Below are 60,948 nucleotides of genomic sequence, written 5' to 3' on the forward strand. Positions count from 1 at the left end.
ATGTAAATCAGAGTGCTAAGAAATCACACAGCTCGTATAGCTCACCCAGGCTACAACGCCAGTTAATTCCGTTTTTTTTTTTTTTTTTAATAATTTTTATTGTGCTTTAAGTGAAAGTTTACAAATCAAGTCAGCCTCTCACACAAAAACATATACACGCCTTGCTACATACTCCCAGTTACTCTCCCCCTAATGAGGCAGCTCACTCCCTCCCTCCACTCTCTCTTTTCGTGTCCATTTCGCCAGCTTCTAACCCCCTCTACCCTCTCATCTCCCCTCCAAGCAGGAGATGCCAACATAGTCTCAAGTATTCACCTGGTCCAAGAAGCTCACTCCTCACCAGCATCCCTCTCCAACCCATTGTCCAGTCCAATCCATGTCTGAAGAGTTGGCTTCGGGAATGGTTCCTGTCCTGGGTTAACAGAAGGTCTGGGGGCCATGAGCACCAGGGTCCTTCTAGTCTCAGTCAGACCATTAAGTCTGGTCTTTTTATGAGAATTTGGGGTCTGCATCCCACTGCTCTCCTGCTCCCTCAGGGGTTCTCTGTTGTGTTCCCTGTCAGGGCAGTCATTGGTTGTAGCCAGGCACCATCTAGTTTTTCTGGTCTCAGGATGATGTAGTCTCTGGTTCATGTGGCTCTTTCTGTCTCTTGGGCTCCTAATCACCTTGTGTCCTTGGTGTTCTTCATTCTCCTTTGATCCAGGTGGGTTGAGACTAATTGATGCATCTTAGATGGCTGCTTGCTAGCGTTTAAGACCCCAGACGCTGCTCTTCAAAGTGGGATGCCAAATGTTTTCCTAGTAGATTTTATTATGCCAGTTGACTTAGATGGCCCCTGAAACCATGGTCCCCAAAACCCTGCCCCTGCTACACTAGCCTTCGAAGCGTTTAGTTTTTTCAGGAAACTTCTTTGTTTTTGGTTTAGTCCAGTTATGCTGACCTCCCTGTATTGCGTGTTGTCTTTCCCTTCACCTAAAGTAGTTCTTATCTACTAATTAGTGAATGCCCCTCTCCCACCCTCCGCCCCTCCCTCTCTCATAACCACAAAAGAATGTTTTCTTCTCAGTTTAAACTATTTCTCAAGTTCTTAAAATAGCGGTCTTATACAATATTTGTCCTTTGCAACTGATGAATTTCACTCAGCATAATGCCTTCCAGATTCCTCCATGTTATGAAATGTTTCACAGATTCCTCACTGTTCTTTATCGATGCGTAGTATTCCATTGTGTGAATATACCATAATTTATCCATTCATCTATTGATGGGAACCTTGGTTGCTTCCATCTGTTTGCTATTGTAAACAGTGCTGCAATAAACATGGGTGTGCACACATCTGTTCATGTAAAGGCTCTTATTTCTCTAGGATATATTCTGAGGAGTGAGATTGCTGGATCTTATGGTAGTTCTATTTCTAGCTTTTTAAGGAAGTGTCAAATCGATTTCCAAAGTGGTTGTACCATTTGACATTCCCACCAGCAGTATGGAAGTGTTCCAGTCTCTCCACAGCCTCTCCAACATTTATTATTTTGTGTTTTTTGGATTAATGCCAGCCTTGTTGGAGTGAGATGAAATCTCATTGTAGTTTTGATCTGCATTTCTCTAATGGCTAATGATCATGAGCATTTCCTCATGTATCTGTTAGCTACCTGAATGTCTTCTTAAGTGAAGTGTCTGTTCATATCTTCGGCCCATTTTTTAATTGGGTTATTTGTCTTTCTGTAGTTGAGTTTTTGCAGTATCATGTAGATTTTAGAGATCAGGTGCTGATTGGAAATGTCATAGCTAAAAACTTTTTCCCAGTCTGTAGGTAATCTTTTTACTCTTTTGGAGAACTCTTTGGATGAGTATAGGTGTTTGATTTTTAGGCGCTCCCAGTTATCTAGTTTTCCTTCTGCATTCTTAACAATGTTTAGTATACTGTTTATGCCATGTATTAGGGCTCCTAACGTTGTCCCTATTTTTTCTTCCATGATCTTCATCTTTTTCGATCTTATTTAGGTCTTTGATCCATTTTGAGCTCGTTTTTGTGCATGGAGTGAGGTATGGGTCTTGTTTCATTTTTTTGCAGATGGATATCCAGTTATGCCAGCACCATTTGGTAAAAAGACTGTCTTTTCCCCATTTAACTACTTTGGGGCCTTTGTCAAATATCAACTGCTCATATGTGGATGGATTTATGTCTGGATTCTCAATTCTGTTCCATTGGTCTATGTATCTGTTATAGTACCAGCACCAGGCTGTTTTGACTACTGTGGCAGTAAAATAGGTTCTAAAATCAGGTAAAGTAAGGCCTCCCATTTTGCTCTTCTTTAATTAATTCCATTTTTGATCAGTTCCTTCTAATGAGAAAATATTTGTTTCATGTACCAGTCCTTGTGTGAAAGGGAGGATCTTGTTGAGTAGTAGATAACATATAAAGAATGCTGGCATTTTATAGATGGTGTACATACAGAATCAGATACAAACGAAGAATCAGACTGGGGGTCCAGTTGGCAAAATAAAACACAAAAAAGCCAAACCCATTGCCATTGAGTCGATTCCGACTCATAGCAACCCTATAAAACAGAGTAGAGCTGCTCCACAGGATTTCCAAGGAGTGCCTAGTGGATTTGAACTGCCAGCCTTTTGGTTAGCAGCAATAGCACTTTACCACTACACCACCAGGATTTCCAAAATAAAAGATAGAGTTTATGTTGTATTCAGTTTCCAATTTAACACACATTTTCTCACCTGTGACTGCCAAGTAAGATCAATTCAGTAAAAAAAAAAGTAAGAAGTCAGACCAGTTATCTTGATGACACCACGAGAGAGAACGCCATACCATGTATTTATTCCTCCTACAGCCCATTTCACTGACAAGCAAACTGAGAATAGTGAAACTCGTAGTCAGTGGTTCTCAAAATCAGCATCACCCGACGACTTGTTAGAAATGTAAATTCTCGGGCTTCACCCAAAGCTGACTGAATCAGAAACTGTGTGGGCTTTCTGGGTTTCTGAGTTTCAACAAGCCCTCCCGGGGATACTGAAGTACCTGAAACCTGAGAATCATTGTTCTTTGAAATAAGTCCTTCCAAAACTCTCAGAGAATTTGTTCTTTTGCAGAGACTCTTGTCATTTCTGATCTTGGCCTGTGGATCCTACACTCCATGAATGTATACAATTTTCAATGTCCTTGGTGCTTTTGAACCTCAAGGCAAACCTCTCAAATAAGTGTTTTTGAGAGACGTAGAAACTTTTTAACAACTCCCATTGCTTCCTTGTTCCCAGTGGGAATTACTCCAGTTCTGCTGTATCCTGAGCCCAGTCTGATAATATCTCCCTGAGAACATTCCCTCTTCCCCAGGCTCATGATCAAAAGTAGTGTAGCTGAGGTATGGGCAGGAGCGAGAAACTGCATGGAAAGGACCCCTAGAATGATGTAAGTAGTCTCATCTCCCATTCTGGGCTGAAGGAAAATGAGAGATCGAAAGTCTGCTGTAGGTAGGCTCCTGTAAACACCTGCTGGAGGGTGGGAGGAAAAAACACAAAGCCATTGACTTGATGGTAGGAAGTCTGAAGTGTGAGGAGAGCACTGGAAGGTAGTGCAAGGGAATGTGCTGTTGAAAACAGTTTCCTCAAGTTGCCTGTGGAAACCAATATTTTTAGCAACCAAGCATAGAACTGGTCTTATGGTTTAGGGATCAAGGGATAATCACCCAAAAATTCTCCAAAAAACAACCTAAATGTCCATCAGCAGATGAATGGATATACATATAAGAGAATATTACTCATCCATAAAGAGAGTTGAAGTCCTGATACATTCTACAACATGCACAGATGTTGACAACATTGTGTTGAGTGAAGTGAGTCAATCATAAAAGAATATGGCATGATATCATATAAATTAGAATAGGCAAATGTAGAGACCAAAATTTATTAGTGGTTACCAGCGGCAGAAGGGAGAGACAAAAGGGGAGCCATTGTTTAGGAAGCACTGAGTTTCTGTTTCTGGTAATGGAAAATTTGGCAGCAGATATTGGTGATGGTTGCCCAACATGATTAACATAATCGATGTCACTAAATCATACATATGAAAAGTGCTAAGTTGACAAATGTTGTTATATGTATTTTTATAACAATAAAATAATTCACATATTGAAGTTTGTGTAATCAATTATCTAATTAAAATATTAACTTAACAAATATTTATTAACCATGTGCTACATCAGAGTTGCTGTTCTTGGCTCTGGAGTTACTAAAACATTGAAATTACAAAGTGGTTGAGCAAAGAGAGAAGCGGAACAAATAAATGATGATGTTACAGTTGTTGTTAGGTGCTGTTGAGTTGATTCTGACTTATAGAGAACCTATAGGACAGTAGAACTCTCACTATAGGAGAGTAGAATTGCCCCACAGGGTTTCCTAAGCTGTAGTCTTTAAGGGAGCAGATCACCGGGTCTTCTCTTCCACGGAGCAGCTGGTGGGTTCGAACCTCCTAGCAGCCATGCACTTAACCGTTGCTCCATCAGGGCTCCTTTTGAATGATGACAGAATATGATAAACCCTGTAACAGAGGTATTTATAACGGGTTATTAGGACTGTGAGGAAAGAGGAATTCTTTCTGCAAGAGAGAAATGGTAAAGGAAGTCACAGAGAGGGTCACATTTGAGAGGGTTTTTTTCTAGGTGGAAAGGACAGTGGAACAGCATTACAGGAAACAGTGATAGAAATAAACAACACATAGCATGATTGAGAAACTATAATTCATTAAGCAGCCAATGGTTCCTAAGAGCAGAGATACTGACTAGAAAGGCTGATGGAGATTACATTTTATAGCCTCATATGACATGCTGAGGGGGATTTACATGTTCATATTTAAGCATGTTTTTCTACCCTGATTTGATCCACAAAGTATTTGATGTGGCTCCCAAGCAGCACTAGTGAGCAGCCACTGAAAGATTGTAAGTAGGGGAGAGGCTTGATCAGATCTGAGTTTAGAAAGGTCACATTGGCAACAGGATAGAAGATGGACTGGAGTGGAAGCAAATGGAAGCAAAATATTAGAATGGAATGATCTCTAACTGGTAATAGAGTTAATAGTCCAGGTTAGAAAGGATGGGAGCTTGAGGCAAGGCGGGCAGACAGGAAGGCAATGGACTCCCTCTCCTTGACATCCTCTATCTTCTTCTCTCTTTTCCATATCGGCCTGTGAATTCTCAGGTTGCGTATACTTCTAGATGGCTTTAAAATACCTCAGGAATGTATATTCCAGTACCCAACATAAAAACCCTCCAAAGATAGGGCCATTAATCGACACCTAATATTATGATCTGCCCTTGAAGATGCCCATCATTTGGACCTGGACAAACCTGTTCTGAGCCCCTAAGCAATTAAAGGACAAATAGTAACTTCATGCATCTGTGTCTGTGTCTTATTTTCCTCAGGTGTGCGGAGAAAATACTATGGATCAAAGGAACGTCACACAGGTATCAGAATTTGTCTTCCTGGGGCTCTCACAGATTCAAGAGCTCCAACTTTTCCTGTTCCTGGTGCTTCTACTTGTCTACATCACCACCATCGTGGGAAACCTCCTCATCATGATAACAGTGACCTTTGACTCCCAGCTCCACACACCCATGTACTTTTTGCTCCGAAATCTGGCTGTCATAGACCTCTGTTTCTCCTCAGTCACTGCCCCAAAGATGCTGGTTGACTTCCTTTCTGAGAATAAGACCATTTCCTACCAGGGCTGCATGGCTCAGATCTTCTTCTTTCACTTCCTGGGAGGTGCCACGGTCTTCTTCCTCTCAGTGATGGCCTATGATCGCCTCATTGCAATTTCCCGGCCCCTCCACTATGTCACTGTCCTGAACACTCAGTTTTGTGCGGGCCTGGTGGTAGCTGCCTGGGTGGGAGGCTTCCTTCATTCTGTTGTCCAGTTGGGTCTGATGCTCCCACTCCCTTTCTGTGGCCCCAATGTGCTGGATAACTTCTACTGTGATGTTCCACAAGTACTGAGACTAGCCTGCACTGACACTTCCATCTTGGAGTTCCTTATGATCTCCAACAGTGGGATGCTAGATGTCATCTGGTTCTTACTCCTCCTGATCTCTTACTCGATCATCTTGGTGATGCTGAGGTCCCACCCAGGGGAGGCGAGGAGGAAGGCAGCAAATACCTGTACCACCCACATCATCGTGGTGTCTATGATCTTCATTCCAAGTATTTACCTCTACACTTGTCCCTTCACCCCATTCTCCATGGACAAGGCTGTGTCCATCAGCCACACGGTCTTGACCCCCATGCTCAACCCCATGATCTACACCCTGAGGAACCAGAAAATGCAGGCAGCAGTGAAGAGATTAGGGAGGCTCTGGCTGGTTTGTAAAAAGCAGTGACAATGTGTAGGTCACTTCCCTTTGCCTTTATTTTCCCATTTGTAAAGTGGAAAAAGCTACTATATCCTCTTTTCATAGCTTGTGGATGTGTTATGAGGCTGGTAGAAGTGAATGAGTTTTTAAACTAAGCAACTCAGGTTTTTAAGAAAAAAAAACAATCATTTTTGTTTATGATGGGTAATTTTAACACTCCCATGACAATAAGAAATGTTCACATAGCCCCTGGAAACCATAACCCCTCCTTCCATTTTGGGGGGACAGTTTCTTCTTATCATGAGGCCATTTCACCAGTAAGAGCATTTCTATTTTCTTATTTTAACTTTTCATTTGTTGCAAATCTGGAGTGTTGGAAAGAGCACAGAATTCAGAGTCCTAAGCCCTAAAGTGATGACCTTTGTCATGTATTGTATTGTGTCCCCCAAAATATGTGTCAACTTGGTTAGGCCATGATTCCCAGTATTGTGTGGTTGTCCATCATTTTGTGATTGTAGTGTTATGTTAAAGAGGGTTAGGGTGGGATTGTAACACCTTTCCTAAGGTCACATCCCTGATCCAACGTAAAGTAAGTTTTCTGGGAGTGTGGCCTGCACCACCTTTTATCTTATAGGAGATAAAAGGAAAGAGAAGCAAGCAGAGAGGCAGGACCTCATATTACCAAGAAAGCAGAGCCGAGAGCAGAGCACCTCCTTTGGACCTGGGGTCTCTGCACCTGAGAAGCTTCTTGACCAGGGAAAGACTGATGACAAAAACCTTCCTCCATAGCTGATGGAGAGAGAAAGTCTTCCCCTGGAGCTGATGTCCTGAATTTGGACTTGTAGCCTACCAAGCTGTGAGAGAATAAATTTCTCTTTGTTAAAGTCATCCACTTGTGGCATTTCTGTTACAGCAGCACTAGATGACTAAGACAACCTTGGATGAGCCACCTAACCCCTCTTGGCTTCATGGCTTCTTGCCCGCCAAACAGGCTTAAAACTAAAACTGCCCCAAATGCCTTAGAGGATGCAAATTTAAAATGTGGGAGAAAATATTTCATTAACCATAGAATTTACATAGGGCTTATTATTACTGTTATTATTATTATCCCTGATATTTATTCCTTCATCTGCTGAATAGCATTTTGGCAAGAGGACAAAAAGTCCTATGTGAAGTGAGGGAGGCATGGAGAGAGTGGGGGCTGAAGTCCAGAAGGACCATGCGACATGCCCAAGGGGGAGATGGATAATAGACAATGAGTATACGTACAGGGCCATGTCCACGAGTGTTTATTACTACTATCCCCCGGCCCACCCCTAACTTCAGACTAGTATTTCTTTCTTTCTTTTTTTTAATTTATTGCGCTTCAGGTGAAAGTTTACAGAGCAAATCAGTTTCTCATTAAACAGTTAATACACAAATTGTTTTGTGACATTGGTTACCAACCCCATGATGTGTCAACACTCTCCCCTTCTCCAGCCCAGGGTTCCCTGTTTCCATTGGTTCAGTTTTCCTATCCCTTCCTGCCTTCTTGTCTTTGCTTTTGGGCTGGCGTTCCCATTAGTCCTATGTGCATGATTGAACTATGAGGCACGTTCTTCACATGTGTTATTGTAGGCCCTATAGAGCTGTCTAATCTTTAGGTGAAGGTTGAACCTCAGGAGTGACTTCAGTACTGAGTTAATAAGGTGCCATGGGGCCATACTCTTGGGATTTTGCCAGTCTCTGTCGGACCAGCAAGCCTGGTCTTTTTCTTTTGTGAATTTGAATTTTGTTCTACATTTTTCTCCCACTCTGTCCGAGACCCTCTATAGTGATTGATCTCTACCTGAGCAGGAGGCAGTGGTAGTCAAGTGCCATCTAGTTGTTCTGGGCTCAGTCTGTGGAGGTTGTGGTAGTTTATTTTTTGTACTTTAGATGAAGGTTTACAGAACAAACTAGTTTCTCATTAAACAGTTAATACACATATTGTTTTATGGCATTGGCTAACAACGCCACGACATGTCAACACTCTCCTTTCTCAACCTTTCGTTCCCTATTACCAGCTTTCCTGTTCCCACCTGCCTTCTAGTCCTTGCCTCGGGGCCGGTGTGCCCCTTTAGTCTCGTTTTGTTTTATGGGCCTGTCCAATCTTTGGCTGAAGGGTGAGCCTCAGGAGTGACTTCATTACTGAGCTAAAAGAGTGTCAGGGGGCCATACTCTCCGGGTTTCTCCAGTCTCTGTCAGGCCAGCAAGTCTGGTCTTTCTTTTTGAGTTAGAATTTTGTTCTACATTTTTCTCTGGCTCTGTCGGGGACCCTCTATCGTGATCCCTGTCAGAGCAGTCAGTGGTAGTAGCTGGGCACCTCCTAATTGTACTGGCCTCAGTCTGGTGGAGGCCATGGTAGACGTGGTCCATTAGTCCTCAGGACTAATCTTCTCGTTGTATCTTTAGTTTTCTTCATTCTTCCTTGCTCCCAAGGGGGTAAGACCAGTGGAGTATCTTAGATGGCCACTCACAGGCTTTTAAGATGCCAGCCACTACTCCCCAAAGTAGAACATTTTCTTTGTAAACTGTTATGCCAGTTGAGCTAGATGTTCCCTGGGACCATGGTCTCCACAACCCTCAACCTACCAGTTCAGTCCCTCAGGGAGTTTGGATGTGTCTGTGGAGCTTCCATGACCTTTTCTTGTACAAGTTGTGCTTGCTTCCCCAGTATCGTGTACTGTCTTACCCTCCACCAAAGTTACCACTTATCTATTGTTTATTTAGTGTTTTTCCATCCCCACCCCTCTGCTCCCTCATAACCATCAAAGATTGTTTCTTTTTGTGTGTAAACCTTTTCATGAGTTTTCACAGTAGTGGTCTCATACAATATTTGCCATTTTGTGATTGACTTACTTCACTCAGCATAATGCCCTCCAGATTCATCCATGTTAAGAGCTGTTTCACAGATTCATTGTTGTTCTTTATCATTGTGCAATACTCCACTGTGTGTATGTACCACAGTTTGTTTATCCATTCATCTGTTGATGGGCATCTAGGTTGTTTCCATCTTTTTGCTATTGTGAACAATGCTGCAGTGAACATGGGTATGTGTATGTCTATTCATGTGAAAACTCTTATTTCTCTAGGATATATTGCTAGGAGCAGGATTGCTGCATCATATGGTTTTCTATTTCTAGCTTTCTAAGGAAGCACCATACCATTTTCCAAAATGATTGTATCATTTTGCATTCCCACAAGGAATACATAAGAGTTCCAATCCCCCCATAGCCTCTCCAGTATTTGTTCATTTCCTTTCTTTCTTTTTTTTTTTTTTTGGTTCATGCCAGTAATGTGGGGGTGAGATGGTATCTCATTGTAGTTTTGATTTGCATTTCTCTAATGGCTAGTGGATCTCAAGCATTTCCTCAAGTGTCTGTTCTCTGCTTGAATGTCTTCATTGGTGAAATGTCTTTTCATTTCTTTTGCTCATTTTTTTAATTGGATTATTTGTCTTTTTGTTTTAGAGGTGTTGGATATTCTTGTAGATTTTAGAGATTAGTCCTTTGTCTGATTTGTAATAGCCAATTTTTTTTCCCCAGTCTGTTGTTTCTCTTTTTACTCTTTTGGTGAAGTCTTTTGATGAGCATAAGTGTTTACTTTTTAGAAGATCTCAGTTTTCTAGATCTTCTGGAGTTTGGGGTTGCATTTTTGTTTTTGTTTTTTTGTTTTGTATCCTGCTAATGCTGTGTATTAGGACCTGTAGTGTTGATCCTATTTTTTCTTGTATGAACTTCATAGTTTTTGGCTTTTGTGGTAATTTTGGTCCATTAGTCCTTTGGACTAATCTTTCCCATATGTCTTTGGTCTTCTTCATTCTCCTTTGCTCCAGTTGGGTTGGGACCAGTAGATGTATCTTAGATGGCCACTCACAGGCTTTTAAGACCCCAGATGCTACTCACCACAGTTAGATGTAGAACATTTTCTTTATAGACTATATTATACCATTGAGTTAGATGTCCCCGGAGACTGTGGTCCCTAGCCCTCAGCCCAGAAGCTCGGTCCCTCAGGGCATTTGGATGTGTCTGTGAAGCTTCCATGACTTTCCCTGGCTAAGTTGTGCTGATATCCCCAGTATTATGTACTGTCTTACCCTTCACCAAAATTACAACTCATCTATTATCTAGTTCCCCCATGTGCCTGTCAGTTTGGCCTACTGTGGGGGCTTATGTGTTGCTGTGATGCTGGAAGCTATGCCACCTGTATTCAAATACTAGCAGGGTCACACATGGCAGACAGGTTTCAGCTGAGCTTCCAGACTAAGACAGACTAGGAAGAAGGACCTGCCAGTCTACTGCTGAAAAGAATTAGCCTGTGAAAACCTTATGAATAGCAGTGGAACTTTATCTGATATAGTGCCAGAAGATGAGCCCCTCAGGTTGGAAGGCACTCAAAATAAGACTGGGAAAGAGCTGCCTCCTCAAAGTAGAGTTGACTTTACTGACTTGGATGGAATCAAGTTTTCCAGACCCTCATTTGCTGATGTGGCATGACCCAAAATGAGAAGAAACAGCTGCAAACATCCATTAATAATGGAAATGTGGAATGTACGAAGTACAAATCTAGGAAAATTTGAAATCATCAAAAATGAAATGGAACATATAAAGATCGATATCCTAGGCATAAGTGAGCTGAAATGGACTGGTATTTGGTCATTTTGAATTGAACAATCATATGGTCTACTATGCCAGAAATAACAACTTGAAGAGGAATGGCATTGCATTCATTGTCAAAAAGAACATTTCAAGGTCTATTCTGAAGTGCGATTCTGTCAGTGATAGGGTAATATCCATATGCCTACAAGGAAGACCAGTTAATATGACTATTATCCAAATTTATGTACCAATCACTAAGGCCAAAGCTGAAGAAACTGAAGATTTTTACCAACTTCTGCAGTCTGAAATTGATCGAACATGCAATCAGGATGCATTGATAATTACTGGTGATGGGAATGCAAAAGTTGAAAACAAAGAAGAAGGATCAGTAGTAGGAAAATAAGGCCTTGTTGATAGAAACAATGCCAGAGATCGCACAATTGAATTTTGCAAGACCAATGATTTCTTCATTGCAAGTACCTATTTTCACCCACATAAACAGCGACTATACACATGGACTTCACCAGATGGAATGTACAGGAATCAAATCAACTAAGTCTGTGGAAAGAGACAGTGGGAAAGCTCGATATCACCAGTAGGAACAAGACCAGGGTCTGACTGCGGATCAGACCATTAATTACTCATACACAAGTTCAAGTTGAAACTGAAGAAAATTAGAACAAGTCTACGAGAGCCAAAATGCGACCTTGAGTATATTCCACCTGAATTTAGAGACTGTCTCAAGAATACATTTGAGGTGTTGAATACTAATGACTGAAGACAAAATGAGTTGTAGAATGACATCAAAGACATCATGCGTGAAGAAAGCAAGAGGTCACTAAAAAGACAGGAGAGAAAGAAAATACCTAAGTGGAAGTCAGAAAAGACTCTGAAAATTGCTCTTGAACATAGAGTAGCTAAAGGAAAAGGAAAAAATGATGAAGTAAAAGAATCGAACAGAAGATTTCAAAGGGCAGCTCGAGAAGACAAAGTAAAGTATTATGATGACATGTGCAAAGACCTGGAGATAGAAAACCAGAAGGGAAGAACACGCTTGGCATTTCTCAAGCTGGAAGAACTGAAGAAAAATTCAAGCCTCTAGTTACAATACAGAAGGATTCTACAGAGAAAATATTAAATGATGCAGGAAGCATCAAAAGAAGATGGAAGGAATACACAGAGTCATTACACTAAAAAGAGGTAACATATGATCAGGAACTGATGGTACTGAAGGAAGAAGTCCAAGCTTCACAGAAGGCATTGGTGAAAAACCAGGTTCCGAGAAGTGACAGAATACCAATTGAGATGTTTCAACAAATGGATGCAGCTCTGGAAGTGCTCACTCTATACCAAGAAATTTGGAAGGCAGCTACCTGACCAACTGACTGGAAGAGGTTCATATTTATGCCTATTCCCAAGAAAGGTGATCCAACCAAATGCGGAAATTATCCAACAATATCATTAATATCACATGCAAGCAAAATTTTGCTGAAGATTATTCAAAAGAAGCTGCAGCAGTGTATCGACAGGGAATGCCAGAAATTCAAGCTGGATTTAGAAGAGAATGTGGAACCAGGGATATCATTGCTGATGTCAGGTGGATCCTGGCTGAAAGCAGAGAATACCAAGAAGATGTTTCTCTGTGTTTTATTGACTATGCTAAGGCTTTTGATTGTGTGTATCACTACAAATTGTGGATAACATTTCAAAGAATGAAAATTCCATAACACTTAATTGTGCTCATGAAGAATCTGTACATGGATCAAGAGACAGTCATTCGAACAGAAGAAGGGGACACTGCATGGCTTAAAGTCAGGAAAGGTGTGTGTCAAGGTATTATCTTTTCACCATACCTATTCAATCTGTATGCTGAGCAAATAATCTGAGAAGCTGAACTATATGAAGAAGAACAGGGCATCAGGATTGGAGGAAGACTCATTAACAACCTTTGTTATGCAGATGACACCACCTTGCTTGCTGAAAGTGAAGAGGACTTGAAGCACTTACCAATGAAGATCAAAGACCACAGCCTTCAGTAGGGATTACACCTCAACATAAACAAAACAAAAATCCCCACAACTGGACCAATAAACAACATCATGGTAAATGGAGAAAAGATTGAGGTTGTCAAGGATTTCATTTTACTTGGATCCACAATCAAGTAAAATTGAAGCAGTAGTCAAGAAATCAAAAGACTCATTGCATTGGGCAAATCGGCTGCAAGAGGTCTCTTTAAAGTGCCTGACCCAAGACATGGCATTTTCAATTGCCTCATATGCATGGGAAAGTTGGACAATGAATAAGGAAGACTGAAGAAGAATTGATGCCTTTGAAGTATGGTATTGGAGAAGAACAGTGAATATACCATGGACTGCCAAAAGAACGAACAAATCTGCCTTGGAAGAAGTACAACCAGAATGCTCTTTAGAAGCAAGGGTGTTGAGACTTCATCTCATATACTTTGGACAAGTTATCAGAAGGGATCAGTCCCTGCAGAAAGACGTCATGCTTGGTAAAGTAGAGGGTAAGCGAAAAAGAGAAAGACCTTCAATGAGATGGGTTGACACAGTGGCTTCAATAATGGGCTCAAGCATAGCAACAACTGTGAGGATGGTGCAGGACAGGGCAGTGTTTTGTTCTGTTGTGCATGGGGTCTCTATGAGTCGGAACCAACTTGGCACCTAATAAGAACACCAACATTACCTAGTTAGTGTTTTTTCCTCTCCACCCTTCTCCTCCCTCATAACCATCAAAGATTGTTTATTTCTGTGTGGAAACATTTTCATGTGTTTTTATAATAGTGGTCTTATACAAAAAGGTTTACACTCAAAAAGAAACAATTTTTTATGGTTAAGAGGGAGGGGAGGGGTGGGGGTGGAAAAACACTAAATAGACAATAGATAAGTGGTAACTTTGGTGGAGGGTAAGACAGTACACGATACTGGGGAAGCAAGCACAGCTTGTACAAGACAAGGTCATGGAAGCTCCACAGACACATCCAAACTCCCTGAGGGACTGAACTGGTAGGTTGAAGGTTGTGGAGACCATGGTCCCGGGGAACATCTAGCTCAACTGGCATAACAGTTTACAAAGAAAATGTTCTACTTTGGGGAGTAGTGGCTGGCATCTTAAAAGCCTGTGAGTGGCCATCTAAGATACTCCACTGGTCTTACCCCCTTGGGAGCAAGGAAGAATGAAGAAAACTAAAGATACAACGAGAAGATTAGTCCTGAGGACTAATGGACCACGTCTACCATGGCCTCCACCAGACTGAGGCCAGTACAATTAGGAGGTGCCCAGCTACTACCACTGACTGCTCTGACAGGGATCACGATAGAGGGTCCCCGACAGAGCCAGAGAAAAATGTAGAACAAAATTCTAACTCAAAAAGAAAGACCAGACTTGCTGGCCTGACAGAGACTGGAGAAACCCGAAGAGTATGGCCCCCTGACACTCTTTTAGCTCAGTAACGAAGTCACTCCTGAGGTTCACCCTTCAGCCAAAGATTGGACAGGCCCATAAAACAAAACGAGACTAAAGGGGCACACCGGCCCCGAGGCAAGGACTAGAAGGCAGGTGGGAACAGGAAAGCTGGTAATAGGGAACCGAAGGTTGAGAAAGGAGAGTGTTGACATGTTGTAGGGCTGTTTACCAGTGTTATAAGACAATATGTGTACTAACTGTTTAATGAGAAGCTAGTTTGTTCTGTAAATATTCATTTAAAGTACAATTTAAAAAAGAAAAAGGTATTTGCAAGGAAAAAAAAATAGTGGTCTCATACAGTATTTGTCCTTTTGTGATTGACTTATTTCACTTAGCTTAATGACCTCCAGATTCATCCACTTTGTGAGATGTTTTGCAGATTCATCATTGTTCTTTATCATTGCATAATATTCCATCGTGTACCATAGTTTGTTTATCCATTCATCCGTTGATGGGCACTTAAGCTGTTTCCATCTTTTTGCTATTGTGACTAATGCTGCAATGAACGTGGATGTGCATATGTCCATCCGTATGACGGCTTTTATTTCTCTAGGCTATATTCGTAGGAGTAGGATTGCTGGATTGTATGACTTCTACTTCTAGCTTTTTAAAGAAGCACCATATCTTTTTCCAGAATGGTTGTACCATTTTGCATTCCTACCAGCAGTGCATAAGAGTTTTAATTCTCCCCAAAGTCTCTCCAACATTCGTTATTGTCTGTTTTTTTTTTTAATTCATATCAGTAATGTCAGAGATGGTATCTTACTGTAGTTTCGATTTGCATTTCTCTATTGGCTAGTGATCTCGAGCATTTCTTCATGTGTCTGCTAGCCACCTGAATGTCTTTTTTTTTTTTTTATAACTTTTATTAAACTTCAAGTGAACGTTTACAAATCCAATCAGTCTGTCACATATAAGTTTACATACATCTCACTCCCTACTCCCACTTGCTCTCCCCCTCTTGAGTCAGCCCTTTCAGTCTCTCCTTTCTTGACAATTTTGCCGGCTTCTCTCTCTCTCTATCCTCCCTTCCCCCCTCCAGACAAGAGTTGCCAACACAATCTCAAGTGTCCACCTGATATAATTAGCTCACTCTTCATCAGCGTCTCTCTCCCACCCGCTGACCAGTCCCTTTCATTTCTGATGAGTTGTCTTCGGGGATGGTTCCTGTCCTGTGCCAACAGAAGGTCTGGGGACCATGGCTGCCGGGATTCCTCCAGTCTCAGTCAGACCATTAAGTTTGGTCTTTTTATGAGAATTTGGGGTCTGTATCCCACTGATCTCCTGCTCCCTCAGGGGTCCTCTGCTGTGCTCCCTGTCAGGGCAGTCATCGATTGTGGCCGGGCACCAACTAGTTCTTCTGGTCTCAGGATGATGTAGGTCTCTGGTTCATGTGGCCCTTTCTGTCTCTTGGGCTCTTAGTTGTCGTGTGGCCTTGGTGTTCTTCATTTTCCTTTGCTCCAGGTGGGTTGAGACCAATTGCTGTATCTTAGATGGCCGCTTGTTAGCATTTAAGACCCCAGACGCCACATTTCAAAGTGGGATGCAGAATGATTTCATAATAGAATTATTTTGCCAATTGACTTAGAAGTCCCCGCAAACCATGTTCCCCAGACCCCCGCGCTTGCTCCGCTGACCTTTGAAGCATTCATTTTATCCCGGAAACTTCTTTGCTTTTGGTCCAGTCCAATTGAGCTGACCTTCCATGTGTTGAGTGTTGTCTTTCCCTTCACCTAAAGCAGTTCTTATCTACTGATTAATCAATAAAAAACCCTCTCCCACCCTCCCTTCCTCCCCTCCTCGTAACCACAAAAGTATGTGTTCTTCTCAGGCTTACTATTTCTCAAGATTTTATAATAGTGGTCTTATACAATATTTGTCCTTTTGCGTTAGTTGAGTCGTTACGTTTTTCTTGGTTTTTATCTTGAGTTATAGAGTTGTTATACCTTTTTGTGGTTACCTTATTATTTACCCCTATTTTTCTAAGTAAAAACCTAACTTGTATTGTTCTATATCGCCTTGTATCACTCTCCATATGGCAGTTCAATGCCTCCTGTATTTAGTCCCTCTTTTTGATTATTGTGATCTTTTACCTATTGACTTCCATGATTCCCTGTTATGTGTATATATTTTTTTAATTAATCTCAATTTGTTTGTTTTTGTGATTTCCCTTTTTGAGTTGATATCAGGATGTTCTGTTTTGTGACCTTGTGTTGTGCTGATATCTGATATTATTGGTTCTCTGACCAAACAATATCCTTTAGTATTTCCTGTAGCTTTGGTTTGGTTTTTGCAAATTCTCTAAACTTGTGTTTGTCTGTAAATATCTTAATTTTGCCTTCATATTTCAGAGAGAGTTTTGCTGGATATATGATCCTTGGCTGGCAGTTTTTCTCCTTCAGTGTTCTGTATATGTGGTCCCATTCCCTTCTTGCCTGCATGGTTTCTGCTGAGTAGTCAGAACATATTCTTACTGATTCTCCCTTGAAGGAAACCTTTCTTTTCTCCCTGGCTGCTTTTAAAATTTTCTGTTTATCTTTGGTTTTGGTGAGTTTGATGACAATATTTCTTGGTGCTTTTCTTTTTGGATCAATCTTAAATGGGGTTCGATGAGCATCTTGGATAGATATCCTTTCGTTTTTCATGATGTCAGGGAAGTTTTCTGTCAGGAGTTCTTCAACTATTTTCTCTGTGTTTTCTGTCTCCCCTCCCTGTTCTGGGACTCCAATCACCCGCAGGTTATCCATCTTGATACAGTCCCACATAATTCTTAGGGTTTCTTCATTTTTTAAAATTCTTTTCTCTGATTTTTTTTCAGCTATGTTGGTGTTGATTCCCTGGTCCTCCAGATGTCCCAGTCTGCATTCTAATTGCTCGAGTCTGCTCCTCTGACTTCCTATTGCGTTGTCTAATTCTGTAATTTTATTGTTAATCTTTTGGATTTCTACATGTTGTCTCTCTATGGATTCTTGCAACTTATTAATTTTTCCAGTATGTTCTTGAATAATTTTTTTGAGTTCTTCAACAGTTTTATCGGTGTGTTCCTTGGCTTTTTCTGCAGTTATCCTAATTTCATTTGTGATATCATTAAGCATTCTGTAAATTAGTTTTTTATATTCTGTATCTGATAATTCCAAGATTGTATCTTCATTTGGGAAAGATTTTGATTCTTTTGTTTGGGGGGTTGGAGAAGCTGTCATGGTCTGCTTCTTTAAGTGGTTTGATATGGATTGTTGTCTCCGAGCCATCACTGGGAAACTAGTTTTTCCAGAAAATCTGCTAAAAAAAAAATGCAGTCAGATCCCTATCAGAGTTCTCCCTCTGGCTCAGGCTATTCGGATGTTAATGAAGCCGCCTGGGGTGGGTGGGGGAACAGAGAGATAGGAGAGTAGCACCTCAGAATATAGCCAGAGTTGCTTGTCTTGCTTGGAATGACTATTATATCTGAGATTCCCGCGGGGCACGTAGCCTATGTGTGCTGGCTGTGTGGAGATTGCCCCCGGGGGGTCTGGCCCGCTGGAGTCATGGTGAGATCCTCCGCTTCCAGCCCCATGCCCAGCTTCAAGGCTCCCCTACTGGGACGGTGCACTCTCGACTCCAAAATCAGTCGCTGCCTCCCGGGGACTTCTCGTCCCTCCAGCCACGTGGCCGTGCCGCTCCTACGAACCAGTTGGGCCTCCTCCCGGGGTTAGTTCAGATGGGTGGAGCAGCTCCCCGTGCTTGTGCCGTGACCAAGTGTCCCGGCTGGGATGCTGTTCTCCCCGCTCCAATACCAGTCGCTGCCTCCCGGGGACTTCTCCTACCGGCTGCGTCCCACGCCGCCCGCGCGACCCGGCTGGGCCCCTTCCCGGGGTTAGTTCAGGGGGGTGGAGCAGCTCTCCGTGTTTATGCCGTACCTGCGTCCAGTCCAAATCCCGGCGGGACGGTTCTCCAGCTGGGATGCTGCTCTTCCTGCTCCAAGACCTGTCGCTGCCTTCCGGGGACTTCTCCTACCGGCTGCATCCCACGCTGCCCGCGGAACCGGCTGGTCCCCCTCCCGGTGTTAGTTCAGGAGGGTGGAGCAGCTCTCTGTGCTTGTGCCGTACCTGACTGGTACGCTGGCTCCAGGCTCTGGAAACAATCGCTGCTTCCCTGTATTAGTTCGTTCTCCGTCTCTAAATCTGTGTTTGTTGTTCAGGGTTTGTAGATTGTTATGTATGTGATCGATTCACTTGTTTTTCCGTGTCTTTGTTGTAAGAGGGATCCGAGGTAGCGTCTGCCTAGTCCGCCATCTTGGCTCAGCCTCCTGAATGTCTTTTTTGATGAAGTGTCTGTTCATATCCTTCGCCCATTTTTTAACTGAATTATTTATCTTTTTATTGTGGAGGTGTTGGATTTTCCTATAGATTTTAGAGATTATACCTTTGTTGGATATGTCATAGCCAAAAGTTTTCTCCTAGTCTGTAGTTCCTCTTTTTACTCTTGTGGCAAAGTCTTTTGATGAGCATAAGTGTTTAATTCTTAAAAGATCCCTGTTATCTAGCTTATGTTCTGGTGTTTGTGTATTGTTAATTACGGTTTGTATCCTGTTTATGCCATTATTAAGGCCCCTAGTGTTTTTTTTTTTAGTGTTGACCTTATTTTTTCTTCTATGATATTTATAGTTTTTGGTTTTATATTTAAGTCTTTGATCCATTTTGAATTAGTTTTTACGTATGGTGTGAGGTATGGGCCCTGTTCTTACAGATGGACATCCAGTTTTGCCAGCACCATTTGTTAAAAGACAGCCTTTTCCCCATTTAATGAACTTTGGACCTTAGTCAAAGATCAGGTGGCCATAGGTAGATGGATTTACACCTGAGTTCACGGTTCTGTTCCATCTGTCAATGTGTCTGCTGTACCAGTACCAGGCTGTTTTGACTATTGTAGCTGTATGGTAGATTCTGAGGTCAGGTAGTGGGAGGCCTCCTTTTTTGTTCTTCTTCTTCAATAATGCTTTACTTATCCTGGGCCTCTTCCCTTTCCATATAAAGTTAATGATTAGTTTTTCCATCTTGTTAAAGAATGCTGTTGGTATTTGGATGGGGATTGCATTGGATTTGTAGATTGCTTTGGGTAGAATTGAGAAACCCTGATGGTATAGTGGTTAAGAACTATGGCTGCTAACCAAAAGGTTGGCAGTTCAAAGCCACCAGGGACTCCTTGGAAACCCTGTGGGGAAGTTCTACTGTGTCCTATAGGGTGGCTATGGGTCAGAATCAACTTGACAGCAATAGGTTTTTGGTTAGAATTGACGTTTTCACAATGTTGAATCTACCTATCCATGAGCATGATGTTTTTCCATTTATGTAGGTCTATTTTGGCTTCTTGCAGTAGTGTTTTGTAGTTTTCTTTGTATAGGTCTTTTATACTCCTGATTAGATTTACTCCTAAGTATTTTATTTTTTCAGGGGCTATTATAAATGGGGAAATCCTGGTGACATAGTGGCTAAGTGCTAACCAAAAGGTCCGCAGTTCAAATCCACCAGGAACTCCTTGGAAACTCTTTGGGGCAGTTCTACTCTGTCCTATAGGGTTGCTATGAATTGGAATCGACTTGACGGCAATGGATGTTTTCTTTGTTATAAAAGGTATTGCTTTCCTAGTTTCCTTTTCATAGTTCTCTTTATTGGTGTATAGAAATCTAACTGATTTTTGTACATTTAACTTGTATCCTGCTCCTCTACTGAATCTTTCTATTACTTCCAGTAGTTTTCTGGTGGAGTCTTTAGGATTTTCTATGTATAGTATCATATCATCCATGAACAGGGATAGTATTACTTCTTCCTTACCAATTTGGATGCTCTTTATTTCTTTTTCTGGCCTAATTGTTCTAGCTAGGACTTCCAGCACAATGTTAAACAGAAGTGGTGAAAAGGGGCATCCTTGTCTTTTTCCTGTTCTCAGGAGAAATGTTTTCATCCTCTGTCCATTGAAAATGATGTTCAGACTAGTATTTCTTGAAAGCAGGATTCAGAAAATTCATCTTTTTTTTTTTCTCGTTGTTGTTCATTCATTCAGTCTTTCATTCACATTTGTAAACACGCATTTGGGGGCTAATGCAGTTCTTTGCCCATAGAAAGTGCCCTGTCAAGGCTTGCTGACTGTATCTCTCTTTATATGTCCCCATCCCTTCCTCCTTCACTTCCTCCCTACATTGATTCCTGCCAGTTCAACCTTCACATCTATCTGGGCTTTTTTTTTTTTTTTTCAAATTCACTAGTGTGCCTTGATTTCTATTTGCCTAGACCTCTCTGCCACACACCCACTATGTCTTTCCTCCACAATCAGACTTGGAATTTGGGGTCAGTTTGTCAGGCAGAGTTGAAGGGAAGAAACAGATTATGGCTAGAGTCACAAGGGTCTGAGATCCAAACAAGTTTAAACAAAAAGAGGAAGTTTATTTTAAGGATATAAAGATCTCCCAGAAGTGAAGTGTAATCAGGTGTTGAGGGAATTAGGAGTTGTCAGGACTTACATAGCTGGTCTATTTCTCCCTTCCTTCATCCCTTGCTTCCTATACAATCATCTTGCACATGACCTAAATGGAATACTTGGCCCCAAAACTTGACTTTTATGTTCTGTTTTCCATAGCTAATCAGCTCAGTCCATCAGAGTTCTAATTCCAAAGTATGAGAATAACCTGATTGGCTGAGGTTGGGTCATGTTTTCCATATAGCTAAGGAATATGCAGTCATGTGACATAAGCATGGCCATCCAGAGCCACCCCTTCAGAAGGGATTGTGGGTGTACGCTGTTTCCGGAGAAAGAGAGTATAGGTGGGCAGATTCCCCTAGACATGCTCACCGTGAAAGGAACAAGTAGGGCACCCCTTAATTGGCACCAACCAAAGGACTGGTCTTATGCTAGAAATTCATGTTTTTTATTCATTCATTAAATGAATATTTATTGAATGCCTACAATTTACTCTCTTCTGTCCTATTTTACCCTCTTTCCCTAGGATCTTAGGAAAAGTTCCTTGGGAACAATCCTGACTTTGTCTGACCAAAGCAAGGCAAGAAAAGGCAAGTTTGCTTTTGGTCCAGAAGTCTGAGGAAGCAGAGTGTCTTGGCTTTTTAGTATTGCTACAACAGAAATACCACAAATGGAAGGTTTTAACTAAGAAAAATTAATTTTCTCACAGTCCAGTAGGCTAGAAGTCTGAATTCAGGGAGCTGGCTCCAGGGAAAGGCTTTCTATCTCTGTTGGCTCTGGAGGAAGGTCCTTGTGATGCATCAGTCTTCCCTTGTTCTGGGAGCATCTCAGCACAGGAACCTCAGGTCCAAAGAATGTACTCTGCTCCTGGCACTGCTTTCGTGGTGGTATGAGGTTCCCCTGTCTGCTCGCTTTCCTTTCCTTTTTATCTTTGAGAGATAAAAGGTGGTGCAGGCCACACCCCAGGGAAATTCCCTTTACATTGGATCAGGGATGTGACCTGGGTAAGGGTGTTACAATCCCAGCCTAATCCTCTTCAACACAAAATTACAATTACAAAATGGAGGGCAACCACAAAATACTGGGAATCATCAGCCAGCGAAATTGATACACACATTTTTGGGGGAACATAATTCAATCCATGACATCCTGATACGGTACGCAAGGCAGTGGCAGTGTCTGACCCAGTAGGAGCCATTAGAAAGAACTGAGGGAGCTGGGATGAAGAAAGAGCTGAAAGCAGAAGAGGAGGCAACTGGGGCAGCCAAGGACAATGACTGATGCCTGCCCTGGATATTTGCCTATAGCCATGTCTCTTACATATCATGTAAGCAGAGGCATATCAAGGACAGGACAGTGGGTCCTGTACAGGCTATAAGGGAATTCTTTGTCTGTGGACAACTTAAACAACAATAAAACTGACTACAAGTGGTCTGCTTTTTATTATCACCATGCTCAGGCAATTCTACACAATATTAGAAATAAAATTCTGCTCCGTGCCAGGTGGGATTCTCTCCTCACTGCTCTTCTTAAGCCCTATGTATGTGATACAGAGGAGACCCTGAAAAAATAGGGAGTCAGAATTGAAGAGTAGAGAAGAGCAAGGGGCTTGTGGGAGAGGAGATGTCAGAGCAGTAGGAGAGAGAGGTCCTCACGCTTTCTCTGTCTCCGTCCAGGGCTCAAGCAAGCAGGCTATGGGATGACCACCGAGGTGAAGGCCGAGCTGGGAGAAGTAAGTTGAGCTGGAGCTGGGTCTCCCACGATAGGGAATGTGCAGGTGGAGGCTCCTGTACAGCCCTCCCAAGAACATGGACATGGGGCCCATGGATCCTTGGGCCTTCCTGACGGTATGAACTGACAGAGAAGCCACAAGTACCAGGAGGCCAGCTGCTTTGCAATGGGAACTTTCATGAGGAAAGACACATCATTTTCCATTTTCTTCCTCCCCACGACAACACCAGACAGGGAGTGCTGGAAAGAGGGAGGAAAAAGTGTGATCTCCTCTCTCACGCTTCTCCCCCACTCCACTCTCCATGCTGCCTGAGCCATGAGGGTCCCCAAATTGAGAGGTACTAAAGCCATCAACTAATAGGCTCTTGTCAAGCTGACTAGCAAATTGAAGTCATCGAGACACAGGGTTGGAAAAACAGAAAGGTTTATTTCAGTTTGCAAACTGGGAGACAGGCAGGGTCTCGTGACCTAAGACTCCCAGCTCCCTAAGCCAGGGCAGATTTGCTCCTTTTATAGGGAGCGACATACTTATATGCCTGAACAGTGAAGAGAGGATCTTCAGTCTTTTGATGCGTGCGCAGTCTGCATAATTTTAGTGAATGGGTTTTTGTGCACGGCTCTAAAAATACTGTGCACAGTCCTGAAAAAAATGGCAACGGCTCACTACTGTCACCTCAGGAAGGTCATGTAGCAGGTAGATTCAGAGTCAGTGCACCTGTACCTTGGCTTCTTGCCAGGAGAAGAAACCTGGGGATTGGACCAATCATGGTGAAGTGCTATAAAAATTGTAACAAAAATGTAGCAAGAGTAGACTTTTTTTTTAAAAAAAACTGCTATTATGGAATGGTTAATTACCCTTAATAACCCTTTTACGACTGCCTGCTTCAGTACGAGGACTTGGAATCAAATATGCGGTGATGTTTTTAATAATTAAGATAGTCTTAAAAACCAGAATGAGACTGTTGTCGCTAACAAAAGTGATGAAAAGTTATGGAAGGGGACAGAGATATTGTTAAGGGAGGCTGCTCCCAGCAGGGAAGGGAGTTTGGCAAAGTACCATTGGGAACAGTTTTGGGAAAAAGAAAAAGGAAATGAACCTTTTCCTGGTTATTCCTCAATGAGTTGAAGCACCTTGTTAAATAGTTTACATGCTGTTTCACAAACCTGAGTAATAATGGGGAAAGGGTAAAAAAACAAAAAAAGAAAAAATGTTTTGTGGGCCCCTACAGTTGTGATATTATTTAAATTTTTTAAACATGTACCAACACAAAGCTAGGTACAAGTTTCTTATTCTTCTCTCTTCTATGACCATAAAACCAAACATAAGTACACATAAAATACAAATCAAATTAAAAAAATCAATTCATTGCTACTACCAATGAATTTTACTGAATTCCCTGGTACAGGGCTTTTGAATGTAGCATGCCCATCTGCCATGTGCCCTGTCTTTGTCTCAGTTTTCCCACCACTTTTCTGCATTTAATCCTTTGTTCAAGGAAAAGCATGAAAGCATTATGATGTACAGTGATTAAAAACAAACAAACAAAGCAGAACTATTTGAAGCCAGCTCTATTAAAAACACAAGTACAAACTAGCAACCACCACAAGCCCTGGCAAGTGGAAGGCTCTCCATAAATATTTGTTGAAAGAATAAACAAATAGTAGTTTAAACAGGAGAATAAACAAAATTAGTCCTTGAAGACAGACACTCTGACCTTCCAAGTCTAGAGTGTGTCCACCAAACCAATAAGCCTTCAGTGATTGGGCAGTGTTGGGAGGAGCACTGGGGAGCTTCTGGCTTTAACTCTTCTAGAATAATCCTGCATCCCATTCTGGATTCAAGTCTACAAAGCCTGATTCCATTCAAGCACGTATTATAGAACCTTCACCACAGCCCAGATAGACACAGAGAAAGCTAAGGTGTGTCTTTGCTCAGAGCCCAGCAAGGGTGGTGGATCCATGACAGCCTGCGTTGGGAGCCACAGGCAGCATCACGTAGGTACACGTTTATGGTTGACTAACGCGCCTTCCGAGGAGCCCTGGTAGTACAGTTGTTAAGCTCTTGGCTGCTAACCAAGTCGGCTGTTGGAATCCACCAGCCACTCTATGGAAGAACGATGTGGCAGTCTGCTTCTGTAAAAATTAAAAAAACAAACTCAAACCTGTTGCTGTTGAGTCCGACACATAGTGACCATATAGGACAGTGTAGAACTGTCCCATAGGGTTTCCAAGAGTGTAATCTTTACAGGGAAGGCACCCTGGTGGCGCAATGGTTAAGCTCTCAGCTGCTAACAAAAAGGTCTGCGATTTGAACCCACCAGATGCTTCATGGGAGAAAGACGTGGCAGTCTGCTTCTGTAAAGGTTACAGCCTTGGAAACTTTGTGGGGCAGTTCCACTCTGTCCTTTAGGGACGCTATGAGTCAGAATCAACTCAACGGCAATAAATTTTTTTTTTATGTGGAACAAATCATAATGTGTCATATGTGAATTAGATATAAACAGAGTCCCTATTTATTTGATGTATTTTTTTTTTATTGTACTTTAGGTGAAAATTTATGGCTCAAGTTAACCTCTCATATAAAATTTTGTACATATATTGTCATGTGTGATGTACCTCCCAAGGACAATGAGAGGAGAAGAAAGGAACTTGGCCCTTTCCCATGATGCCTACCAGGAGGGTACATTGTGAGGGGTAGGACAAGAAGAGTGGAAAGAGAGATCAGCCCTCTCCTGAGCATAAAGGGCTGACATTGGACACTGGCTGCTGCCACCTCAGTGCTGCGAAGGAGCTGGGACCAGGGATATCTCCACCTCCATGCTCATCTCATCACCACCAGCAGAGAGATGCTGGCGAGGGAGCTGGAACTAGGACGAAGAGGTAAAACCTGTACCATCTTTTAAACAGTTGTTTTACATTTTTTAACCTTCTAGATTGTAGTGTCCCAGGCAAAGACACTGCGTTTGTCTCACCTTTCATTCTGTAGAGTGTCTAAATCTCTACAGCCTTCAGACAGTCATTCTTTCTGTCTTGAGATGCTAGGATACAAAATGAATCCTGTGGGCCCTTTTTTGTGGAGAAACTGTTGGATTTTTATTTAAAGTGTGTGGGCCAAGGAGAACTGAGGGGAGGTGTAGCTCTCTGACTTCCTTCATCTACCAGCCCCTGTCCCTTTTTGTGCCCCTCCTCTAACCACCCCCTGCTCCAGAGTGCCCCAGAGTGGCTGGGGCAGCCCAGCCTACCCACTGGGGCAGCCTCCCCCAGGACTCAGTACAATTAAAGCAACTTGGCCTGTCAGACCCCTACCCCCAGTACCCAACAGGGGCACCAGGCCTGAGGCATCTTCCCAGGCTGATGAGGAGCCTTCTCTCCCATCAGGCCACATTGGTGCCCTTGGATCCTGGGGAGAAGGAGCCAGTTTGTCACATCAGACCCAGGCTCAGATCTCTGCTTGGCTCTTCCTTGTTCTGAATCCAGGACACATAATTTTCTCTGTTCTCAACAATAAAACAGAACGTTTGCCTCATAAGGTTGCTGTGAGGATAAGGGGGTGAGGGCGGTAAATCACAGGACACCATGCCTGGCACATGGCAGGGCTCAATAAATCACCTAAGCCAGCCATGGCCCTTCTTTCTGGAACCCAACAGCCTCAGGGTTGCCATTACCCCACAGACGCAAGCAGCCAGATATGAACAGTGAGCTGCAGGTGGTATGCCCCACTGAGCCGTCTCACTCCTTATATAGTTGACTCAGAGAAGGGTCTGCCTTATGTGTAAGCCCAGGCTCTGACCCTGGTAGTGCCCAGTCTAACAAAGTAGGTAAGGTACCAGCTGTCACACAAGGCCAAGGAGGATCCCCTGGACTTGTGCTACCCTCAAGTGCTCCCCAAACATTCCTCCTTCTTCCTGAGCCCTCCTGCCCTTTATTGACTTTCTTAGCAGATCAGAGAGGTCAAGCCCAAGTCACACAGTCAGTCAGGGGCAGTGCTGGGCTCCCAGGCCAGTCAGTTCTCCAAAGCCCCTACTGAAATTTTTCTACCAGCCTTACCAAAGACAGAGCCCTCAGAGTCGCCCTCCTCGGGAGGGGAGTCCTCAGCTCTGGGACACACACATGCATATGTACACACACGTGCACACATTCCTGGCCCAGCCCCCAGCCTCTTGCACAGCAGCCAAGCCATTGCACTTTAAGCCAAGCTGTTTTCCTGCAAACCTCTGCGTTCTTGTCATGAAAATAGAGTCAGGGACCCCATTCCTTGGCACCCCAGTGAACAGGAGCAGGCCCACCAGGCCCTGAGCCCTGATCCACCCCAGCTGTCTTGACTGGGGCCGTTGGAGCTGAGCAGATAAAGAGATCCAATCAGGCCTGTGGCCAGCAGCTCCACCCTTGTTGGTGGACGGTTCTTATGAAAGTGGTTGCAGAAGGTTGAGGTTTTGAGATGGCCAGGGGTGGCTTGGCGGGAAGGCTCTTGGGTATTGTAGCTGAGAGTTGCTAGGGAGGGAAGCCTCCTTTGTGGTCCATGGTCTGAGCCTCAGCCTAGCAAGGCTGGGCCTGTGACATGTCCTGGTCCAGAGAGAACAATGTCCCCAAAGAAAGGCACCAGGTCCTGATGGATATACAGGCACAAACCCATTCCCTGACCCTGAGGGACATGTCAGGCAAGATCGTGGTGAATGTATCCATTCCACAAACATTTAGTAAGTTCCTGACAGGCACTGTGTTAGGTATCGAAGCTCCTGTGGGCAACAAACAGACATGGCACGGCCGCAGCTGGAGGGGGTGGGCAGGGGCCTGAGCTGAAGACCTGGGGGCTTCTCCCTCTATCACTGTGGTTCACTCTGTTTCCATGGCCTGGCACAGACTGATGGCATGCCCACTCCAGCATGATCAGGAGGCTCAGAGAACCGATCTGAACAATCCCTTTCAGGTGCCCAGCTCTGAATGGTCTGCAAAGCTCTTGAACTCCTTTCCCCTACCCCTTCAGCTGATGTTCATCAGTGCCCTTGTGGAGAGTCCCAAATGAGCTCAACAAAGGAGGGAACAACACAGCAGAACAGCAAGGTTTTTTCAGCAAACATAGTTGAATGCCTGTTGCATAGCAGGCATTGTGATGGCATTCTACCTTCATTCTCCTAATGACTCTGTAAGGTATGGGTAGTAATGGCCTCTGTTTGACAGTGAGGAGGTGGGTTCTGAGAAGTTGGATAGCCTGTCCAAGTGGATGGTGGTGCCAGGATTGGAATACAAGTGAGCCTTACTCCACACCCCAGTTCCCAGCCCCTCCCCCCGCCCCCTGTACGGCTCTCCGCGAGCTTCCCGGTAGTAAGTGCTGTGGCTGGGCCACCCAGCCTAGCTTGTAGAGTGGGTCAGAGATGGCTGTTCAGAGGGAGCCAAGAGGGGAGGGAGGAGCTTCTTGCAGAATCAGCAGAGGCCTGGACACAGACAGAGAGTGGCTGGACCTAGAGGTAGGGTCCTGTGGGAGGAAGTAGAAGTTAGGAGAAAGGGCAGCCAAAGGTTAGCCCCCAGGGACCAGGACAGCCAGGTGTCAGGCCCCACTTCTACAATCCCACTCCCAACCCAAATAACTAGTTCAACCAGTGTCCTGGGGACCACCCTCCAGAGTCTGGGTATACCGGTTCAGGGTGCCCAGCATTATTCCAGGTCCTCTTGGTGGTTTGCTCCCATCTGCTTGCCTGTCATCATTACCTTGAGTGGCCAATAGGTCAAAACCCCTGAAAGATCAGCCAACATGGCAGGGCTGGGTCTAGAGCCTGGGGTTTGTGCCAATAACCCACAGCTGCCCACAGCTGTAGCAAAACCCTTGCACGACTCTCTGTTGCTGAAGCACTAGAGTCCTCTGAGTGGCAGGGACCCTGGAAGAAGAGCACCCTAGCTTACATACACCCAGCCTGGCTTCCAACCACTGGGGATCTGACTTCCTGAGAGCAGGGGCTGGCCAAAGTACATTTGGGGAGCACGCTCCATAAACCCATTATTGTAGAGTCAATTCTGACTCAAAGCGACCCTATAGGACAGGACAGAATGGCCCTATAAGGTTTCCAAGGCTACTGTAATCTTTACGGAAGCAGACTGCCACAACTTTCTCCTGCAGAGTGGCTGGTAAGTTCAAACTGCTGACCTTTCCGTCAGCAGCTGAATGCTTCACCACTGCACCACCGGAGCTCCTTGGGGAGCACTCTACAATTTGTAGTATCTCTTTGCTTAATAGGGGTCATTTTCTTCCTTTCACAGATTTGGAAACTGAGGTCCTGGGGGTGCTGCGATTTACACAAAGTCACGCAATGGGTCAGACAAGGACTTCATAATCCTTTCAGCTACTACGTAGCGACTTTTCATCACAGGCCCCCCCATTCCTGGAGAGGGGCCTCTGCTGAAGATAAGGAGATAAGATCAGGAGGGCTCAGGCCTTCAACTGGAGCTTGTAAAAGGGATTGCTGAAGCGCCTGTTTCGAGAACAACTGTCAAGGCCAGTGGCGTTGGTGTGGGAGGAGGGGGCTGTGCAGGGCCTTGGGGTTGAGGTAGGAGGTGAGGGATGCAGAGCAGTAGACAAGGACACTGGGAACAGCCCTGCTGCGAGTCTGGAGAAGCTTTAGGATCTGCATGGAAGAAGGAATGGAGGTTTCCACCTGGAGAAGGGTGAGCACAGGCAGGTTGCCAGGCGTAGGGATTCTTGAGCTGAGTATTGAGAAATGAGCACATGTTCTCCAGGCAGACTGGATGGGGTTGAGAACCACAAGTGGTGAAACCCACAGGAACTTGTTCACTACAGATTAGTAAGTAAGCACAAGTAAGTCCATGCTTACCTTGCTTACTGGGTCATCTGTCCCTGTCAGGGATTGTAACTTTGAAAAGAGATTTGATTCTGTAGGAAGATGCTGTGGGGTGGGGAGAGAGACAGACGCCAGCCATACCTAGAAGCAGAATCCTTGATATGGTGAAAAAAAAAAACCTGAAATTGTTCACTAGAGATGACTGATAAGCAAGGTAAGGACCGTGCTTACCTTGCCTGTTGGATAATCTGCCCCTGTGCTTCAGCCATGCTTCACAGCCCATACTCCATTGGTTTCATCCAGTGGAGAAGATGGCAGGAGGAAAGGCCAGGAGGTGTGAGAAAGCACAGACCCCTGGGGGAAGCCTGACTGGGGTGTGTCCTACACTTATGATGTAGAAACGGAGGCTCACCCAACTCGCACAGCTAGTGACAGAACTGATTCAAACCCAGGGTGGTCTGACCCCACTGCAGCAAGCTGTCTCTCAAGAGTAGGCCAAGCAAGCCCAATAGAAACTCAGAGTGTAGACCCACCACTCAGAGTAAACCTACTCTGACAGGCATTGAAGAAACATCTGGAGAAGCACCAAGTCTAAGGCAGGACCTTGGCTTTCCTGGAGATCTGTGATGGGGGGGTCACTCTGCTGGCTGTTTTTCCCATAACATCTCACTGCATCCCTCAAATGGCCCCACTGGATGCCGCCAAGAAGTGACCCCTTCATTTCACTTCCAGGCTCTGCCTCAACCACCGCCCCACCCTCTTCCCCTACTTAGAGCTAGTAGGATTGAACGGTGAGGAAGAGGGACTGAATCACAGATCATACATCATCTGTTCACTCAACACACATTTACTGAGCAGCTACGCAATGCCAGGCCTCCTGTTGGGCATGGGGCTGGGGGTGGAGGATACAACAGTAAGACAGACCCGGTCCATGCTCTGTTGGGGGAAGGGAGGAACTTTTCGAATCATCTGGATCAATGCCCATTTTAGGAATAGGGAAACTGAGTCCCAGAAAGGAGAAGTGACTTGTTTGAGGCCACACAGCCAGTTAGTGGCAGACCAGACCCCATCCTCTCTGCAGCCACACTACTCAGTCATCTAGTCAATGTTCATTGAGTGGTTCCTGTGTTCCAGGCACTACCCTGGACCCTGGGAGAAATAAAACAGTGAGCTCGCCAGCAAAGATCCCTGCCCTGGTGGAGCTTAGGTTCTGTCGGGAGGAGACACAAGAAACACTAAGTATAGCAAATAAGTAAATTCTAAGGATGCTAGAAGGTGGTAGGTACCGGAGAAAGAAAGGAAAAATAGGGCAGGGTAAGGGATGAGGAGTACTGGGGGGACTGGAGGGACTGGGTGCCAAGTGAAATCCGGTGGTTAGGATAAGCTTTGTGGCTCATTGTCATTGTTGTTGTTAGTTGCTGTTGTGTCAATTCCAACTTAGGGCAATCCCATGTGTGCAGAGTAGCACTGCTCCATAGGAAGTAGGTCACCAGGCCTGTCTTCCAAGGCACCTCTAAGTGTGTTTGGACCTCCAATGTTTGTATCACCCAGGGACTCTTCAGAGCTCATTCCATAAAACCCACTGCCATCAAATCAATTCCAATTCATAGTGATCCCATAGGACAGAATAGAACTGCCCCATAGGGTTTCCAAGGCTATAAATCTTTATGGAAGCAGACTGCCACATCTTTCTCCTGTGGATTGGCTAGTGGTTCAAACCTCAACCTTTCGGTTAGCAGCCTAGCATTTCAACCACTGCACCACCAGGGCGCCTTCATGGCTCATTAAAAAAATGGCTCATTACTAGAACCTAAACCAGCATTTGCACCTCAGAGTACAATTTACAAAGCACTTTTATACCCATTCTCATATTTAGTCTCTGAAGAGGGGCAGCACCCCACTTCGTTGATGAAGAAACTGAGGCTGAGGGTCCATCCACAGCCAGAACCCCGAGACTTCTTTCTGTCAATCCCTGTGCTTGCCACAAAGCCTGAGGATAGGGGACAGGGGGAAGAATGCCCCCATCTGGTAAGGGACAGGGTTGGAGGGGGTGTTCATTCTCCTAGCTCCCCTGATAACTGGAGGGAAGTCCCAGGGCTCCACCTCAAGAGGCTGGACTTTTGCCCTCCCCCTTTCAGACGGGGTATAAAAGTCCTTTCCCAGACTGCTTCCACAGGAGAGCAGAAGGGATCAGCTTGGGGGCCTCTGGGAGAGAAGGGAGCTAGGACCCCAGCAGGTGCAGAATGGGGGAATTGGTGGCTTACTCAGCTGTGACTGGGGGTCTCCTTGCAGAGATGAAGTTGCTCCTGGCCCTGACAGGGGTCTTGGCCGCACTCACCCTCCCCCAGCCCTGTGAGGGCGCTACCCTGGGTAATAGCACCTTGAAAAGCCAAGGAGGAGGGTGGGTGTGAGAGGGGAAGGGTAGAGGGGGAAGTGCTTGGGTCTGGGCGTCCTGTGGCTCCCCTGAACCTTGAGTTCCCATGCCCCTGAACAGCCTCCCCCAGGGCAGTGGAGACTTCAGTCATACAGGACTGCATCACAGAGGCCAAGCTGATGGTGGATACAGCCTACAATCGCACACAGAGGAGGTAGGCCTGAGCCTGGGGGCTGCATGGTGCCTGGGGGCTGCATGGTGCCTGGGAGGATCTTTCAAGGGGTGGGCTCCAGCCAAGGCCATCTCACCATGGCCCTGCCCCAGTCACCATGGGACCGCCACTGCAGAGAGCCTCCCCTTGGTCCATCCTGTGTGTCTACACTGTCCTGCGGCCCACCCCTGGGCTGGGGCTTCACTGGGTGGGTCCGCACTCTTCTCCAGCCCTCACCCTCCCTCTTCTGGGCAGCATCAAGCAGCGACTTCGAAGTGGCTTGGCCAGCCCCATGGACCTCCTGTCCTACTTCAAGCAGCCGGCAGCAGCCACCAGGACAGCCGTCCGAGCCGCTGACTACATGCATGTGGCCTTGGGGCTGCTGGAAGAGAAGTTCCAATCCCAGGGGTTCAGGCCCTTCAATGTTACTGGTACTGTGCTCCCTGCCAAGCCCCGGGGTCCGCCCCTGGCCTAGGAGTGGAAGGAAGCCAGGGGTGGGAGGCAGGGTGCAGAGTCCTGGAGTGCTGGAACGAAAGAGGGTGAAGGGATGGAGGTTTGGGACAGGACAGCTCAGGAATGAGCCAGAGCTCCAAGGACTCTAAGCCTAGGACCCTGCCCATCTGTCCCACCCCCAGATATACTCACAGAATCCCAGCTTCGGCTGCTGTCCCAGGCCAGTGGCTGTGCTCTCCGGGACAATCCTGAGAAGTGCAGTGACAAGTACCGAACCATCACTGGGAGATGCAACAACAAGTGGGTGATGCCAGGGGCTGCACCTGACCTGAGATGCCTCCCTCCCTCACCTTGCCCCCCACTCTGAGCTGGCCCCAGACCCTGAGCCCTCTAACCTCGACCCACTCTCTGCTGCAGGAGGATACCCTTGCTGGGGGCCTCCAACCAGGCCCTGGCCCGCTGGCTGCCAGCCCAGTATGAGGACGGGCTGTCACTCCCCTTTGGCTGGACCCCCAGCAAGAGGCGCAACGGTTTCCTTCTTCCTCTTGTGAGTCAGGATTGAGGGCCTGGAGGATGCTTGATCTCTTCTAAATCCAGTCCAGAGTCAGCTAGAACCAAAAAACCAAACCAAACCCGATGCCTTGGAGTCGATTCTGACTCATAGTGACCCTATAGGACAGACTAGAACTGCCCCATAGGGTTCCCAAGGAGCAGCTGGTGGATTCAAACTGCTGATCTTCTTGTTAGCAGTTGAATGAATGCTTAACCACTGAGCCACCAGGGCCCCAGAGTCAGCTAGGCAGGGCTCAAATGTAGGCTCTATCACTGACCAGCTGGGCAACTCTGGACAAGTAATAGAACTTTCTGAGCCTCAGTTTCCTCATCTGTAAAACAGCAGCAAAACAGTACCTACCTCATAGAGCTGGTGTGAATATTAAATAAAGCATTTGGTATAAACAGCCATAAGGAACCCTGGTGGAGCAGTGGTTAAAGAAATTGACTGATAACCAAAAAAGTTTGGAGGCTCAAAACTACCAGTGGCTCCACAGGAGAAAGATGTGGCAGCCTGCTTCCGTAGAGATTTACAGCCTTGGAAACCCTACGGGTCAATATGAGTCGGAATTGACTCGACAGCAGTGGGGGTAACCAGCCATATAGAAGATGATTTGTTCGTGTTTGCCATTACAATATGGCTATTATTTTTCTGAGAGAATTAGTGTCAAAGTATATTGCTAAATATAAAGAGCTATATGCCTTATCTAGCTAGATCTATTGATCTATTTAACATCTATCAGGTCATCAAGCTTCTGTTGATACGTCAGTGTAATAGTCCATCATGTACCCACCTATCAATGTCTATTTATTAATTTTCCTTTCATTAATCGTTCCATCCATCTCTCTATCCAATTTTCTGTATATCTATCATCCATCACCTATCAATCATTCCGTGTATCTATCAATTCATTCTATCATAAAAACCAAAAAACCAAACCCGCTGCTGTCAAGTCGATTCCGACGCATAGCGACCCTATAGAACAGAGTAGAACTGCCCCATAGAGTTTCCAAGGAGCGCCTGGAGGATTCAAACTGCCGACCTCTTGGTTAGCAGCCGGAGCACTTAACCACTATGCCACCGGTGTTTCCTTGTTCTATCATAGAGTTAACTTTTTGTCTATAAATGGATCTATCGATTTGATCTATTTATCTCTCTGAAATAGCTGGTGGGGTCTGGGCCAGCCTGGTCCCTCACTTTCTCTTTATTCCCAGAATCCTCAGAACCCGGGCCACAGACCATCCTTCTAAGAATGACAGCCAGAACAGGAGATGGCTACATCTCCAGGCGCAAGAGGGAAGGGAAGGGTAGGAGAAGAGCAATTACATGTTCTCTCCAGCAGGGGGAGTTGCTTCTCTCATGTCCTGGAGTGTCCTTGGTGCAGTCAGGGAGCCCATGCCCCATGCTGACCTCATCTCCCCACCAGGTCCGGGCTGTCTCCAACCAGATTGTGCGCTTCCCCAGCGAGAGGCTGACCTCCGACCGGGGCCGGGCCCTCATGTTCATGCAGTGGGGCCAGTTCATCGACCATGACCTGGACTTTTCCCCAGAGTCCCCAGCCAGAGTGGCCTTCTCTGGGGGTGTCGACTGTGAGAGGACCTGTGCCCAGCTGCCCCCCTGCTTTCCCATCAAGGTACCCCAGCCAACCTCCCAGGCCCCTGTTGTGGCCTCCACCCCAGCTAGAGAGCTGGGGATGGGGATCCCAAAGATGGAAGCACCATCTTTCAGGAGCTATCTGTAAGGCTGGGTGTAAGACAAAGATACAAGGAACATAGCTCTCTGTAACTGAAGACTTTTGGTGCCAAGAGACCCAGCACAGACTCTGCATGTCCAGGGTTGAGTGTCTGGGTAGATCAAACTACCAGGAGGTTCACTGCAGGCTTTTTGGAGGGGGCCGCAAGTCAGACAGGCCTTAACCCATGGGTCTGATTCCAGCAGGGGAAGTCTCTCGGCTCCTACTTTTGGGGTCTTTAGGGTCTTTTAGCACTTGTCCTTCTCTCTTTCCTGGGGTGGTCCAAAGCCCTACAGTTCTCGCCAGCTCCTGGGATTGGGTTGTGAGAAGGCCCCTATTCTTGGGCCTGGGGTGCAAGGGTGGTATGAGCACTAGGGAAGAAAAGACAGAATGCGAGGAGTTGAGTCTGTGCTGGGGATGTAGGACACACGCACACACACATGCACTCATGCACACACACACGTGCACACACTCATACACACTCATACTTAAGAGGTAAGGCAACATTCAGGAGGGATGGTACATGAGGCCCTCCCTACTGAAACCTTAAGCACTCCTCAAACTCTGCTCAGGGGCACCTCGTCTGAGCAGCCTTCCCAGATCTTCCTATTACACTTTTATTTAGCTTTTGGTGTTTATATCAAGCATAGCAAATGCCATCTCAATTTCGAGTCACATAACTCTATGTATGTGTCTGTTTTCACTCATCTGCCAGCTTCCTGCAACCTTGACTGGGTTCTGTTGACCTTCATAGTGTCCAAGCACCCAGCACAGAAAGGTATTTAGGAAATGTCAGTCGAATTGAATCAAATTAAAGGAGCACACACCCAAATATTAGGAGAACTAGGTTCTAGTCCCACTTCTCCCACTAACTAGTTGTCACTTCCCCTCTCTGAGCCTCAGTTTCCCTATCTGTAAAATGAGGATCTAAAATTATGCATCTCTAGCCTTCCATATTACAAAGCACTGAGGACACTCAAGGCAAGTCAAGGAAGGCATCCTGGAGGAGGGGAGTTTTGAGCAAAGTTTTAAGGCAGGTAGGGAATGACCAGAAGGAGTCAGCCTACTGTTCAGGCTTCTTTTCACTGCAGATCCCGCCCTATGACCCCCGCATCAAGAACCAGCGTGACTGCATCCCCTTCTTCCGCTCGGCACCCTCGTGCCCCCAAAACAAGAATAAAGTCCGTGACCAGCTCAACGCACTCACCTCCTTTGTGGACGCCAGTATGGTCTACGGCAGTGAGGTCTCCCTTGCCCTGCGGCTCCGAAACCGGACCAACTACCTGGGGCTGCTGGCTGTCAACCAACGCTTCCAGGATAATGGCCGGGCCCTACTGCCCTTTGACAACTTGAGGGATGATCCCTGTCTCCTCACCAACCGCTCCGCACGTATCCCCTGCTTCCTAGCAGGTCAGACTTGGATTAAGGGAGTGCCTCCCCAGGAAATGCCAGTCCCTGAGTTCTGGGTTGGCAAACCACGGTGGTACTTGGTTTCAGACCTCAGTGTTAGGCAGAGCATAGGCAGAGACCTGTGCCTAGTCATCACAGAATCAGTAAACTGGAAGAAGGTCCTTTACAAATTGCCTGTGTAGGGCCAGCTCTACTTGCTTTAATCTCTCTCCAGTGGCAAGGGACTCACTACCTGTATGTTATTGTTAGTTGCTGCTGAGTTGATTCTGACTCATGTCGACCCCACGTGTGCAGAGTAGGCTGCCCCACAGGGTTTTCAAGGCTGTGACCTTTCAAAAGCAGATTGTCAGGCCTGTCTTCCAGGAGTCTCTGAGTGGGTTTGAGATGCCAACCTTTCAGCTAGTAGTCAAATACTTAACCATAGCACCACTAGGGCTTGTTAGCAGAAATAAATTTCTCTGGGAAGGGTTGTAGTGACTGTGAATTTGGGGTTTTCAAGGTGACTCCCGATCCAGTGAAACCCCCAAACTGGCAGCCATGCACACCCTCTTTTTGCGAGAGCACAACCGACTGGCCACTGAGCTAAGACGCCTGAACCCCCAGTGGAGCGGAGACAAGCTGTACCATGAGGCTCGGAAGATCGTGGGGGCCATGGTCCAGGTAGGGAACCCTGTGTCCCAGCTTCCCCCAGAAGACAATCTGGGCCAAGGAGCAGTCTCAGGGAGTGACTCCAACCTTCCTTAATACATCCTTGAGGGTTGAGTGATTGGGGCATACCTGAGATCTGACCTCTACCCCCGATTTTGCTCGTAGCTCAGAACTGGACACACAGTGGCGTGACCCTGTCCACTGCAGCCTCTCTGGGTTTCCGTATCTCCATTAGCCAATGAGAAATTAACATTGCCACATTTGCCGTAATGACAATAAAGAATTAATACGTCTGAACAGCCCTTTGAAAAGCAAAAATCCGTCCAAACAAGGGAGCGGGGTGGGCAGCCACTAAGATCATGTCCCTCCTGTGTCTTACCTTTCAGATCATCACCTACCGAGACTTCCTGCCCTTGGTTCTGGGCAAGGCCCGGGCCAGGAGAACACTGGGGCCCTACCGGGGGTATTGCTCCAACGTGGACCCACGTGTAGCCAATGTCTTCACCTTGGCCTTCCGCTTTGGCCACACCATGCTCCGGCCCTTCCTGTTCCGCTTGGACAGCCAGTACCGGGCCTCGGCACCCAACTCCCGTGTCCCACTTAGCTCTGCCTTTTTTGCCAGCTGGCGAGTCGTGTATGAAGGTGATCAGGTTTTCCAGAGACAGATGGGGGTGGGATGGGAGTGGGAATGAGATCATACCCTCCCCCAGGTGAGCCAGGCTTTCTGCCGGAAGGCCAGGCTGCTGCTAGTCATCTCCCTGGACCAATGAAAATGAGGCAGGTGCCACTAGGACCCTCAGTCATGGGTCTCCCACCCCTTAGGGAAAAGAGAACTTTTAAAAAGGGGGCCAAGGGCAGACTGATGTCAGGCTGGCAGGTTGTAGACATGGAGGGATCCTTCCTTCACCTCTTTCTTTAAGAAGTGGGGGGTGATGTCTTTCCCTCCCAGCTCCAGCTCCCTTCTTGTCCACCCAGGCCTGTTTTCTGACATAGAATATAAGCAACTGGCTTGTCCAGCTTGAAGGAGCTCAGCGTGGCATCATGGGATGACCCAATGGGCTTCCCAGAGGGTCGTCTAATCTGTGCTGCTTACACTCCCGCCACCAGGTGGCATCGATCCCCTCCTCCGAGGCCTTATGGCCACCCCTGCCAAACTGAACCGGCAAGATTCCATGATGGTGGATGAGCTCCGGGACCGGCTGTTTCAGCAAGTAAGAAGGATTGGGCTGGATCTGGCAGCTCTCAACATGCAGCGCAGCCGGGACCATGGCCTCCCAGGTGAGGGAGCCGCTGGCCCCTACTTCCAGGCTTAGCTCGGACTGGGGCTGCTCTGTAGGTGTCCCCTTTCTGACCTGGACTGTGCAGGATGTGCAGAGGTTCAGGGGCATGCAAGGCCGAGGTTGATGCAGTAGAGCCTCCCAGGGAACACCTGTTCACTGTCCTGCCAATCTTCCCCATCCACTGTAGGGTACCCAGGTTTAGTTCATCACAGGACCAGGATGTGGGCACTGGAGCTGTTACAGGGCAAGGCTTCCCAGCTCGGGACTAAGCCCTGCCTAGGTTCTTACCTTCTTCTGACCAAGAATGACCAGGAGAAGTTCAGAGGTTCCACACGAACAAAGGTTTATTAGTGACAGAAAGAAAGAAAAAAGGCTGGTGAGGGAGAGTCGGAGAGGGGTTTCCACCTATGCTAGCCTCCAGTCTCTCGTGAACAAAGGATTTCCTAGGGTTTATAAAAGGTTTTCTTCATTCATTAGATGGGTGGAGATTTCCAGGAGAAGGGGAGGGGTTATGAAAATCAAATGAACACACAGTTAGAATTCAAAATGGATTTCCTCGCAGAGGTTGTCCGAACTAAGATGGAGTCTGTTGCAAGGGCTGCTGGGATGTCCAACAGGACTTATTCTGGGATGTTGCGCATGGGTGATGACTCTGGATCCTGGTTCGAGTCCGGCAAGGGATTCCTGCTCATGATTATCTTATGTGGAAGGTCATTCATAGGTTACCTTGATTTTCACTGTACATGCTCTACACCTGGTGGGGGACTTGCAAAACAACTCAGGAGGGTTATCAGTAATTTATAGCTGGTCAAGCATGTAGGGATAGGAAATATGGCCCCTTATCTTGTCTAAGCACCTAGTTTGTTAATCCAAGGAGTCCTCGGGTGCCAGCAGTAAGTTATATGGTGGTTGGCACTCAGGTTTAAATTCCAAGAATACTGAGTCAGCGGCCATTTAATTTTAGCCAGCCCGATCTCTTGCCTGTCTCAGAGCTACAAAAGGCAATCCAGCACTTCCCAAGTATGAGAGAAAAACAGGAAAGAACTGCCCCATTCCTCACCATGCAGCAAGTTCCAAGGGAAAAAAAAAAAAAAGGAGGCAGGCTAAAATTCCAGGGCTACAGAAACTGGCTACTTGCTCTAAGGGAAGAAAAGCAAAACCTTAGAGGCAGGGAACAGGTAGAGTAAAATTAAGGTGCAATTGGCTGTTGGATAAGGACACAATATATCCAGGAAAAAGAAAAAATTACACTTTCTAAGCATCTACTATGCACCAGGCACTTTACTAGATACTTTTATGAATATTAACTCATCTATAGGGTTACTTGGAAACCCTAGTGGCATAGTGGTTAAGAGCTATGGCTGCTAACCAAAAGGTCGGCAGTTTGAATCCACCAGGTGCTCCTTGGAAACCCTACACGGCAGTTCTACTCTGTCCTATAGGGTTGCTATGAATCAGAATCAACTTGATGGCAACAGGTTTTTTTTTTTTTAATAGGGTCACTATGAGTCAGAATTAACTCAATGGCAACAAGTTTGGTTTTTGGCAGTCCACCCAATGACTTTGAGAAGCAGCTATTATAGTCCTTTTTATAAATAAGGAAGCTCAGAGACATTTAGTAATTTGCCAAAGGTCATATAACTAGGAAGCAGCAAAATTTAAATTCAGATTTTCTCCTTTATTTACCCTGTTCAATCCATTGCAGAGGAAGGCCTTGGTCACTGCCTTGTTCCTCTCTCCCTTTCCCCACCTCCAACTTCCCTCTCTAGATAGAACCTGAAGCCCCACTGCCTTCAGTTGACCTTTGAATATGTACAAAGGAATGAGCGGGATTCGTGCATTTAAAAGGCGATGGGCAGACACACAGCAGGCACTCAGTACACCTGAGGTCTCTTCCTTTCCTACACTTGGATGCTCCTGACCACTGAGCTGTGGATGCTCCCTGGTGGCCAGTTGAGATTGCTGGCCTCCCAAGTTGCCAGTGAGTTTTCTGTTCCCCCCAACATCTGCTCCTTCAAAGCTGTCCCAGAAATTAGTCCTGATACGAGCTCTCTGTCTTCTCCAATCCCTTCCCAAGTCCAGAACTAAATTTGGAACTGGAATATCTGGTTTGAACTTCACTTCATGGAGTGACCTTGGAAAAGTCTCAGTTGCTCAACCTCAGCAAATATCCACAGGTGAAATGGGGATAACAGAGTACCTCACAAACGTGTTGTGAGGATCCTGAGAGGTACCTGTGCAACAGTGCTTAGTGATGGTACAACATTATATGGTTTTCCCATTTAGCTGGGGGATGGTGTGAGTTGTAGTTTAATGAATGATGTTGGGCTAGTGTTTCTTCAGGTTATGGCAAAGCTATCTCCTACCTTGATGGTCCTTGCCACATTATTTGTAGGATCCTGATATTTGAGAAGTCAGTATGACTGGTCTTTGGAAGTTCCAAGTAGATGAAATTAAAAACAAAACAAACAAAACAGCTTTATTGGGATATTCTGAAGTCTGGGTTGGGTTTTACCTGTCTGAAGTATACAATTCAATGGTTTTAGTACATTTGCAGAGTTGTACAACAATCACCATAATCTAATATCAGAACATTTTCATCACCCCCTAAAGAAACCTCATAACAACAGTCATTCCCCATCCCCACCCCACTCCAGGCAAACGCTTTATCTATTTTCTGTCTCTATGCATTTGCCTCTTCTGCACCTCGCATTTAAATGGAATCATTCAGTATGTGGTCCTTTTCTGAGTAGATGAACCTTATTCCACGCTCGTTTGTTGGTTTGTTCACGTGTTTATTCATCTGTTCATTCATTCATTCTACAACCCTTGAAGGAGGGTTCTTTTATGCTCTCGGTACTGTCTTATTTGTGCCTAATCCATGCATATGAGCCCAATGATAATGTCATTAAATGTCAGATTTGTGGTTATGAGTTTTGGGTCACAACAGCTTTCTACACTAGGACGCACCCCTCAGTTTGATGGACACAAAGCGTAGGTGTACATTTAAAATTAGGACAACGGTTTGTTCTTTGGAAGGTTCAGGGCCTCTTCTGCCACCAGAGATCGTCTTGTTCCTGCCTAATACTGACTGACCACTGAGCCTTCTCTCAGAAGAACTTGGAGAGGAGCAGAAGCTAAGGGAGCTTCAGCAGGGATGAAACCAAAACTGCTTCTCCCACCCTCCCCTTTCAGGGTACAATGCTTGGAGGCGCTTCTGTGGACTCTCCCAGCCTCGGAATTTGGCACAACTTAGCCAGGTGCTAAAAAACCAGAATTTGGCCAGGAAGTTCCTGAATCTGTATGGGACACCGGACAACATCGACATCTGGATTGGAGCCATTGCAGAGCCTCTTTTGCCAGGGGCCCGAGTGGGGCCTCTTCTGGCCTGTCTTTTTGAGAACCAGTTTAGAAGAGCCCGAGATGGAGACAGGTAAGCAGGCAGCATTAGCCTAAAAGAGATTAGTACCAGAGAGGTGTGACAGAAAGCACTAGGAAAGTAAACAATGGGGAAAACTGCTCTTTTTAGCTTCATTTCTTCCAAGTTCATAGGATCTGAGACCAAGAGGCTCCCTGAAGTTTGGTCAGAGAAGTGATACCACTAACCCAGGCAACCCTGATACTGAACCGTAGTCGCCTTTAACCCAGTAGATAGAATTGTCAGCCTGGCTCTTCCAGGCTAGCAGATTCCAGAAAGCAGGGATCGAAAAGGCTAAATCTGGGTTCCCTTCAATAAGCTTGTGGCTTAAGACCTAACTCCTTATTTTTGGTACTAACCTAGGCTGGTGAGGATGGAGCAGGACCAGGCAGTGTTTCGTTCTGTTGTACATTAGGGTCGCTATGAGTTGGAACTGACTCTACAGCACCTAACAACAACCGCCTAGGTTGAAGTCCAGACCTGGCTGCTCTGTGTGCATTTAATACTCATCAATTTACTTAATTACTGAACCTGTTTCTTCGTTTATAAAATGGGAATGTAACACCTATTTTGCAGGAACTTTGTGACAACTGAATGAAATAATGTAAAGTACCTGGCACACAACAGGTGTGCATTTTAAGTTAATTCCTCCCCAAACTTCACCCACATCTCTTGAATGTCTTGAATGGTAGGTTTTGGTGGCAGAAGCAGGGTGTCTTCACCAAGAGACAGCGCTCCGCTCTGGAACAGGTTTCCTTGTCTCGAATTGTGTGTGACAATACCGGTATCACTACTGTTTCAAGGAACATCTTCAGGGCCAACACCTATCCCCGGGACTTTGTGAGTTGCAGCCGCATCCCCAGGTTGAACCTGTCAGCCTGGCGAGGCACGTAAAGCCTCTGCAGGTAAGAAGAGGCCCTTCTCCAACAGCCCTGGGCCCTTGCATCCTTCCCCTTTCTGGGGTGAGACAGCTGAGTCCTCTTAGGGCTCTAATTAGAGACAACAGGACTTGTCATTAGGGACAGTGGCTTCCCAGGGTGCCAGCTTCTGGGATGATAGTTAATCCCAGGGCCTAGGACTTTGGGGAACAATTGGGAAGTGTCCAACTCGTCTCAGCATGGTCACCTCCACACTAAAGCAGCTCCATTTCCCAACTCCCAGTAGGTTCCTCACTTACCCAGTTCTGCTTTCTCCCAACAGGAGTCTATCCCAAGCCTCCAACCTCTGCAGACAAAAGAGTCTGGGAAAGACCACAAGGCTTCCTTCTCCCCCTGGAGCAACCACATCCTGCTGATGCTTTTGCTGGCTACAGAGTCAAGCTCATTGGCTGGGAGCCACAGCTGAAGTCCTATCAGTAATGGATCTACACGCCTTGGGAGCCTCTTAGGTGTTGGGTTATAAATCCATTCCAGGTGCAACGACTTGTGAGCCAAGCAAGGAGGCCTTGATACCCAGGCAAGACGAGTCAGCTGGAGGGCTTGCAGCCACTTTCTTCTGTTCCCCAGCCACGCCCCAGTGACTGTGAGACCACATCGGCCCAGCCCATAGCCACCCCACAATCCTCTTGAGCCTGCAGGCTGAGCAGTTTCTCTGCTTCTACCAATAAAGCGCTCCTGAGAGCAGGGGCTTCCCTCCTTCTGTTCGGCTGGGGAGGGTGTGGCCTGCCCTACGCTTTGCTCCAGATGTTTAAGAGGAGTGCTGCTAAGACAACCTGGCACTAATCTCTAAGCTTCTCCTTGGGGCAAAATCAAGAGAGCAGAAAGAAATACTCTGGAGTAGGACAAGGCAGAGAAAGAAAATGGAAGAGGCACTGGGGTCACAATATTCAGGAAATACCTCGGCCATGCCAGCAACCCAAGCTGGGAAACAGTCAACTGAACATCAGTCAGTATAAAAACATTTTTTATGTTCAAAAAATACAATGAAAAATACCATCTAGCTAGCAGAAAGAACTGGGGACTGCCTCCAGCCCTCAGTTATTCCAGAAATAAGTTGTATCTCAAACCTGACAAGCCCCAAGCAGTAAACAAGGCTACCTGAAAAGAGGAGGCTAAGACTCACAGGCCTCTCTCACCTTCCTCTTCTTTCATGGGCCTCCATTTTTAAAGAAGATTGTGGAGCCAGAAAGATCTGCAGCCCTCTCTGCAACTGAGACTGTGAGACAGGCCAGAAAAGAGTCTGTGTTGGGGACGTAAGTAGCTATGGGGTCACCCCAAACTACTTTCAGCCACATAGCCTGCCTTGTTGTGATGGTCATTTACATAGCTGAATATGAAGAGATGGGGGCCACAGGTCTCTGGCTTATTCCCACATGGCAGTGAGAAAAGCCTGCTGAGGGCTAGGCAGGGCAGCTGGCCTGGGGAATTCCCAGCTCTTCTGGTTCTCAGCAGGTAAATGTGGTCTCTAGTAAGAAAGACAAAGAGGCTGGAAAGCACTGGCCTCAGAAATCACTAGGCTTTTCCCCTTCACCTGAGGGCCAGAGCTGCAGCGAGCTAGGAGACCATGGTTCCAGAGGGGCTCACTAGGTCCTGGGGAAGGCTTTCACGGGCCTCCTGCATGCGGCGCCGGGCTCGACGGAAGGCTTCTGCAAGGGAGGCAGAAACAGTTGTCAGCGGCCATGGTAGTGGCAGGAGCATGGCCCTGGTGGCCAGCTGGGAGAAGGGGAACCTACCTAGCACATTGTGAATGGAACTCTGCTGGCTGAATCCTTCCAGATGGTCCAGCACGCTCCGCATCCTTTTCCGGAGGGAGCTTGACTCCATGAAGGCCCTGCAGGGGAGCCCACCACATAGTCATGGCTGCTGCTAGCCCTCAGGGACAAGTAGCAGCCAGGCAGCGGGCCAGAGCCACTCACCTGGACTGCTGCAGACAGTGTAAGCGGAAGGTGACACTACCGGTGGTCTTTGTGCGGAATCCGAAGCGGCTCAGACGCTCCCCCTGTGGGAATAGTTGAGACAGCATCAGAGGTGCAGGGAGGGTAACGAGTGCCTGGGCCAATCTCTAAGTTGCAACCCCCCCACAATTCGAGCGCCCAGAAGCCATCTCTAAGTTGCCCTCTGCCCGACCCCCCACCAAACCATCTCAAGATGAATAGACCTTGACAGCTACAACAAGTCGGCAGAAACACCTTATCCCCTCTCGTCTGGCTGCCTTAGTCAGGTCCCTTTCATATTTGTGGTACTTTGGAATGTCAGTCCGTGCCTCATCTAGTGCCCTCTTGGACTTGTGTCCAGGGGCAAGTACCACCCCGCCTATGCCTCTGGACAGCATCAGGTTCCCGCAGTCTCTAGGCCCCAGGCACCATACTGGACTCGCTCCATTCTTATTCCCATTCCTGGGGAGAACAGTTCAGTAGGGGAAACCTCATTCTATCACCCAGGCCCAATCCCCTCAAGGCTAAAATCTGGCTCCTAACTCTAAAGCAGGGAACATTCCAACCTCATTTGAGAATCAGTTGTCTTACAAGCTTCCTGCCAATCCTCCCCACCTCTGATTACCAAGGCTGTCAGTGATGGGGTGGAAGAAACAGCCAGTTATTTTGACAAAGACTACGGGAAATCTCTAATATTTTCCAGATATCTCCTAAGGTAGTGTAGATATTTGTACCTGGTTTAAAATATGGCCAGGACTTCTAGCTTAAGCCACAGGAAGGAAAAGGCTAAGTAACACTGAAGCAATGAGCAACCAAGGGGTCTTAGCCCAGATTCCACCTGCTACAGAAAAGGAGACGTAAGTTCCCAGGAAGGAGTATCCCCAGAGGCAAAAGTCACCTTAAAGGTTCCTGGTATCCGCACATAGGAGAGGTCCTCCAGTTCCAGAGAACCACCGATAAAAAACCTCCTCAACTCAGCCCTTGTGCCCAGCTCCATGGGCCTCCACGTGGAGACTGTCAGGATGTGTGAGCCTGTATAAGGGAAGAGGAAAAATGGGGCCAGATCCAAAAAGGGTATCTAGTCCCTTCCTGACTCCCCAGCAATGACACAGCATGCCAAAAACCCAAACCCGTTGCCATCAAGTCGATTCCAAGTCATAGTGACCCTGGAGGACAGAGCAGAACTGCCACATAGGGTTTCCAAGGCTGTAATCCTTATGGAAGCAGACTGCCACAGCTTTCTCCTGCAGAGCAGTTGATGGGTTGGGACTGCCAATCCTTCAGTTAGCAGCTAAGTGCTTAACCACTGTGCTACCAGGGCTCCTTACACCTGGTCAGGTGATGACCTGGTTTCTGGTGAAGGTTATCATGGTGGTTAAGGACACTCATTCTGAAATCAACCAGACATAAATTCGTATCTCAGCTCTGCCAGTTATTACCTGTGTATCGAAGATGAGTTTCTTAATCTTTCTGAACCTCATTTTCCTCATCTAGTAAAATGGAAATACCAGCACCACCTACACCTCACAGAGTGGCTGGGAGAATTAAATGCGATGCACTTAGCATAATGCCTGGCTCACAATAAAACAGTTGCTATTATTTCAAAACGAATGCTGATTCATTCACTATACATATGCAGGGAGCCTATTTTGCCACATGGCTTCACCCTCAAGGCAATAAGACAAACCAGAGGAACATGGTACAGACTGTACAGACTCTCAGGCTTTCGACTTCAGGAATAGCTCTAGTTAGTTCTAAATTTCACTTAGTTGTCTCTACTAGTGGAGGGAGAAAGAAATTCTTCAAAAGAACATGGAATCTTTCAAGTTAGTTGCTTGTAGTTCTTAATTATCCTTAATTCTCAGCTGAAGCAGTCAAACCTTTTAGAAGTGTTAGTCTTGTTCCCAGGGGCTAGGGCATATGGCCACAGGAAGGGCAGAGCCAAGGGGTTACCTGGGGTGGCAGGCAGCACCACGGCCCCGTAGCCTTCCACGCGATACCTCTGCCAGAAGTCCAGTGAGAGGACCTTGCAGTAGAGCACAGGCCACTCCGGGACAGCATCTGGGAGCAAGGGAGAGCACCAGCCAGGTCACAGGAGAGGCCACCAAGAGGGGCACTGGCTGAGGAGAATCAAGGCCTAGGATCAACTGCTGACCTACTCACCAGCAGACTCATCCTCATGGAGGAAGGAGGCCTCAAATGTGAATGGGTAGGAGAAATAAGCCACCTTGTCCTAAAAAAAGAGGAGTATTATTTTATACTTGGTATCATGTGGGGGCAAGGCTTCACTTGGAATATGTTCTTGCTGTGCTCGGTTACAAGATCACCTTCACAAGGGAAAAAGGAAAATTCACCCCAGGTAGGAAGGAAGAGGGTAAGAAGGGGAAGGAACACCTAGAACCTGCTGCCATTCTCAAAAAGGCAGAGAGAGGACCCTGGACCAGGCAGCCCTACAGAGCCCACACAGAAGGGTGGACCCAACTCAGGAATCCTCCCTAGAGTACGTGGCTGTTGGCCTGATAAAGCTTCAAATGCCACCTAGGAGTTGATTCCCGTTCCCTCCAGATACGCCCTCTCACCCTCCATACCAGTCCCAGGGATTTGGTGGCACAGGTCTGTGTTATTCCTGAAAGCTGCTGGAATGCTGAGCTTGACCAGTCTGAAACGCAAAGAGCATGTATAGTAAGTCACCTGGGAGGTGGGCAAGTAGTTGAGAAAAAGGCAAAAATTCCTTCCTTCCTTCATTCATTCATCCAACATTTACTGAGTTTCTCCTATGTGCTATAACCAGGCAGTGGGGATTCCTTGGTGATCAGACAGAAAAGGCCCCTGTCTCTGATGGAGCTAACATTCTGGTGGGGGAAGACAGACAACAGGTAAACCAACGGGAAACTATCAGTTAGTGACAAATACTACACTAAAAGTAAAATGTGGTGAAGGGATTGGGTGACTTGGGATGCTAATTTAGACTGGGTGGTCAGAGGAAGCCTCTCTGAGACGTAACATTTAAACTGAGAACTAAAAATCAAGAAGAAAGATATTTGCAAAGATAGGGCAGAAAAGGGTTTCCAGCAAAGGAAATGATCCTGCAAAGGCCCTTGCAAAGGCCCTTATATGGGAATGAACCTGGCCTGTTCACGTTTAGAAAAAAAGTATGGCTGGATTATTGTAAAGAGAGACAGGTAGGGGCCTGCTCATTTAGCGTAAGGAGTCTGGATTTCACTCTGAGGAGGAGGTGAAGCTGTTTGGAGGGTTTCAGCCCAAGAGCACAACTGGTTTACATTTTTAAGAGCTCCATTTGGCTATGTGGTATGTAGCAAATGGGCTATAAAGGGGAGCAAAAGAGGAAGTAAGAGGATAGTCAGAAACTTAACGCACTGGCAAGAGATGATGGTGGCCTAGTCCTGCGTGTGAGAGGGGATAGACAGATTTGGGACAGCTTTTGAAGACTGAGCTAACAGGACTGCTGATGGACTGACTGGCTGTAGGGACCTAGAGAAAGTGAGTAATCAAGGGAGGGTGTCTGCCAGGGTTTGGTATCAGCACCTAAGTAGATGATGTCACTTTTCTGCTAAGATGGGGAAGACCAGGGAGGGAAGGTGTGACAGAAGATGGGGAATCACGAGTTCTTTTTGGTCATGTTAAGCAGAGATGTCAACGAGGTAACTGGGTGAGTTTGGAGTTCAGGGGAAGAGGTCAAGGCTAAGACAGAAATCCGGGAGTCTAAGAAATACAGATGGTATTTAACGTCATGGGACTGGATAGAATCACCTAAGAAGACCATAGATAGAGAGTAACAGAAGGACTAGGCTCAGCCGTGGATACTCTAATTTTAAGGTCCACCGAAAAGGAGTCAGCCAAGGACCCTGATGTGCCACCAATGTGACAGGAGGAGAGAGGAGTGTGGAGCCAGAAGGCAAGAGAAGAGTTTCAAAGAAGAAAAGTCAGCTGCGTCAAATGCTTCTGAGAGGTGAAGGCAAAGAAGGCACCACTGGGTTTGGCAACGTGGAAGTAATACATGACCTGGAAAAGGGTAACGGTTTAGTGGGGGAGTGAGGAAGCACGCCTGAGCGGGTATCTCTGGAAAACTGTCTGAATGGGTACAAAAATAGAGATTTATGAATTTTACTTACTAGTTGGCAATTCCACCAAGAAATGGACGTACAGATTGTCATACTCATAGCCTTGGGCTGAAACTAAGAGAGAGAACAGGAAACTATTTCAGCTTATTCCTCTACCACCCTGAGCACCCAACACAGTACTGAGGAGCCTACACTCTCCTGGAAGCAAGTCCCTCGAGGGCCAGGAACCCTCCCTGTTTCCAGGGAAGAATCATCTCTGAGCTTCCCATGTAATGCAGACAGCCCACGGCCTCCACCAGGGTGGGCTAGGTGACTTCAGAGCTCCATCTGCGCACTTGCCAGAGCGCCAAGAGATCTCAGTCTGATAAGACACTTACCGACCTCTCCGTTTACAAAGAGCCGGAGCGCACCTGGGACAGTCTAGGTGGAGAGAAGTGGGAAAAGATCAGGAGGTCTCGGGGGAATCAGCATGTCTCCTCCAGCCCCTCCACAAAGCCCAAGGCCTGACACTGGACTGGTTCGTTACTACTGCACTCCCTTCCCACCCTGCTTCCTCCGCTTCTCCACAAATTTGCTTCTTTCATTTCTAAAATTGACAATGTAGGGAAAAAGTACATCATTTAAATGGCAGGAAGGGCAACACAGTACGGGAAATTTATAATAGCCAAGCGTAGTAATAACAGCTACCTTTTGGAGTACAGTAGAAAGTTGAAGACCCCTGTTTCCTTTAGATGGCTGAGGTCAAGAAAACAGGGTTTTTTCTTTTATTCATTTGTCTGTCTTACCTAACTTTTTAACTCTGAAAATGTTTTGCTTATGTAATACAAAGATAATAAAAGTTAATTTTTTTTACAGAGAGGGGAGACCAGTGACTAATTCCATCCTTGTTTCCAGATCTAGAAATGGAACCTCTGGAATGAAGGAAGACAAAGAACAGGACCACAGAATAACTGACCTAAACTGTTCTGTTTTTTAAGAGCCAAAATATTTGACAAACCAATGACAGGCCTTCCCTTTCTATGAGGTACTTAGGAAAAATGTCCACTTGAACCATGAGGAAGATATTTTTCTTTTATATTTTTAAAATTAATTATACAGAACTACATGAATACATTGCCACTGATATTTCAAAGCTAAGTACAGAGAATAAAAAGTAAAAATACTCTCCACATCCCCCTCACAACTCAACACCCATCTACCAATCACCCCCAGAGAAAAGTCCCCATTAGCATGCATGCATGTTCCGATCTTTTTCTGTGTATTAACAGTTCTTTATCAACATGCAACGTTTTAAAACACATAACAAGTTTTATATATGCTATCCTTTGCCTTCCTTTTTATGCTGAAGAGTACATGTTGAGGACCTATAGGAGAGGCACTATCACTCATCCACAGTCAGAATTTGCTGGCTACACACAGCTCACAGTACTGCAGGAAGCCAAGTGACTCACCATCTCAAAGTCAGTGCCCACAAGGCTGCTGAGATACTCCTTGTGCCGGCCGTAAAGCTGAGGAAAAAAACCAAACCAAAACTCCACATGTGAACCAAGCCAGCCCTGCGCTCAGTTCTATTTGGGATAGAGAAAAGTAGCAGCAATGGGAAATGCCACAGAGAGCTGGAGACTTAAGCACCTCGGCCACTGGCATTTTAAAGTGAAGGACAGAGGCTCTGGAGTCAGTTGGTTTGGGGCCAACTTCCGGCTCCAGCACTTGCAAGCTGTGTCATCTTGGGAAGACTACTTCGCTTTTAATCTCGGTTTCCTGAGAATTCCTAAATTGGTAATAATAATAGTATCTGCCTCACGGGGTTGTTACTAAGGTCTAACAAATACTCAATAAATGGTAACTATTATTTTGGCATAATATGAACAAAAACTGCTGCCTGATATGTCAGCAATGCTTCCTAGGACAGGAGAGGACTGTTAAGAGCAAGATTTTCCTTAGCAGCTTCTGGCACCAAACTCAGACATGGTCTCAGCTCCCAGGGATGAGCTCATTCCCTCGGTCCTTGGAAAGAACCACCTCTTACGTCCTTGAACACACGCTGTTCCCGCTCCTCCTCTTCTGGCTGTGCGAGCGACGACACATTGTCGATAGTATACTTCCACAGCTCCTGCTTCTCCCCCTCTGTCTCGATTCTGTAAGGTCAAAGCCATGAAAGGACCAACTCTGATCACAGGAGATGGGGTCCTCCAGACCTAGCCCAGGGATGAGTCATCATGGATCATACGCTCACTTGAAGTATATGATGATGCAAATGGCTCTGATGATGACTAGGAGAAGGAAGCAAAATGGTAACCCAGAAAGGGCATCGGACTAGACTCACAGAGTATGGGGTCTGGACCCATCTCTGCCCCAAAGTCACTGTGAAACCCAAAGGTACAACATCCCTGGCACCCAGTTCTCTTACTTGAAAAATGGGCAAGCTGGTCTAGATGATTTCTTATTTACAGTCCTGTTATTCTAAGGCATGGGGTTGAGGAAAAGTCAGCCTAGAGGAAGAGACCTGGTTTGAGTTCATCTCACCCTGTTCTGGTCAGTCCCTACATTCAGCAGCCACAAGAATTATTTTCACTTAAGTATGTGCTGAAGTTGTCACTTTCAAACTGGTGTAGCTGCACATTTCCTGAGAGCAGGGTCCCCAGCTTCTTAAGGGCCTATGACCCAGAACAGAATATGAACCACTGCCTGGGAATTTAAAAGTTAGGACAGATTAAGGGCTTTTGAAGGATCTTATCAACTAGGAGCATGAAGTGAAGCCAAGGGAAGGAATGTCAGTGTCCACTAACCCTTTCCTAGTGGCCACTCTTCCTCTCCTCACCTGTAGGGTCCTTTGAGGCCAGTGAAGTCAGGTTTTACTGTGATCACACCATTGCTGTCTACCTTCAGAGTACAGAGGACCTGTTCATACTTCTTATAGCCAAGCCTAGAAACCAGGAAATCAACATCAAAGTTCAGGATCCCCAGTCCCAGTTCCAGGGAAAGAACAAGAAGGAGTCAGCTCCCATCAGCAGGGGAGGACAGAGATCTGTGGTAAGAAAACTTTCTGCCAAGTACAACTAAGAAGAAAAAGTCCTTCTCTCTCATGTGCCCAGCGATGACTCTAACAGGAAGGTGATGGTCAGTGTGAGCAGAAGAGGATGAGGGCCTGAGTAGGTGGTATGAAGCTTTACTCACTTTCCATAGGGCCCCAGGTCTGCCATGATGTACATTGTCTGAAGAGGGGTGTTAATAACGTGGTTGTTCCTGACGAACTCTTCTGAGGGTTCCCAGGTGACGATGCGTGACTTGAGGATGCCGCCCTCCCTGGGAGACACCACACGAAGGGTCACTTGCCCAGCAGCCCCTGAAGATCACACTCCAGGTGGAGGCCCGTTCCAGAATGGGAGACTCAAGACAGTGGACGTACCGGGAATGTTGGCATGGCAGGACCACAAAGACCCCCATCCCCCAGTGCCCATACACACTTGCACTCACATCCCTCGCCTGTCCTGCCGCCGCCGCCTGACATTTGCCATTCGCTCGACCAAGAAAGATGGTACCTCGTTGGTTGCGGTGGTCATTTTCTGACAGTGCTAAGGAAAGAGAGCAGCCCTGTGTGACCCATCTGATCAGGGCCACATGGAACCAAGAGACTTCCAGAGGGGAAGTCTTCCTTCTGAAGCCCCATCTGTGACTGAACTAAAAAAAAACCAAAAAACAGGTATAGCCACCTCAAAATTATATATGCTAACGGAGGGAAGCAGTAGCCCAAACAACCCAAAGAAAATTCCCCTAGGCCTATGATTTTGGTAGCATTATTATCCTGCAGAAATGAGTCTATACAGGCTAATATTAAAATCAGCCTAACATTCCCTGAGAACATACCAATAAAAAGTTGGGTGAGTTTGCCTAGTTAAAGTTTAACTAGGTGGTTTAAAGATGCCAGATGGGATAAAAGCATTTTGTGGAAAATCCTCATACGGTTAATAGAGCACTAACTGCATTTTCACCTGCTTTTCCAGCACAAACAACTCAAATTCTACATGCTACCAACACATGAAAGCATGCCCATCTTTCAAAAGCAATCATTTAACGCCTGCTCTTTGCAGAGATCTACAAGGTCATAGAGAAAAATAAAAAATGCAGGCTCTACCCTCCACCAGCTTAAACTTTCCCTAAGAAGACAGAACACATCATGCAGTGACTGGAGAAAATATAAAACAAACCCACAAGGGTATGTTAACATAGGTGCATTGGAGACCTAAGGCCCCTCCCATGGCTGTACTGAATTCCTCTCCAAACCCATATGGTCAGAGATTTGGCTGAATACCCTGATGCATTTTATCTAGGTTGTTCCAGACTCCACTCACCTGGCTCATTTCATGATTCAAACAGGAATTCAAGCCCAGTGGCTGCTTCTTCAGTTGGCAGTCTACAAGGCTATCACTAAAGACACTGGTCCCTGCTAGCTCCCTGGCCCTCCAGAAGGCAAACAAGGCAGCAGCAGCCACACCACCTGCAGACTGTGCCCTCTCTACTCCAGTGTGGCTGCCAGCAGCATGCAGGAGCTCTAGGATGGCTACCTGTCTCCCCTTAACAGGCTTCTGATTTAGCACACAGAACCCACTGAGGCCAGAAAGCTGGGGGACGCAAAGTGGAAGAAGGGAGCTATGGGACCTCGGAATGAACAATACCTCCTCCAAGTTGGTGTATCTATCGGAGTCGGTATAGGTAAAGATTCGCCGGTTCTTCCTGCCACCTGAATCCTCCAGCTTCAGGATCTCTTGACGGTACTGGTGATCCAAAGGGCTCTGACAGGCTGCTTCATTTTGGTACAGATCTACCTCAAACTGAGGTCACCACAAGGAAACAAAAATCTACTGAGGATACTTGAAACTTTTGTTCCTGTAACTTTTTAATCAAATTATTTCTATAGAACTGATGCTATTTGACATGTTTTCAGAACCTAAGCTAATGGTCGGCAGCGGATTCAAAAAAAGGAACCAGGGTGACATTCTAATGCAACTCTTCTGCTACAGATGGCATGTGGCCCAGAGATGATACGTGCTGTACCCAAGATCATAAAACTTAGTGGCAGTCAGAATTTGACCCAATAAACACAACAAGGGACAGTATACACTGTTACAACCTTTCCCAAAATCAGTTTGGCAGTATGTATCAATAATCTTCAAAGTAATATTTTAATCCAGTTATTCCACTTCCAAGAATCTTATCTGAGAAAATAATCAGAGAATCAGATGAGGCTTAATACAAAGATCTCACTGAAACACTGTTTAAAATTAGTGATGTGGGTCTATCAGCAAAGCCCTGACCTGGGGAGCTGTGTTGGCAGCAGCCTCTCTTTCAAAGGTGGGGATCTCTTTCCCTGTTGCCAGCCAGGTGGAGATGGGCCAGATGGAAGTACACTGAGCTGACACGTGACACTGGCTCACCTGGCTAAAGAGCTTCTCCTGCCACCTGATCACAACCTCCTCCTCTTCATCTTCATCTGGGCGATGACCACCTTCAAACACAACAGAGTGAGTCAACTGCTTGAGCCAAACCAAGGCCACTGTGGTTGGTTATAACCAAAGCCTCTGCTCTTATATTTACGACAAATCCAGCTGGAGTTCAGTGATTTATTAAGTACTCACTCTGACAGAAACTAGTGAGGCTGAATATGTGCTCTGGTTAGTATGTGCAGAAACCAGGATTAGAACCCAAGAAATCTTAACCACTACTCTAATTTGAATAAAAGGTGGTCCTGCCTTCCAAGTATTATTAAATCTAAGTCAGTGTCAGGGACTGAAATTTAAATATAGGCTGAACAGCCCTTCCTCAATCTCAACAGCCTGCATTTGCTAGAAAAGAATCCTGAAGCGATGTATTTAGAAACACAAACTCTGTAACCTTAAAAGGCTGAGGCGGGAAGAAGAAAGTCAAATAAATGATTTTTTTTTTAAAGAGCAAAACCTAATCCACTCCTGGCTGAGTATGTCTTTTTCAGAGACACAGTTCACAACCCACCAGCCCATGCTCTTGCTCAGGAATATTTCTCAACAGAAGCACAACAAAAGCACAGCGACTAGTGACTTAACACAAGCACTCTCCTCTGTCCTCACTCTTCTGGCTTCCCAGACAAGAAAAACTGCAAGAGCACAGTTGATGTTAATATGTACATTTGTCTAGCAGTAAAGTCGAGGACTATTTTAAAGTCCTCAACTTTAAAATAGTTTATGCATGTGTTTAGAGTTAGGACATATTTTCTTTTAGAAAAAAAAAATTGTTTCAAATGGTATTTAGGCTGCCAGGCAAATCTATAACATATCAAAAATAAGGTTATTTGTTATTTCACTACAGATGACCACAATTCACATCAGTAACTTGATGGCAGGAATCACAGTGTAGTGCCTAAAATTGCCAGGCTTCAAACACTGGCTCTGACATTTACCAGCTGCAGGACCTTGACAAGAAACCCAACCTCTCTGTGCCTTAGCTTCCTCATCTGTAAAAAGGCTGCTGTCAAAAAGTAGACCTGGGTCTACTCTGTCGTAAGAGGTAAGTCTACCACCCCAGGCCCTTCCCTCAGGTCCCCAGGAGGGCCTGCATCACCACATAACACCCACTGGCGGTTGGTTGGGGCCTAAAAGTGGCCAAGTCTATGAGGTCCTTCCCGGGCTGGGTGGCAGGCTGGTAATGGAGAAAGTTGCCTGATGTAATTCTTTGCAGGTGGACTCTGTCAGGAAAAGAGACGTCCAAAATACGCGTTACAAGGCACACAACTAGAAGATAAACACAGAGCAAGTATGGAAAAAGCAAAACACTGAGCAGGGTGGGGCTGCCAAGGTGTGTTAGGTGCAGAAGACTGAAGGGAGGTGAGTGAGACACGAGGCTCTCAGGGGAAAGGTGAAAACAAGAGGGCGTATTGAGGATTCAGGGCTCCGAGGAATTTGGGTAGTACAGAGACTGAAGAGGACTGCGTGAGTCTGGAAACTGCTGGGAGGCTCGGGGTGGAGAAGGGTTGAGGTAGTGCGATGAGATGTGGGAAGATGAAGATGTGGCGAGGATTGTAAGCGGAAGTGGGGGCCTCAGAACATTGAGTTCAGGCTCGAATTATCTGAGGGGATAAAAGCACGGAGCCCAGGTGCCGGGGCAGTGCTACTACCGGAGGCGCAAGTTGCGCACGGGGTCCCGGGAGCGGTACACGGCCTCCCCGGTGTCAGAGCTCCAGACGGCCTCCGCCATGACGGCTGTGCTGCGCCGCGACTGCGCCGGAAAGCGCGCCGCCCCTAGTTCCCCTGGCAACCGAGACGCTGAGTCCCGAAGGTCGCCGAGCCGCTGCGTGCGCAACTCACTGTTCCCGCCGCGGCCTGCAGCAACGCAACGCCTGTGGTCAGCATGCCCGTTTCGTATAGATGAAGAATGGTCATGGAGACGAGGCTCGGGTGATCTCAGCCACTACTCTTTCACCTGTACCGCACTGCCTTCCACGGAGCACACGAAAGCTGTGACCTGAAAATCGGTTACTGTGACTCAAAGAGTGCACCCCCTCTTCCCAAAAGAGCTAGGGCAGGTGGTGGCATTTACTTAGACACGAAAATATATTCTTGGAAGAAAAAACAAGTGCCAAGAGACTTATTAGTCGCTGTGTTAGTATTCACTGAGATAGAGAAAGAGAAAACAAGGAAGTTAATAGTCAGGAAAGAAAAGATGTTATTGAATTGGTTTGTCCCTGTGAATGTTAAGTCACTTTAGAAACTGCACTGGCCTCCTGAAAGGCCAACAAAATGTCCTTCAGGAGTCATGCTTCATTGGCCTAGCAAAGGAGGCAGGGCACACCATGGCCTCAAGTCTGGCTCCCTGGCACCTTGGGGATGTCAATATTTATCACTGTTTGACATCTGCCACTCCACCAACAGAATAAGTAATTGTCCCCAGAACTCAGAAACCTCATGCCACTGGGAACTCTGGGTGGCATTTCTGCTCTTGTGTAACATCAAGGACTCACCATAATAATAAACCGGCCAAACCAAACTCATTGCCATCGACTTGATTCCGACTCATAGCAACCCTATAGAACAGAGTTAGAAATGCCCATAGGGTTTCCAAGGCTGTAATCTTTAAGGAAGCAGATTGCCACATCTTTCTCTGATGGTGCGGCTGGTGGCTTCAAACCTTTTAGTTAACAGCCTAACCACTGCACCACCAGGGCTCCTTAAAATTACAGTCATTGAAAACCCTATGGAGTGAAGTTCTACTCTGAAACACATGCAATTGCCATGAGTGGAATGAACTCAGCAGGGGGTGAGGGTCTAATATAGCTTGAGCACTTGGTTTGCATTGTTCCTATGCAAGGTGTCCTAGAAACCCCTCAAGTAGGTATTGTTATTCCCACTTAACAGGTGAAGTTCGTGAAGGCTTGCTAAGATTGAACTACTAGTGAATGGTGAAGGAGCTGAGATTCTAGCTCAGGTTTGTCCGGATTCTGAGGCCTGAACGCCATCCATGTGCCTCACAGCCTTTCACCTACTGGTTCATTCCATAAGAGCACACGGTTTCCAACCTGGGAATAATTATTTCAACAGATGAAACCATGGAGACAGAATACTAGCTCCTAAAAAAAAAGGTCACTTTGATTTTTCCTTTTAAAGTTGTGAATGGATAACACTTATCACCCCAATAACAAACGATAAGGTAGAACTGCATCAACAGTTTAGTGTTATAAACAAACTTACAGCAAAGTCAATCTGACACAATTATATGCAAAATAGTTACCGTACCACCGAAGCCAAAAAAACCCATTGCCATCAAGTAAATTCCTATTCACAGCCACCCTGTAGAGCAGAGTAGAACTGTCCCGTAGGGTTTCTAAGGCTGTAATCTTTACAGAAGCAGACTACCACATCTTTCCCCTGCAGAGCAGCTGGTAAGTTCAAACTGCCAACCTTTCATTTAGCAGCCAAGTGCTTAACCACTTCACCACCAGGGCTCCTTACTATACCACCAAACCAAAAACCAAACCCAGTGCCATCGAGTCGATTCCGACTCATAGCGATGCTATAGGACAGAGTAGAACTGCCCCATAGAGTTTCCAAGGAGCGCCTGGAGGATTTGAACTGCTGACCCTTTGGTTAGCAGCCGTAACACTTAACCACTATGCCACCAGGGTTTCCTACTATACCACAGGGTATGGAAATATACGCTATTTGTATGAGTGATCATAACTAGTATTATTTTTATACAGGTAAACTTAGTTTTTACGTTTTCTCCTTGTTTACTAAATCCATTGCAGTTGAGTTGATTCCAACTCATAGCGACCTTATAGGACAGAGTAGTACTGCCTGTTAGGGTTTCCAAGGAGCTGCTGGTGGATTTGAACTGCCAACCTTTTGGTTAGCAGCCAAACACTTAACCACTGTGCCACCAGGGGCTTTGTTTACTGGCATTATTTGGAAAGAGTTCATGACTTTTATCAGATCTCTGGAAGGAGTTTTTGCCCTGATGTGAAGAATGGCCTGATTACCACTATCCAAATCCATTGCCGTCAAGTCAATTCTGGCTCGTAGCGACCCTGTAGGACAGAGTAGAACTGCCCCATAGAGTTTCCAAGGAGTGCCTGGTAGATTCAAACTGCCAACCTTTTGGTTAGCAGCCATAGCACTTAACCGCTATGCCACCAGGGTTTCCGACTACCACTATAATTATACAAAATTTACTAAAAGTAAAATCTCAATAATTTTCAAGAGAAAAGGCAATCAGCATATGCCAGCTTCAAGAGGACCCAGATATCAGACTAATCAGACAAGGATTTTAACTATCATAGCCATGCTCTACTGTGGGCACTAAGGACAAACACTCTTGAAAAAAAATAGAAAGAAATTCTCAGCAGAGAAATAGAAACTATAAGAAAAGAAACAAATGGAATTTTATAACTGAAATAAAAATTCACTGGATGGGCTCAATAGCACAGTGGAGGTGGCACAGGAAAGTCAGTAAACACAAAGATAGGTAAATAGAAAATATACAATCTAAGGAGCAGAGAGAGAAAAAAGATTGAAAAAAAATTAAGAGTTTCAGAAACCTGTGAGAAAATATCAAAAGTCTTAACATTCGTGACATTGGACTCCTAGAAGGACAGGAGAAAGAGTGTGGCAGAAAAAATATTTGAGGAAATAATAGCTGAAACTCTACCAAATTTGATAAAAGACATAAATTTACAGATTCAAGAATGTCAATGAATCCTGAATAGGAGAAATTCAAAGAAATTGTTTAGGGAATATAGTGAAAGAAAAAGGGCTGGAATAGCCAAAACAATTTTGAAAAGAAAAATGAAGTTGGAGAGCTCACACAACCTGAACTGAAACTTACTATCAAGCTATAGTAATGAACACAGTATGGCATTGGTGAAAAGACAGAAACATAAATCAATGAAACAGACTGGAGAGTCAAGAAATAGACCCACACAAATAGAGTCAATAAGTTTTGACAAAGGTGCAAGGGAAATTCAATGCATAAAGTATAGCCTTTTCAACAAATGATGCTGGATGATGGACTTAAATGTCCATAGGCAAAAAAATGAAACTCAACTCATACTTCACACCTTATACAAAAGATAACTTGAAATGTACCTGAATGTAAAGCATAAAACATCTAGAGGAAAACATAGGAGAAAATCTTTGTGCAATTAGATCAGACAAAGAATTTTTAGATATGACAACAAAAGCGGGATCCATAAAAGAAAAACAAGAAAAATTGGAATTCATCAAAATTGAAAAAGTTGCTCTGCAAAAGACATTGTTAAGACAATGAAAAGACAAGCCACACAGTGGGAGAAAATATTTGCACTGGAAGAAAATACTTGCCTTATCACATATCTGTCCAAGACTTGTATCCAGAATATAAAAAGAAGTCTGAAAACTCAACAGTAAGAAAACAAACAACCCAATTAGAAAATGGGCAAAAGACCTGAACAGAGACTTTGCAAAGACATATGAATGTCAAATAAGTACATGAAAAGATACTCAGCATAATTAATCATCAGGAAATGCAAATTAAAACCACAAAGAGATGGTGGTTGGTGGTTGGAACCCATCCAGCTCTTCCGTGGGAGAAAGACCTGACAATCTGCTCCCGTAAAGATTACAGCCTAGAAAACCCTATGGGACAGTTCTACTGTGTCACACGAGGTCGCTATGAGTTGAAATTGACTCAATAGCACCTAACAACAACAACAATCAAGCTTATGAGTCCCTGGGTGGCACAAACAGTTAAGTACTTAATTACTAGCTGAAAAGTTGGCGGTTTGAATCCACCCAGACAGGGCTGGCAATCTGCTTTCGGGATAGCAGTCTTGAAAACTCTATGGAGCAGTTTTACTCTCATAGGATCACCATGAGTCAGAATCAGCTCAACAGTAACTAACATCAGTAACATCTAGAATATATAAAGAGCTCTTACAAATCAACAATAAAAGGGCAAATAAAAATATCAATAATCGTAAAAGTAAAAAAATAATGGCAAAGGATTTGAATAGACATTCCTCCAAAGAAGATATACAAGTGGCCCATAAGCACACAGAAATATGCTCAATATCATTAGTCATCATAGAAATACAAATCAAAACCACAATGAGATACCATTTTGCATCCATTAGAATGGTTATAATCAAAAGACAGATAGTAACTATATTCGTGAAAATGTGGAGAAATTGGAACCCTCGAGCTTTGCTGATGGGAACGTAAAATGGTGAAGCCACTTTGGAGAACAGTCTGGCAGTTCCTCAAAAGGTTAAAAAGAGTTACCCAGCAATTTCACTTTCAGGTATTTACCTGAGAGAATTGAAAAACATTCTGGAGGTCCCTGCTGGAGAGTCCCATAACCTGGGTCTGGGATGGATTAATGAATCCAAACAAAACTCGTATGCAAAAGTTCATAGCAGTATTATTCATAATAGCCAAAAAGTAGAAACAACCCAACTGTCTATCAACTGATGAAAGGTTAAGCAAAATGTGGTATATCCATACAATAGAATATTATTCCATCATGAAAAGAATAAAGTACTAATATATGATGTAACATGGTAGAACCTTGAAAACATGCTAAGTGAAAGAAGCCAGATGTGAAAGGCCACATATTGTATGATTCCGTTTACATGAAATTTCACACTAGTAAAATCCACAGAGACGGAAAATAGATAAGTGCTTGCCAGGGGGTGAGAGGGAGAGGAAATGAAGAGCGACGGCTAATAGGTACAAAGTTTCTTTTTTTTTTTTGGCAAGGTTTCTTTTTGAGGTGAGAAAAATGTTTTGGAATTAGATCATGATAATTGTTGTACATGGAGCCCTGGTGGTGCAGTGGTTAAGCAGTCTAGCTGTTAACTGAAAGGTCGGCAGTTCAAACCCATCAGCTGCTCTATAGGAGAAAGATGTAGCAGTCTGCTTCTTTAAAGATTACAGCCTTGGAAACCCTATGGAGCAGTTCTACTCTATCTTGTAAGCAATAAGTTG

The 60,948-nt window shown here is 45.6% G+C and overlaps 3 protein-coding genes across 4 annotated transcripts; 2 read left to right on the forward strand and 1 right to left on the reverse strand.

Moving 5' to 3' along the window:
• The first annotated feature begins 4,589 nt into the window (after positions 1-4,589).
• Positions 4,590-7,299, forward strand: LOC100662860 (olfactory receptor 4D2). Its single transcript, XM_023553406.2, has one exon. It carries the CDS (start codon positions 5,442-5,444, stop codon positions 6,375-6,377), a length of 936 nt encoding a protein of 311 aa, XP_023409174.2. The 5' UTR covers positions 4,590-5,441; the 3' UTR covers positions 6,378-7,299.
• A 24,189-nt stretch (positions 7,300-31,488) lies between these two features.
• EPX (eosinophil peroxidase) lies at positions 31,489-42,400 on the forward strand. Its single transcript, XM_003414380.4, has 12 exons — positions 31,489-31,797; positions 31,922-32,015; positions 32,268-32,443; positions 32,648-32,765; positions 32,883-33,012; positions 34,445-34,651; positions 35,842-36,160; positions 36,660-36,820; positions 37,195-37,450; positions 37,916-38,086; positions 41,284-41,521; positions 42,199-42,400. The coding sequence occupies exons 1-12, from the start codon at positions 31,671-31,673 to the stop codon at positions 42,398-42,400; spliced, it is 2,199 nt and encodes a 732-aa protein (XP_003414428.3). The 5' UTR covers positions 31,489-31,670.
• MKS1 (MKS transition zone complex subunit 1) lies at positions 40,542-55,703 on the reverse strand. Of its 2 annotated transcripts, none has more exons than XM_003414379.4 (18): positions 55,608-55,703; positions 55,069-55,178; positions 53,896-53,966; positions 53,137-53,292; positions 51,938-52,035; positions 51,638-51,766; positions 51,282-51,386; positions 50,490-50,598; positions 49,912-49,968; positions 48,838-48,880; positions 48,512-48,574; positions 46,967-47,037; positions 46,542-46,611; positions 46,332-46,439; positions 45,277-45,410; positions 44,361-44,443; positions 44,178-44,275; positions 40,542-44,090 (listed from the first exon to the last, which is right to left on the reverse strand). In XM_003414379.4, the coding sequence occupies exons 1-18, from the start codon at positions 55,685-55,687 to the stop codon at positions 43,999-44,001; spliced, it is 1,677 nt and encodes a 558-aa protein (XP_003414427.1). In that variant the 5' UTR covers positions 55,688-55,703; the 3' UTR covers positions 40,542-43,998. The 2 variants fall into 2 exon arrangements, with proteins under 2 accessions (XP_003414427.1, XP_010592600.1); XM_010594298.3 differs by having other exon boundaries at positions 46,958-47,037.
• Positions 55,704-60,948: the final 5,245 nt, after the last annotated feature.

Source organism: Loxodonta africana, chromosome 18 (assembly GCF_030014295.1).
Source record: "Loxodonta africana isolate mLoxAfr1 chromosome 18, mLoxAfr1.hap2, whole genome shotgun sequence".
NCBI lineage: Eukaryota > Metazoa > Chordata > Mammalia > Proboscidea > Elephantidae > Loxodonta > Loxodonta africana.

Coding starts and splice junctions, on each gene's coding strand:
- LOC100662860 (XM_023553406.2), top strand. CDS start 5,442: ATGGATCAAAGGAACGTCACACAGGTATCAGAATTTGTCTTCCTGGGG.
- MKS1 (XM_010594298.3), bottom strand. CDS start 55,687: ATGGCGGAGGCCGTCTGGAGCTCTGACACCGGGGAGGCCGTGTACCGC. Junction 46,440..46,541: donor CCATGAGGATGAGTCTGCTG/GTGAGTAGGTCA, acceptor CCTTGCTCCCAG/ATGCTGTCCCGGAGTGGCCT. Junction 45,411..46,331: donor GGTGCTGCCTGCCACCCCAG/GTAACCCCTTGG, acceptor TCCCTTATACAG/GCTCACACATCCTGACAGTC.
- EPX (XM_003414380.4), top strand. CDS start 31,671: ATGGGGGAATTGGTGGCTTACTCAGCTGTGACTGGGGGTCTCCTTGCA. Junction 38,087..41,283: donor CCGGGACCATGGCCTCCCAG/GTGAGGGAGCCG, acceptor CTCCCCTTTCAG/GGTACAATGCTTGGAGGCGC. Junction 41,522..42,198: donor AGAGCCCGAGATGGAGACAG/GTAAGCAGGCAG, acceptor CTTGAATGGTAG/GTTTTGGTGGCAGAAGCAGG.